This window comes from Pinus tabuliformis, chromosome 5_1, assembly GCF_031772625.1.
Source record: "Pinus tabuliformis cultivar Carrire ecotype Pingquan chromosome 5_1, CPIR1, whole genome shotgun sequence".
In the NCBI taxonomy this organism is placed as follows: Eukaryota; Viridiplantae; Streptophyta; class Pinopsida; order Pinales; family Pinaceae; genus Pinus; species Pinus tabuliformis.
In genome coordinates this window covers 766,099,787-766,171,875 of record NC_142305.1, presented here as the reverse complement: position 1 = coordinate 766,171,875, position 72,089 = coordinate 766,099,787, and the positions used below count along the sequence as shown (strand labels likewise).

General features: G+C 35.4%; 1 protein-coding gene and 2 pseudogenes across 1 annotated transcript; all 3 read left to right on the top strand.

Moving 5' to 3' along the window:
* The first annotated feature begins 33,536 nt into the window (after positions 1-33,536).
* Positions 33,537-46,033, top strand: LOC149167174 (uncharacterized). The gene is made up of 5 exons (XM_089430395.1): positions 33,537-33,877; positions 39,042-39,151; positions 39,903-41,549; positions 41,751-43,898; positions 43,983-46,033. The coding sequence occupies exons 1-5, from the start codon at positions 33,537-33,539 to the stop codon at positions 46,031-46,033; spliced, it is 6,297 nt and encodes a 2,098-aa protein (XP_089286521.1).
* Positions 46,034-59,041: 13,008 nt separating this feature from the next.
* LOC149167173 (dolichyl-diphosphooligosaccharide--protein glycosyltransferase subunit 4C pseudogene) lies at positions 59,042-59,426 on the top strand (annotated as a pseudogene).
* Positions 59,427-61,361: 1,935 nt separating this feature from the next.
* On the top strand, positions 61,362-62,654 carry LOC149167172 (nematode resistance protein-like HSPRO2 pseudogene; annotated as a pseudogene).
* The last annotated feature ends 9,435 nt before the right edge of the window (positions 62,655-72,089 follow it).

Here is a 72,089-nt window from a genome sequence, read left to right as displayed (position 1 = left end):
TTCGTGGAGGTCGGGTCAAACCCATTACCTCCCCTCCACAACCCAACAACCATACCACTACACTACCACATTAATTCTTAATAATGTATGGGTACAAATTATATTTAAAGAGTTAAAGATTGAGGATTCAGAGGTAAGAACAAATTTAACTGCCACATGTGACCGCCTCCTTAAACCGCGGGGTTATGTTTAGCTCTAAATACCAATTAACTTGGCAGAGATTTTGGTGGATTCCACCAAATTTGGAACCGCCCCCAAATTTAGCGGGATTAACTGAATTTTTCCAAATTTGAAGGAGATTCCTAGGGAAAATTTGAAAAGACCATAACTTGATGGGATTTCGACCAAATTTAGAAAATGAATAGTCAAATTTGGATGATTTTGATGCTCAGAAGACAATGGAATAGGTTTCATAGGCAATAAAAGACTTATACAGGTGATTCTTCCATAGGGAATTTCAGGGAAGCTTAGGGCCACTAGGGAAGGAGGTCATGCCCAGATCATCTATAGTCAATTTTCAAAGATATAATAGTCATTTTTGGGGTTTTTGCATCCTATGAACCCAATGGTACAGTTTTCAAAGCCATTGGAGTTGAGCAGAAGCTTGTAATAAAAAAATTGACCAAGAGGGCTTGGCCAATGAAGGAGGTCCTAGGAGATGTAGCCCAGTACTGGAGGGTGAACTCCTTGAGCAGATTTGTCTTATGATTTTTCTCTGTATATTTTTCTGCATTTCATTTTCTGTCCATGTTATTTAAGTAGCTAATTAGCTCATAATTTTCTCACCCATAACGCATAAAAGACATATAACTTTACACATAAACCTCTTGCATAACTAGGTAAATGAGACGATCCTAAACATAATTTTAAATGATGAGGAATCTTGCATAGAATTAACAAGTTTTCCCAAGATTTCAGATCATTTTCTGCTTCCCTTTATAGATCAAGTCCTTGATACATTGGCAGGGAAAAAGTATTTTTCATTCTTGGATGGTTTTAGCGGATATAACCAAATCCAAGTTGCTCCAGAAGATCAAGAAAAAGCAACTTTTACATGTCCATGGGGAACCTATGCTTACCGGGTAATTCCTTTTGGATTATGTAATGCACCTACAACATTCCAAAGGGCAGTTCTAGGAAAATTTTCTAATCTAATTCATGATTATGTGGAAGTTTACATGGATGATTTTACTGTCTATGGTAATTCTTTTGAGGAAGCTCTTGAAAATTTAGAAAAAATTCTCATTACATATAAAGAAACAAATCTCTCATTAAACCATGAAAAATGTTTTATGATGTTCACTGAGGGAATTGTTTTAGGCCACCATATTTGAGGAGATGGAATTAAAGTGGATGCATTCGTAAAAGTTATTTCCAAATTATCAGTTCCTACTTGTCAAAGAGATGTTAGAATTTTTTCTTGGTTTTACTGGTTATTACAGAAGATTCATAAAATCCTTGACAAAGATAGCCTCTCCACTTTTCAAATTACTTACAAAATATTGTGAATTCATTTAGAATTCTGATTGCCAAAAAGCTTTTGAAACATTGAAAGAAAATATTTCTGAAGCACCCATCTTAAGAGGACCAAATTGGAGTCTTCCTTTTCATATTTCAACTAATGCTTCAGATACAACCTTAGGAGCTGTATTGGGACAAAAATATTTGACTCCTTATGCCATTTATTACACAAGTAAAAATTTGACTCTTGTAGAGTTAAATTATACCGTAACAGAAAAGGAGTTTTTAGCTATTGTACATGCCATTAATAAGTTTCAACATTATATCACTGGTTATGAAACTTTTGTTCACATAGATCACTCTGCAATTAGATACTTAATGAATAAATCAATTACTAATGGCAGAGTTACAAGATGGTTATTATTATTACAAGAATTCAATATTACTATTTTGGATAGGCCTAGAAAGAAGAATACATTTGCTGATTTTCTATCTGGAATCCAAAATGATAATAAAGATGTCCCTGTAAAAGTTAATTTTCCTGATAAATATTTTTTCATAATATCTATTAAATCTCCTTAGTTTGCAGATATTACTAACTATTTGTCCACATGAAAGTTACCTTCACATTTGTCTCCTTGGGAGAAAATGAAAGTTATTCAAACCAATGCATCTTATTTGTGGATAAATGGATAATTGTACAAAACAAAGGCTGATTTAATCATTCTAAGATGTGTCGGAGAAGATGAAGCACCATAGATATTAAAGGCTTGTCACGATGAACCATGTGGAGGACACTTTGTTGATAAAAGGAATGACTACAAAATCCTTCTCTTAGGATATTATTGGCCTTCTCTTTTTAAAGATGCCAAAGAATATGTTAAGAGTTGTGATAGTTGTTAGAGAATGGGAAATATGGTTCCTTCAGATGAGATGCCTCTACAACCTCAGGTACTTATTGAACCCTTTGAAAAATCGGTTCTGGATTTTGTTGGTCCAATCAATCCACCATAAAGGAAAAAAAGGTACATTTTTGTTTGTACAAATTATGTCATAAAGTGGGTAGAAGCTAAAGCACTTCCTTTTGCTAATGAAAATGTTGTAGTTTCATTTCTTTTTGAGGATGTTTTCACTTGTTTTGGTGTCCTAAGGGAAATTGTGACAGATCAAGATACCCAATTTACATCCAAGTTGGTGCAAAAGATAATGGAGGAATACAAAATCAAACATTGGAAATCTACTCCATATCATTCACAAGCAAGTAGACAAGTTGAAGCTACTAATAAAGTACTTGAAGCAATTCTTACCAAGATTGTACATCTGCATAAAAGGGATTGGGCAGAAAAGCTTCCAGAAGCTTTATGGGCATATCATAGCACATGGAGAAACACAACAGGACATACTCATTATGAACTTGTTTATGGGAATCAAGTCATGTTTCCTATTGAGTTCCAAATAAATGCCAGTCAAATTGGGTCTTGATCTATTAGAAGCCCAAAAATAAAGAATAGAGAAATTGAATGAACTTGATGAGATAAAGTAAGATGCTATTCACAAAACCAACATAGTTCAACAACAAAGATCCAGATGGCATGATAAGTTTATCAAAGATAGGAAGTTCTAGCCGGGTGATTGGGCATTGCTTTTTTATTCTAAATTTAAAGATTTTCAAGGAAAATTTCAAACTCATTGGCTTGGTCCTTATGAGATTGAAACTATCTTTGATAATGGAGCAGTCATAATTAAAACCATTGATGAAGAAAAATTAACTTTCCTTGTAAATGGTCATAGATTACGAATATATCATAAACCATTAACAAATGAAGAGTTCATAAAAAATATGCAAGATAATATTAATTTGAAGTTGGTCAAGGAAGATTCTTCTTCCTCTCCAACTTAGCCTTCTACTTTATTTTTCAAGAATACATATATATATATATATATATATATATATATATAACATTAAAACATTAAAACCAATGTTGTTGGCATGTTTATACAGAAAATCTAAGTTGAAAACCTAGAATTCTTGGCAACCTAGATTTTCTTTTAATTTCCCTATTTTTGTCCCATTTTTTTTATTCCTCTTTTGCAAAAATAAGACAACTACAAAATTGTCAATAAACTACAGCTCTCATGAAATCTCGCAACTGACTTGACAAATTACAGCCAAAGCAAATGAATATCATGGTCTAAGAAACCTAAATGGAGATCATAGCCAGAGCAACTTGAGCAACCTACAAAAAAGAGAAGTTTAGTAAGGCAGAATAAAAATGTATGTAAATATTAGTTAAATAATAAAGGAAAAACATTGAGTTATGATATAAATAGATGATTATTTGTAAATAACTGTTGCCCCCACCTTATGCAGTGATTACCTTTGACATAATATTGGTTTTCGCCATTCAATGCATGAATTTTTGGTAATCATCACAATATGTGAATGATATTAAAACCTTGTTATTATTTAAATTCATTCAACTTCATCTGTATATCATCCAATTTATTCTATAAACCATACCATTTCTTTCACATTATATCCCACTTCTTGCAACTTTGTTTCATTTTGATTTGCTGAAAACATCTCAACCGCTACCCAAATTTTGTTCTCGCCCTTGCTACACTCCATAGTCTTGTCAAAATAGAAATTAAGGACTGAAGCTTCCTCAACATGGGAGTTATTGTGCATTCTGAGCCGAATGGGACCAATTTTCTTGAAGCCTACCCATAGGCAAGGGAACAATTGTAGCAGGCACGATGGTTACAGTTCTTTGAGAAGTGTGACAGGCATGACAAGGAGGTCACAAAGTTGTTTGCTCGGGACTATGAAGGGATAAAAGTAGAAATTAGAGATATCAGGTTGGTCTTGACATAGTCGTTCATGGCAGAAACTACATGATTTCCAAGAAACAGGGAAAGTTGGTTTAAAAACCGAAAAATCAAAGAGAAAGATTGGGAAATCTTCCTTAAAAACCCAGGTATGGACATCTCCATTTTTAAGAAAGGAATTCTAGTAACAACTTTAAAAATTAAATGGAGAAATGCATTGTTAATCATTCAGAATTTCATAACCTGTGAGGGTGGGTTTGGGAATATGTTCTTTTATCATGCTCAGTTTATGATGCATTTTATTGATGGGAACGAAATCAATTTACCATATTTCTTGCTCTATAGTTTAAGGAAAATGGTCACTAATATCCAATAGAAAATACAAGCTATTGACAGTGCTTTGTATCATCACAGGTTAATAAACATTTAAATTGAAGCTCATTTGAGGAGTAAAAGGGAGAATTGGGAGAATTTTTTGGTTCGAAATCATTTTAAAGAAGTTGAGCAAGATGAATCTAGTTTCAAAGTAAGAAGAAGTCACTGGAAAATTCCCCCAAACCCTAAGCTTCAAAACGAAGTACCTACACAAGAAATACCACAAAATGAGCACACACATAAAGATTCTGATGATGAAACCCCTCTAGCAAGTGTTTTAGAGAGTCTTAGAAGTGATAAATCTGTCAGTACACATAAAAGCCCATCAAAAGAAGGAACAAAGCAAGACAAAATTAACAAAAAAAAGCGTGCTTTCACTGCTAAAAAACCATCAAGAAGAAGTGCACAACTTATGAAATCGACCATTAAACAGTCTCCACATTTTATTGATTTAGAAAAAGAAGTAGATAAAATACTATCACCAATTTCAAGTCCAACAAGAAAGACCCTAGAAATCAACCCTATTCAACATGAAATCTATGATTATATAGAATCTCTTGAACAGAAGGCCCAAGGAAAAGTTGTTGATTTATCCTCAAATCAAGAAGAAATTCTGAGTGAAGAAGTTCATTTTAGCCCTCTAGAAGAATCCAAAATTGAAAATGATCTTAAATAGGAAATTTATGAATTAGAAGTGTTAAACAAGTTTCTAAAGCAAGAACATGAAGCAATGAAGGTACAAAATGACATTCAAAGGACTCAAAATGACAATATTCTCTTACATATTTTCCACTGGTACAAGAAAAACAAGAAGTTAAAGGCTAAAAATAAACTTCTCAAAAGCAAAATCAAGAGTTTGCAATGTAGGATTTTAATGAAGAAACCAAGGATGGCAACCAAAACCAGAACAAGAAAAACAGAGAATACTAATTTAGATGTTCTTGCTCAAGCCTCAGAGGTAGCTCAATGACAGAGTGGGTCACAAAATTTTAAAATTTTTTGCATGAGGACATGCAATATCTTCTGTGTGGGGGAATGTTGAAGACCAAAATTGTTCCTTTTTGACACCTTCCTTAAACTCCATTCACTCCATTTCCTTCCTTTTTTACCATAATAATCTCAATAAGGTGTCAGCTTGCAAGGTTATTGGAAAAAGTAGGTACTTAATCATCTTTTATTCATAGTTTCATTATTTCCTTATTATTTGATTTAATATTTTCATAAGCTACCAAATTGCATCAATTCTGCAGCTAATGATCGATTCTGCAGCTTACTTGAAGAATCTGTAGGTTTTGAAACACCAGTTGAGGAACGAAATGTATGGATAGGTAGCTGACAACCGACATAATGATATCCACCTATCTCCATGATCCAATAAGATGATAAGGATGTCGTATAAGTAGGTCAACGTGGAAGTCAACCCAGCGGAAAAGGAGCCAAAGATGAATCAGGCGAGCGAGGAGATCGATGATAAGGATGAAGCTGTTGGGAAAAATATTGAGAGGGGGGGGGGGGGTGAATCAGTGTTTTAAAAACTCTAAACTTTTCAATTTCATATGTCGATTTCTGTACGCGACTTTACTGAAAGTAACCCCCGTATGTATGCAACTATTATGCAGACAACTAGCATATATCCGGTAAACTTATTTTTCAGTTAATTCATCATTTGTTTAACTTGAACAAGTGTATCAATACCTCAATAAACATTAGTTAAACATTAACCATGTGCAAAAAGAACAAAATAAACCATCACACATAAGCAACACATCAACACACATGAACATCAGGATTTTTAGGTGGAAACCTAATGTGGAAAAAACCACCACTACTATCGTCTATGTCTTCCTTTTATTACAAAGAAAATATTCTTACAATCTTGTACTGACACAAACTCATACCAACACAGTGACACCTACCTATAGAAGGCTACAACCTTCTCTCATTCTCTAGCACCCACTGGAAGGGAGATCCAACCCCCTAATCTTGTTTACCGCACCCACTGGAAGGGAGCTCCAACCCCATGATCTGATTTACCAGCTACCACTGGAAGGAAGCTTCGAGTTCCACATTGAAGGCTCCAACCCTCAACACTTCCATGGACCACATTTCATAAATTTTCATACTAGATCCACCTGCTACAAAACATCACAATTTGTAGGCCACATTTCATCAAATTTTTAGACTAGACCTACTACCATCATTTAAGCGCAATACCAAAAATCAAAACCGAAAACTAACTACTGCAACAAATCACTCAATCATTGAATCAACTGAATCAACCAATCACTAAATCAACTAAAACCAAAATAGATCAACTTATTCTCAAACAACCAAAGCAGTTAGATCACTATAACTAGAATAAACATAGTTACCAATCAAATGAGAAAATTACCTAATACCAGTTTTTTTGAGGTAGCAAAAAATCACTTGATTTTGAAAAATGGTGATTCAAAATACACCTTTTTTTTTGAAGCATAATTTTGGCACTTTAAATTTTTATATGTATCAAGTATGAACAATTTTTTTAAATGTTAGTGATTTTCATGTTGATTTTGAAAAGTGTTGAGGCAACATCAACACATTTTTTTAAAAGGTTTATTTTTGACACTTTAAATTTTTTTATGTATCAAGTGTGAACATTTTTTTTTGTTAGTGATTTTCATCTTGATTTTGAAAAATGCTGATGAACATCAACCCTTTGTGTTTAAAGGGCTTATTTTTTACACTTTAAATTTTCTAAAGTATTAAGTGTGGATATATATATATATATATATAAATGTTGGTAATAAAACATAAAAATAAAAATAAAAAAACGTGACCAAAAAAAAAAATCAAATGCGAAAAAAAAAAAAAAAAAACAAAACAAAACAAACAAACAAACAAACAAACCAAAATTAAATTGTAAAAGTAAAAAAAAATTAACAAAAATTAAAGGAGAAAAAAAAAATTAAAAAAAAACAAATTAAACTAAAAAAAAAAATAAAAATCTAAAACCATTTCTTTTAAGTTAAAAAAAAAAAAAATTAAAAAAAAGTTAATAATAATAATAATAATAATCAATTAAAAAAAATTAAAAAAATATTTAAATTTAATACTTTAATTAAAGAAAACTAAAAAAAATAAAATTTTAGGATTTTTTTTAATTAAAATTATAAATATTTAAAATTAACATATATATATATATTAAAATAAAATAAAAATAAAAAAACATTAAAGAAAATTAAAAAATAAAAATAAAAATTACCTTCTCACCCCACAGTTGCCCACCCTCTCTCCCTCCACCTCCCTACCCCCCTGACTCCCCCTCGCTTCCTCCACCTGCCTCCCCCTCCTCATCCCTCCTCGCTCTCCGCCGCACCCGATCGTTGCCCTCTCCTACTTGCCCTAACCCAGGTCCCCTCCTCCCCTCCTGAACCCTTCGCTCCCATGCTCCCCTCCCCACTCAGCCCTCCTCGCCCGCCTGGGCTCTCATCCAGCAACCATAGGCTAAGAGCCTAGGCGAGTTGGGAGGGCCAAGTGGGAGGGGAGGAAGGGAGGGAAGGGCTTAGGGTGGCGTGGCGAGGGGAGGTGGGGGAGCGAGGGGGTGGGTGAGGGGAGAGGGACGGGTGGTGAGGAGGGGGAGGGCTGGGCTGGGGCGAGTAGGGGAGGATGGGGGTGGCGTGGGTTGGTACGAAGGGGGAGCAGAGGGAGGTAGGGAGGCCGACTGTGGGATGGGCTCGTGGAATAGGAGGGGAGTTTTATTTTTATTTTTAATTTTAATTGTGGTTGTTGTTTTATTATTTAAATTTTTTTGGTAATTGTTTAACCTTTTTAATTTAAACTTAAAAAATGGGTTTATTTTTATTTTGATTTATTTTTCTTAAATTATATATATATTTTTTAATTTTTTGTTTTATTTTTAAATTTTTAATTAATTTTTTGTTTTATTTATTTATTTATTTTTTATTTAAATTTTTCATTTTTTGAAGTTATTTTTTTTTTTTTTTTACATTTACATTTGTATGTTTTTTTTTTGATATTTGATTTATTTTATGTCATGAATCGTCCCCTTGCCACCCCTGGCTAGTTGGGCCTCGGGGTGGCCGGGGAATTTTTTTTTTTAATATTTAATGTTTAATGTTATTTTTAATTTTTTAATTTTATTATTAATTTTTTTATTTGGTTTTTATTTTATTTTACTTTTTTTTTTTTCTTTCTTTTTTTTTTTTTTTTTATACATTGTATGGTTAATATTTTGTTACATTTTTTTTTTTTATGTCATTTCTATATATTTTTTATATTTGATTTTTTTCGTCATGTTTTTTATATTTTATTACTTTTTTTTTTCAATATTTGAATTTTTGTTTTCATATATATATATATATATATATAGGGTCCGTGTCGATGTTTGTCTAGCAACCCAATCTCATTATGTGCAATTTGATAGTTGATCTTAAATTTTTCATTATAATGAATCGAGTATGCCCCACAATGTGTTAATTTCATGGTTGGTCTTTAAATTTTCATTACAATAGGTTGAACTCACCTACACTACGTGTCAATTTGATAGTTGATTTTTAATTTCTTTTTGCAATGTACCAAGTTATCTGAGGCTAAGATTTTAAAATCGCTATACATTTAGCATTTAAAAAAAAAATACTCTTGGTATAATAACTCTTTCATTTAGGTGTTCATTTTTAAAGTTTTTTTAGTCATAAATTTTTTCCATAATGTCATGTTTGAAATATTTTGAAAACTTAAGATTGTTTTGTAGTCATAATCTTTGGTTTTAATTCCATGGTTGAAAAATTGTCAAGATTTTAATGTTTTTTTAAGTCATAATATTTTATCTTTAATGCTATGGTTGAAAACAGTTATAAGTATTTTTTCTTAGCACCATGCCTGAAAATTGTTGGAATTTTAAGGTTTTTCAAAGAAGTGATATTTTAAATTTAATGTCATGCTTAAAAACCGTTGTAATTTTAAGGATTTTCAAAGACGTGATATTTATCTTTAATGTCATGCTTGAAAATCGTTGGAAATTTAAAGTTTTTCAGAGTCATGATATTTTATTTTTAATGTCATTATTAAAAAATGTTGAAAATGTACCCTGAAAAAAAATGTGTATTCCAACATCAACACTTTTCGATTTCGAGGTGTTTTTTGCACCAAACAAAATGGCTTTTATTGTTTTTTACTGTTATTTTTAAAAAATATTGAAAATTTACTTTGAAAAAAAAATGGTGATGCAGAATCAACACTTCTTATTTTTGGGTTGTTTTTTCATGTTTTTTTGGGGGCTTTGGGCTCGAGTCCCTGTTTTGAGGTCACAGTTCCCGTTTGATCGGTAACTATGTTAATACCAATATTGAACCCAAAATATTGCATCAACTCATTGAACCAACTGTAAACCCTAATAAATAAAATATCATAATATATACGCTCCTTTGCTTAAGCGAATCAATGTGTGTACACGCTTTACATGAGACTTACTCGCTTGCGGATATTAAAATATTGAACCCTGGAACTGAATCACTATTATTCTGAAATAAAATATGAGTCACACACAAAACCACTGAATCATTCTGAAATAATCACAGAACCATCACAACTCTTCAATCATATATAGCTAGCAAAATCACCACTTCTTCAATCAATCAATTCAACTTCAAACATCACCGTTAAACTCAAATTATTAGGTAAGACTTCATTGACAAGCAACATAAACAGAACAAGACTCATTATATTGATCAAACAACCTTTTTAACAAAACCCTAGCTTATATATGCGCTTTCCATAAATCATTTCCGTGTGTATATGTGCTTTTCAGGAATGAAACCCATGTACGGATTTGAATAGATACATGACTTACCTATGTTAAACCCACATGTGTATGTGCATTTCAAGTTATCAAACCGGCGTATAGATCTACAATTATTGACACAAAACCTTCGCTACACAACAAAACTTCAGACATACCCATATCTCGACATACACAAAATAATCACATGTCAAATCATTATCATCTCAAATCAAATCAACCCATAATCAATATTGTCATTTCAGATCTATTGGATCTGATCCATCATCAAATTCCCAAGTGCAATCGTAGTTTTAGATCAAGCAAATCATTAACAACCCATTACATGCACACTTGCTTTGGATCTAACTATTCATGAAATATTCATCACTTGCACACCAAACACTTTGATCTTCATCTCCTTATATAACTTAGTCCTTAGACAATACCACATGTCAAAACCATACTAGTGCCAATGGCATTCTTGGATGGGATCAAATATCCATTGCTAGGCTCAATACCATGGGTCCATACTATGGTAAATACCCTCAGTATTTAGAATACCATGGTGCAGAAACTGTATGCGCCTTTCCTTCTTCATACCCGCGTATGTACACGAATTTGCTTCACAGAACCCACGTATACTTCTTGAAACTTCATCTTTATCATTCTTTTGTCTTTGAACTGATATTCCTTTGTCCAACCTTTCTTTCACATTTGTAGACACATCCTGTTGACATCTTCAACAAGTAGATTTCCATTAAAAGACAACTCATTAAGTAGGTTGCCATCAAGGACAACATATTAGTCATAATGCCAACAGAAGCTAATATTTTTCCTCATGATTTGCTTCTCCGATAGAAAATCATGAAGACCTGCTATTTCATGTTATCTTATATTATTTTTAGAATTTATGTTGAGTAGGATAAGTTTAGAAATCTCCAAATAGTTTAATGAAGGAGGTTATAAAACCTGCCTCTTGACACAACAATGAGACATAGGCTCATTATTATTTTGAAATACTCTTTGAAATTATTAAAGCGAGTTTGTTATTCCTTGGTGTGTTGTGTTTAAATGCGTGTTTAATCTCTGTTGATCGCTACATACCTACAACTCACAGGAGGGTCCCCTAGGAGCTGTAAGGTTTCATTTCATTTCTAGTTAATATTTCAGTTTTGTATTTTAGTTTTGTAGCATTAGATTATCATAGCTAATCTTTCAGTTTTGATTTTCAGAGAATGCTTATGACAGTGTGAACAGAGTTTGTAACAGAGTTTGTTGAATATTTCTTTCATAGTTCTAATCATTTCGTTGTGTGAAGGATGAAGAAAATAAATAAAAAAGGGATCTATTATGCACATGTAAATTTTGAAGAGTAGAATCATTTAATTTCGAATTGCAATTAGGAGTATAATTCTTCCAAGGCTTTATTAGTGTGATTCATATTTGCCAGTGTGATATTTTATTTCTGTACTTAAGATTAGTTTCATTTATGTCAGTGAGAAGTAGATCTAATTTTGCTGGTGTGATATTTATTTTTGCAATTTTAGATTAGCTTTCTTTTCTGCAAGCATAAAGAGAATTTGGATTTGATTTTGTTATTTACTTCTGCATTTCAATTTAGCTTTATTTCTGTCAATGTGTTATTTTCCTTTCTTGCAAGAGTGACAATTTCTTAGATAAAACATGTGCATGAAAACATCCTAATTTAATTTGAAAATTTACTCACCTAATAAAGAATTCTAGCACAACTGGTGCACATACACTTCATCAGTTTACAAGCCCTGGTCGATAATTTATGCAGTAATTTAAGCTCAATTAAATTACCAAATAATATCATTCCATTCATTGATGCATTTGTATAAGTTTATCGGATTCCATGCTGAAGAAATGTTTAATAAATTATGAATTATCAGCTAGATCCCAACATCAAAGGAACATTGTAACATCAAATGTGTAGTTATATCTTCCTTTATTTTTCACATGGGGCATCTCCCACGTCATTGAAAATCCCTTTTCTATAGGTTATCTCAAGTGAGAAATTTATTTTTCAAGCATAAGCAACCAAATTCTTTCAATTTCATGGGGAGCTTCCACTTTCAAAGTTAATTATCTCACCATAACTGATTTGTCACCACCAAGGAATTTGAAATAGGCATATAAGTCTCCCCCATTGTAACCTTCCCATCCTCCACATTCCCATTCCAATGTAATACGTCTTTTTTTTGCGAAAGGCTTACCCCTACCTAATAAATGTCATTAATATATAAATTCCAAAGTGTTGCCCATTCCCCTTCCATGCCTAGGTCTCTAGGGGAAAACCAAACTATATCTGAACTGGGAAGATGAACATATTTCTTAATTTGATTCAAATAATAGATCCCTTTTTGGTGGAGGAATCTAATCAATTTTTGCAAAATACGTGAGTTACGAGCAAAGCTAACAAATAAAACCTCTTCAATCCTTACCTTAGTTCCATTTTATATTTTCCAATATATGTTTCTATCCAACTAATTTTTAATTTTCAAAAGAGAATTCTAAATTAAAGAGACCTATTTGGATGTAGATATATTCGATATGATCCAAACACGAATTAAGATATCTTAAAGGTATCTATCTTTGACCAAGTCCTGCCATAAGACTTCTCCACAAATCACCCTCCAATGTGTTTTAACTCTAAGAGCTCAATAAAACCACTCGAACTTCTTAAGTCCCCATCCTCCTTCCTTTTTAGGATGTGTCAGATCCTTTAACTTCACCATGTAGAAATTCCTTGTATATTCAATCTACCTGTGTATTATGCTAAAACAAAAGACTTGAATCTACTCTAATCATCAGCAGAAATAATTAATTGATCGAGAAATCACTAGATAAACATGAGACAAGATTCAATCACATATGCTCAAATGTTTATATAAGGGGAAAGCTTGCTACTCAAAACCCCTTCTTATATGTATTGCATTATATCAAAAAATAGAGAAGAAATACAATGTTTGTTTAAGCTTTAACAATCTCTGCACAAGTATAATCTATCTCACTGCCTCACAAGTTGACTCTGGCCAATACTTAGCCAATTCTATTGCCTGTGAAACTCCTATTTTCTTGCGTTGTTTCCTTGGGAATTAATCCCCTATTAATTAGGGAAGTTCCCAATTAGAATTGCACAATCCTTGTAGGCCCTTCTCTGACTGCATGCACCACCTATACAAGTGGGAAAATTATACAATTGATAGTACACTGCCCTTGAACTCCAATCTCAACTGGGTAACTCAAATTTCATGCATGCATGAGATAATTATGGCTAATTTATCAATTAACTATTTGAACACTGAAGCTGTACCCCACTGCTAGACCTCTTACTAGTTCCTCCAACAGTTGGAACTAGTTTAACTGACATTGACTCAGTTTGACTGAATTAAATTATTACAACTCAAATTAAACTCACCCTAGGCTCCCCCCTTCGACCGGGGTGTGAGACAGTTGGAAGCCTGCTTGGGCTTGATTGACATGACAAAGCTTTTAATGTTTTTGGACGATGGGTGGTATCCCCCATGCCCTCACACGCGTATTCACTGTGATAATGTGCAGCGCCAAAGATATTGGCAAATCCACGACATGAAAGTTGGTAATCCTTGGTGCCTACAAGTAGTGGGAGCGAAGGTGGAGTTAAGACCATATATCTGGTGTACAAAATCAGGTCCTCAACTTCTTAAGGAGCCTAAGTTTATTGGTTATAGGTTTGCGGCAATGGAAATACGAGAGGAATACCACGCTGCTACCTGTCTCTGCTCGAGGTTGGTATATAAAGTCTGGCATGTTATAATGATATCTCTGTATCCTGGGTGGGGGACAACTACTCGGGATAAAATTCGCTCCTGGAGGGGAAAGGAAACACTGGTTAAATTAGTAGTTTCTATGACTAACAATATAGACCTTCTCAATTATGTAATGTTGATTTCTATATTTTTTGGCAATATTCTTTCTTGCATGGGCATGTTTACTAGTTTCTGGTTTTTTATCATGATGTTTTCTCTGCATGTTGATAATTAGGTTTCCTAATTTAAGTCTAAATTGTCGGGGCAAGCCCTGTGGAGAGAAAGGGTTTTGGAAAATAATCAAGGCCAAGTTTACAGACTCAGGGATTAGGGGGGTATGGGGGAAACCATTCTTATTCTGGTGATACCTCCCACATACGTAGGGTTATTAAATATATATCCTTGCTGGCTCGGGTGGAATTCTGAAGGGACGCAATGTTGTCTAGCGTTGCATTTATTTTTTTGGCCATTCATTAAGTTAATGCTTTTTTTTTTCTTGGTTTTTTTTTTGTTTTTTGTTTTTTTGTTTTCTTTTCTTTTTATTTATTTTTTCTTTTTATTTATTTATTTATTTTTTATGGTGGTTCTCTGTACAAATTATATTCTAGGTCTGCCTACATTGTCTTTACTTCTGGCATTTGTAAAATGGGTTGGGTCACAAGCACGGGAAAGTGGGAGAAGGGTGAAGAAAGGGGGCCCGGGCTTGGAAGATATGGTGAAGTCTCAACCTCGCAGTGGAGCCTTGGTTCGAGGCAGAAGAGGCAGAGGACACCAGAAAGATAAAGGAAAAGATGAAGATCCAGATTTCGATAAAACTAAGAGGAATATGACCACGCGACAGAGGATTGAGTGGCGGGAGACTGCGCTGTAGGGTAATACATGGTAGGGGACGACGCAGAAGGGGACTACGGGGTAGGGGACTACGCGACAGATGGGTTGAAAAATAAATTTTGATAATCTTTAGGCCACGGTCAAGGCTTACTGTGAAGGGACCCCAACATAAGTGAAACAATTGATTGCGAACTGAGAGTCAGAGTTGAATTCACAAGTTGCGCTTGAACTGCCAGTCGAAGGTTGGGGGGAAATAGTCAAGGACCCTGGGTACACGTGCAACCATTTCACCTTGTTCAGATATTCCATTCATATTTACTGGTTAATGAAGTGCATAGTGGCCAAAGAAATGGTTGCAACCACCAACACAACGACACACAGTGAGGCTGATCCAAGTCTACAAGACATTCAAAATGAGCTCCAACTTATCCAACATCAGTTACAGAATCAAAACGCTCGTCTGGGCCACATTGAGCGACATATGCCATGTCTACTGCAATCTGAATTAACAGGATCAAGTACTAAAGGTCCTGCTCCGATGGAATCGTCGGATGATTAATGGGTCGAAGCTATGACTGTTAATTTTGGCTTATTTTTTGTTGTTTAAGCCAGGTAACATTTATGTTTTTCAGTCTGATGTTTATTATTTGGTTTCCAGAATATCAACCTCATAAGGTGTGGCTAAAAAGACTCAAACTATTTATGTTTTGGATGGCTTATAATGTGATTTGACAACTAATAGGCCTGGTTCCCCACTAGGCAGGTTGAGGCCACCGAATGACCCATATATTTGTAACCTGCATATTTATAGATGAATGAATGAAAGGTACTGCTAAGATTACCAAAAAAAAAAAAAAAAAAACTCACCCTAGGCTCCTAAAATTTAGGAACCACTCTAGATGACTCAAGTTAGGCCCTCAATTCGAATTAACTCATACAACTAAGTGAAACTAACTTAGTTAACTCTTTCTTGTTGTCTTGTGAAGTGGAATTATAATTTTCTCCTAATTTAATTCAAGGGGAAATTAAATCAAGATTTTCTTATTGCCATTTTCAACACTCTAATCTCAACAAAAAAGGGATTCACATCTACCTCAATCCAACACCTTTTTAATGTATTACATGTAATAGTTCTCACTCTTGTTGTTGCTACTGCAACATCTACAACTGAAGAGCATAAAAAAATAGATAAAATAATTCATTGAATCAATCTACAATTGTTTATTAGGAAAATTGTGATGCTGCTGACTCTGCCACTGAACCTCCTGCTCTTCTATCAATAGTGCTCTACACTCATCAGTGTATGACTGACATTGATCCTCCTGCTATTGAATATTGTGGGCCCCCGCAGCAAGGTAATGATCCATGAGACAAAAACACCTCAATGGACCCTGCCCAAATTACTACAACTCTTGGGACTATTGCTTCACATTGCCCTACCTCACACCTGTAGATATGGTTGCATGTGATCCCTCTGCGCAAATAGCTTGAAATTCCCCCCTACTAGAGGTCTCTGCTTGAGTGGATGTTTCCACTCTGTCTCCTCTCTACTTCCCCAATTGTGGCTGCTCCACAACTTGTTGAGGCTGCTTCTGAGGCTCCATTTTGAAAGGTAAATTATGATCCCTCTCAACCACAAAGTATTTGATCTGAATTGTATCATTATATTGTTTTTCATCCATCTCAGTACATTTGGAGTGGAAAAAGTGAAGGAATCAACGCACGGGATCGTTTTTACCGGTGAGACTCAGTTTGGCAAAATGAGGTCTGAAACCTTTTGTGAGCATTTTGAGGCATCAAACAATGTTTTTTGGGGTTAATTTTTTTTTCTTTTGCACAACACCTTATCATGTTATTAGACATACAAATACCTTTCCAATGGCACAAGAAGTGCATCAATCAGAGTCCGTATGTAAAATTTATGCCACTCAGAAGTTGATCTTCCTATTTTCACACCTATAGTTTGGGAGGATGCCGCGTCAGCCCCCATTATTCATGGAAAAGGGGCTAGCCAAATGATTATGATTTAAAAGACTTTATAAGAGTCTATATTGTATCTCTAGTTAAGAGTTGATGTAGTCAAAATTAAACACTAGTAGGTTATCGTGCTGTGTTATAATCGGGCCACTAGGAGGAAGAGGCATTCCATTCTTTCGAGAGCATTTTGTTCCATAGATGAGAAAAGATAGCTAGGAGAGATATGTGGTAGATCACATAGAGATGATATGTGCACTGTAACAGCCCACGGGCCACAAACATTAAGTCTTTCTACTTGCAACCATATTTCCAGAGAGAGAAAGAATGCGAAGAAGCCTCACCTTCCAGCGAGGTTTTATCCCGAAAGGGTTTCATAGAGAGCATATCTTTTTTCTTATGGGTGTGTGAGATTATTTTGTCGTTTTCTACTTTTTGGCATAATTTCCATTTGCATGCATGCATTGATTACAATAAAATCTAGCGATCTAAAAATTAAATAAAATTGTAATAGTGTAGAAACTCATATTTTTTAATATAATATTATCAAATCTGTTGTGACGAACTATCTAGTGAAATATCCACGGTATTTTACGGATCAATCTCTAACCTTTTCCTTTCTCCTCAAGGCTTTGCATGTATCTTCAACCTCAAGTGCATATGGGTTCTTGACTCGCACACCGATTTGCTTCACCTGTCTCGTGGCGATGTATCTAAGGAAAAGATTTCCTTTGCTAAATATCAAAGCGTAGCCATGGTCTTCCAACGTCGTGATGGAAACAAGATTATTCTTTAGACCCATAATAAACATCACATCCTTGATTCTGAAAGGGGATTCAAACTCCCTCTGAAAAGTAATTGTACAAATATCGGTCATGCTATACCTCCTGTCCTCTCCAAACTCAATGTTCTGCTTGAGGTATTTCTCCTCAAAGTCACTAAAGATATCTTTATTCCTCTTCATATGGAACGAGGCACCGCCATCGAGATACCACATGTTTCCCATTGTTGTTCTTGCGATGCATGCAATGAGAGTAAAATCATGCTCGAATTTTGAAGCTAGAGTTTCACTTGTTGCTGCTATTGTAGGCTCCTTCTTACTTGCTTTCATCTGTGGACATTTCATGGAATAGTGCCTTAATTCATGACAGTGAAAGCACTTGATGTTGGACAAGTATTTATTCTTACCCTCCTCACCTTGGGACTTCTTTCCCTTGGCTTTATTTCCTTTGTTAACTAATGCAAGGTCCTCTTCCTCTTCTTTGGATGAGGTCTCATCTCGTCTGTCCAGCCTTATTTATTCCTGCACTAGATCAAACCATAACCACTCCTAAATCGATAGTATTTCTCTACCATTCACGAAATCCTTATAATTGTGCCAACTCTTAGGAAGACCCAACAGAGCTAGAGCTACCAAATCTTCTTCTTGGACAATCACACCGATCCCACAAAGTTCATCACGACACTGTGTAAACTTTCTCAAGTACTGCATAATTGTGTTATTCTTTTTCATCTTGATGCTATGAAGCTTGTCCTTTAGTGCCAGCTTCCTGTGGTCACTACTGTTCTCAAACAAGTCAGCCAATGTTTTCCACATCACAAATGGAGTTTCTTTCTCGTGGATATTCGAGACAGTATGATCTCAAACTCCCTCCAATATGATTCTCCTAACTTTAGTCACATCCTTCTTCCATTGAGCGAGATCCTGAGCATCGGATGTTGGGGGTTTTACCACATCTATATGTAATCTAATAGCTCTTTATCATTTAATATCGCCTCCATATGGATATTCCATGCCACAAAATTTGTGGTTCCTTCCAGAGCATACTCGAGCTCGAGTTTGGTGGAAGTCATCTTCTCAGTTTTGGAGAAAGCTTGCAACACTGATTTTGAAATTCAAACCTCCTGCACAAACTTCGAGTTCTATTATCTAATGTTATTGTAGCTCTGATACAATGTAGAAATTTCTTGTAGATTCAAACTGCTTATGTAATATGCTAAAACAAACAAATTGAATCTACTCTACTCATTAGCGGAAATAATTAATTGTTCGAGAAATCATAACATAAACATGAGATAATATTCAATCACATATGCTCAGATATTTATCTAAGGGGAAAGCTTGCTGCTCAAAACCCCTTCCTATATGTATTGCATTAGATAAAAAAATAGAGAATAAATACAATGATTGTTCAAGCCTGAACAATATCTGCACAAGTATAATATATCTCACTACCTCACAAGCCTAAATTTGGCCAATACTTAGCTAATTTTGCTGCCTGCCAAGTTCCTATTTCCTTGCGATGTTTCCTTGGGAATTAGCCCCCTATTAATTAGAAAAAATCCCAATTAGAATTGCACAATCCCTATAGGCCTTTCTCTAATTGCATGCACCACCTGTACAACTTGGAAAATTATACCACTGATAGTACATTGCCCTTGAACTCCAATGTCGACTGGGTAATTCGAATTTTATGCATGCATGAGTTAATTAGAGATGATTTACCGATTAACTAGTTGAACACAAAAACTGCACCCCACTGCTAGACCTCCTACTAGTTCCTCCAACAGTTGGAACTAGTTTAACTAACATTAACTTAGTTTAACTGAATTAAATTATTACAACTCAAATTAAACTCACCCTATGCTCCTAAAATTTAGGAACCACTCTACATGACTCAAACTAGGCCCTCAACTCGAATTAATTCATCCAACTAAGTGAAACTAACTTATTTAACTCATTCTTGTTGTCTTGTGATGTGGAATTACAATTTTCTCCTAATTTAATTCAAGGGAAAATTAAATCAGGATTTTCTTGTTGCCATTTTCAACACACCAAGTGAGCATTTTTCCTATCTGCACTGCCTACACATATGAAATCAGCTATTAATGAATTAATCTACTTGATAATGGATTTTGGCACCATAACAATATGCATTCAATACACATACATGTTCTGAAGGTCGACCTTGACTAGAATGAATCTCCCTCCCTTGGTTAGCCATTTAGAGGTCCACATATTCAACTTCCTTTCAAATTTTCCAATTAACCACCTCCAATCTTGTAGAACATACTCATTGGATTTAAGGGAAAACCTCAAGTAAGTAAACTGTTGGGCTAACGGATAAATTATGCAGACAACAAAAATATTATAAATTTCCATTAAAATTCGGCATCAACCTCAAACTGAATGAAAATATACTTCTCCTTACTCATATATAAACCAGGAGCACAACTAAAGGAATAGGTTACTTTGTAATAATTTCACCACTCAATGAGAGCACGTTTACCAAAAAGAAGGACATCATCTACAAAAGGTAGATGAGAGTTTGACAAGTTTCTAGATACTCGAAAGCTAGTAATTTGGCCCCTCATCTTCTTCAAGTTTATAACATGACTTAAACCTTCAATTAAAATGATAAACAACCATGAAGACAAGGAACACCCCTGTCTCAACCCCTTGCTTCCTTAAAAAACTTGGAAGGAACTCGATTTATTAAGACTACAAATTGAACAAAAGATACACACGCTATAATCCACTAAACCACTCCAAAAGTGAGACCAATCTTATGCAACACCAAACCCCCAATCAACACAATGATATTCCTTCACAAGATCTAATTTAAAGATGGGGACATTTTGATGTCTTATTTTTACCGAGTGTAAGAACTCTTGAGCCACCGTGATGTCATCATGAATTTTCTTTACCTTAAGAAAACCAATCAGTTCCCTAGAGATGTAGGAAGACAATGTTCCCCTCAACTGACAAGCTATAATCTTTGAAATCAGTTTGTAATCATTATTACACAAGGATATGGGCATGTAATCCTATAATCCAAGTTTCTGATTCTTTCAAAACCTTTCCCATACCTGTTACGAGAAACTCATTTCCTGCAATTTCCTATTTGTGGTTTCGAATACTTGGAGACCATATGGGCATAAGAGCCTACTTCATATTAGTCCTTCCATGCCACTATATTTTTGGAAACCTAGTTCCTGCCATTTTTCATTTGCGCTTTCTGTTACCTAGAGACCAAATGAACACAAATGACTGTTAAATATTAATCTTTCTAGACCATTGTGCTTTTAGAAGCACATTTCCTATCGTATTCCATTTCACGTACTTGGAAACCTAATGAGCATAAATTCCCATTTGATTTTGTCCCTTCCAGAGCACTTTACAAAAAACTGAGAGAGGTGGAGCTCAAGAGAATGCACAATGAACTGACTATTCTTATAGATTGGTATTTGTAGCCAAACCAAGAATGCAGTAAGTTTGATAAGTTTGATACTCGCGTTATGCTAAAATGTAAAAAGGCTATGGTAGGGGATATGTCCAACAATCTAGATGGTCAAACATATTTAGAAAAATTAAATACTAAAAGGAAATTGAAAAGAAAAATAAAAAGGTAATAAATCTAATATGGTCTTAGCACCACATTGGAAAAGCATTTAAAAAGAAAGTGGAGCCAAGTGCCACAATGGAAATATGACACAGGAGGAAAAGTTTGAAAGGAGTACACATTTATGGAAAATTTGTTAAGGATTAGTGTTTTTGGACTTTAGAATGTCAATTTCATTGGCATATATTGGCAACCCTCACGCATATTTCATTAGATGAAAAAGAATAGGAAAAAAATGGAAACGATGATCACCTTATTTGTGTTGTTTAAGTAGAGTGATTGCCCTATAGAATCTCATTTTATTTTTTGTCATGTTCCAATTTTGAAAACTCATTGAATTCTTAATAGAAGATTCATCTTATAAATCACTTTCTTTGTAATCAACTAAGTTTACTAAAAAATTAAAACAAAACCAACAACATCACCATCTTCCTGACCCACAAGAGTTTTCAAAAAACCAACAACAAAAAAGTGAACACTAAACAAAAAGCCAAAATAAAAATTACTGAACATGCTCACGAGTACGTAACATTTTGAGCAACAAACTACAAAATGCAAGCACTTTGGGCACATGTTAAATAAAGGGAATTAAATAAGTAACGAGTCTAGAAAATGTTGAAGGCAAAATCATGCAAGAATACTAGTTAATGTTATATATTGGGATTTAACGATCGATTCTTTTTCTTTACCTTTGGATATTTAGTTATATGTCATTGGAAGCTTTTAAATTCTCTACCCACTTTCCCAAAGAGTATACTTTCGCCTCCCTGAGCGAGGCAGGGGGTCACATATCAAATGGATAATATAACATAACAACACATTGATGTTGGTGTAAAATCACACTCTTAGTGGTGTGCTAAACTCCAAGAGTGATGATATGAAGCTCAATGATGTTGAAATGAGGCAATGGACATTTTCCTTCTTCATTTGTAAAAACACATTTAAATTTTTTAAAAGTTTATCCTTTGACACTAACAAGTTGATAGGTAACATTCAATTATTTTTTAAACAAATGTTGATAGGTTGATTCTCAACGATGAGTCCATCTAATACTTCCTCCAAAGTTATGACACCACCCTTGCTCACTCCCTCCCAAAATTCTCTGTGACAACGAGCACGATGGGGTCTTGGATCCAACTTTGAGGGCTAAGGCCTAACTAGATCTGCCATAGACACCGACGACGACGAGTGAGTTCTTAACACTCTCCAAGAACTGCAGTTCCTCCCATATTGTGGGAATTATGTAATTATGCATTTAACCATCTATGAATAACATGTTTCCCTCACTCCCCCTTCTCTCGAGAATGAATTCCCTTCCTAAGTACCTCACATGGAGCATATCTTGACTACCGACCTTGACATCGACATCCCTCCTCACAAACATATTTTTGGTTGGAGCACAAAACACTTTGCTTCCTTAAAACTCAACCATAAATAAATTGTAGCTAAGAATAAGTTTTGGAAATTCCAGTGGTCGCAACAACCACCCAAGTATGCAGGGTTGGGTTGGAAATAAAATTAGAGGGGAGTATTAAAGACATTCCTGGAACGTCAAGCAATTTTTTCCCATTCCATCTCTTATGTTTATTCTTTAAATATATATATATATATATATATATATATATCTAATTTCCTTTTTAATTCTATTAGAATATTAATAATACATGTTGAGAGAGGGTGAAATGGAGAGATGCATTATGATTTTTTCCTTATGCAATGAGGAGTAGGATGACGTCGCCATGTAGAATCTCATTCTAGGCACTATAGGGCATTAGGGCAAGGCCAACTCTGTTTATGATTCATTTTTCACATGAGTTGTGATGGCTTATGGAATTTTCCTATGGGGAACGAACTAAATATGCTTTGTAGTGTGACAAATGAGATAAATGAAATTGGGGGACTCGGCCTTGGAAAAGCTTATACTGTTTGGGTGTGTTCCACGACTAACCCTTGTCCTCAAAACACATCAAAGAGTTTTGGTGATTGTATCGATGACGACCTTTCATTTTTGGAATTGGTGTGGCAAAATGCCTGTCAGATATTCTGAAGGAATATTTTGCCTCCGAAAACCTTTTTCTTTGTCATTATATAGTTGGAAATATTCTTTGTATCATTTTTTGGAGGCCCTAGGGCCTGTGGTGGTTTTGTGGTCATTTGGCACGAGGAGGTCGCATTTTCTAGACTCAACTGGGGTGAATATCATACCCCCTCTTCTCCTATTTTGTGTATGTCATGCTTTCCTTGTCTCAAGGTTTTGGATCGATAACATATATTTTTCCGGAGCATATATAGGTGATGTATCCTCATTGGACAACATTTATTTCTTCTTGATCTAAGCTTAATGTTCCCTCGAGAAGGAACAAAGCACCTTATTTTTTATCAAACATATAAATAGGAAGGCTTCTATCCTCTAGTCAAGGAGTTCATACTCTGTTCACTCTCTAAAAAATAGCATAGAGAAAAAATGGGGTATTTCTACAAAATTCCAAAGTCTACTATATGAGGGGAAAATGCTTCAAGATTCTTTCGAGATCAAAGACTATAACTTCCAAAGAGACTCAACCTTAGTCCTGAATTTGAGGTTGCATGGAGGAGCTCCAAGACCCGAGACTCCAAATGGAACATATTCTTCTTTCAAAGATGCAGTGAAAGGGAAGTCTTCTTACCCAACATATCATATTCAAAGCAATACATACCCCTACATTGTGGATATAATGAATATGTCGTTAGCCATAGAAGTTGATATTCCAGAGGTAAATACCCTCTTCACAACCCTTCAATCCAAGGAAATCATCTATATATTAAATGGCTTCTAGCCAAAATTAGAATCATTACACCAATGGATTTTTTCCTCTTGGACACCCAACTGTGACATTTATAAATATTTGGATTATTCTCTAAATGAAGGGTCATGGTTTTGGGGTTGAGCTAGGCTCTTTATTACTCCATGATTTCTAGAGTTCGATGCAACACATATGGTAGTTCCAATTATGCCAGTATGAGTGAGACTTCCAAATTTCCCTCTTCTTTTTTGGCACCATCAGGTTGTAGAGGATATTGGAAACACTCTAGGAAAGTTCAAAAATATGGACTATGAAAGAATAGAGAAAGCTATTTTTAGTTTTAGAATATGTGCGAGATAGACCTTAGCAAAGGTCTACTAGATCAAATTATTTTGAAACACAAAAATCTCCAATGGTCCCAAGTTCTTGACTAAGAGAATATGACATTCATATGTTGAAACTGATTTCAAACATGACACTTGCAGAGTACATATCCACAGGAAAAAAGGAACAACAACAAAAATGGCACATAAGCCAAAAGGGTGGCAGTTTATAAATACCCCCATTGTTGAAGAAGAAGAAGAAACCAAGGAGAATCTAACCAAAGATGAAGGGGGCTTACATGATACGAGTAAAGCAAACATGGACGATCAGGTAAAATAGGGCAATCGAGTAGAGGAGGATAATGTGGAAAGGTCTGAAAGTGCAACTCAAAATTAGATGGGCATCGTCTCAATAGAGACTCAAGATTTTGATGGGTTCGGGGGCATAAAATGAGCACATGTATCTGAGAGTTCAAACTCTTAAAAGAACGTTCACCATCATCAACAGGAAGAGATCTAGCTTAAGTTCTTGTTGAACCAAACTCAAAGGGTTGGCAGAAAGTGCACAAAAGGAAAGGCAAAAAAACAAAAGGTTAAATTACTGTCTTTATTATTAGCCTTGTATGTTTTTTTGATTAACAATTTCTCTATATGTTGCTTTTTCTCCTTTTTAGCTCAATGTTAGGAGGTATATGTTGCTTTTTCTCCTTTGTAGCTCAATGTCACGAGACATTGTTTCATGAATGCGTTCAACATATACAAAACGTAATTTTGTTCCTTCTTCTTGATTACCAAAATTATGGGCGTCTTTTTCCCCGGGAAAAAGAATATATATATATATATATATATATATATATATATGAATTTTATATACATAGATAGATAAATAGATAAAAGCTAAAAAAAAGTTTATTTTAAATATTAAGTTTTTATATGGCAGATTTATCCGAAGAGATCACTTCTTGCTAGCTTATTCACAAAGCTTGATTTGAACCCATGACCTCTCAACAAGAGAGTAGTTAAAATGACAAAGCTCGATTTAAAGCCATAGTTTCTCAACAACATAATTATTTTAACTATAAAGACCAACTAAACTAACCTTTAGAACTATACATATAATCATTATAAATATTAAAATTTTAAATGATTACTAATCAAATTTAAAATATTATGTTATATTATGAAATATGATAATTACTAATATTATAATTATTTTTTATCATATTATAATTTAAAAATTTATTAATAAAAATAAAATAACACTAATGTATAGACACTATATTTTTCATTATATATTTTTTTAAATCTAACATCTCATTGATTTAAAACTTCACTACAACTCCTTTTTATTAGCTTTACTACTCTTAAAAGCAATAATACTAATAATTTATATATATATATATATATATATATATATATATTTTGATTTAGTAAAAAAAATTATCTGATTTAATTATTAAAATCAAATTTAATTTAAGTGTATTAAATTATTATGAATTATTTAATTTAATTTAGAAATTTGTTTTTTTTAATTTGAAAAGTGGTAAATTATCATGGTTTTGATGACAGGCTTGATTTTTATTTTCTTATCTGAAAACCCAAAAGCGTTATCTCCTTCGTATTTAATTAACGGCTATTATTAAAGCAATGAGATTAATGATTAAAACTAAATTTAGTGTATTAATTATGAATTATTTGATTTAATTTAGAACTTAATTTTGTTTTTTTGTTTTTTTTTTTTTTTTTTTTAATTTGAAAAGTATTAAATTATTATAGTTTTTTTTTATAAAATGTTTTATTTCGAATTTTATTTTGTATTCAAAAGGTCAAAACCCTTGGTTGATATTTCTGAAGTTTCCTATACTTTCGAAATCTACCTATGTTTTAGATTGTTTCAAGGCATTTCCCTTAACCATTACGAGAAACCCATTTCCTGTAATTTCTCATTTATGGTTACCAATACTTGGAGACCAGATGGGCATAAGAGCCTGCCTCATCTTGGTCCTTCCATGCCACTATGTCTTTGGAAACCCATTTTCCTGCGTTATGTTTTTTGGAGACCCAATGAACATTAAGGACTGCTAAATATTAATCTTCCCAGACCACTGTGCTTTCAGAAACACAATTCTTGTCGTATTCCATTTCCCGCACTTGGAAACCTAATGAGCATAAATGCCTATTTGATTTTGGCCATTCCAGAGCACTTCACAAAAAATTGAGAGAGGTAGAGCTCAAGAGAATGCACAATGAACTGATTATTCTTCTAGATTGGTCTTTGTAGCCAAACCAATAATGCAGTAAGTTTGATAAATTTGATAAATTTCAGCACACGAGTGCATGGATCAATGGTCGGGGCAATCGGCTGCCACGCACCCCACCAGCGATCAAGTCCCGATTTGTTCGCTGCGCAACAGCATATAAAGGTTCATTGAGATTGTAATGAGATGTGACGGATGTCAGTTTCACTGACATGTATATATGTACAAAAAAAGAGGGCCCAATAACGCTTCTTCTGGGAACTAGCCCCTCCCATTTAACAAAAAAAAAAAAAAGTTTGATAAATTTGATGCCAAAGTTCTGATAAAATATAAATGAGCTAAGCTAGGGGATATGTCCAACAATCTAGATGGTTAAAATTAATTAGAATAATTGAATGCTAAAAGTAAATTGAAAAGAATGAAAAATAAAAAGACGAAGTTAGAAATCTAATAGGGTGTAGCACCACATTTAAAAAGAAAGTGAAGTGCCACAGTGACAATATGACCCCAAATGAAAAGTTTGAAAGAAGTACACATTTATGGAAAATTTGTTAAGGGTGTGGGTTTTTTGGTTTTAGAATGTCGATTTCATTGGCATATACTGGGAATCCACACACCAATTCCATGATATGCAGAGGTATAGGAAAAAGATGGAAATGACTGTCACTTTATTTGTGTTGTTTGAGTTGAAAGTGAAGTGTCACACTGAAAATATGACTCCAAATGAAAAGTTTGAAAGAAGTACACATTTATGGAAATTTTGTTAAGGATGTGGGTTTTTGGGTTTTAGAATGTTGATTTCATTGGCATATATTGGAAATTTACATACCAATTCCATAATATGCAGAGGGATAGGAAAAAATGGAAATGACTGTCACTTTATTTGTGTTGTTTGAGTAGAGTGGTTGTTATATAATATTTCATTTTTATTAAAGTCATGATCTAGTTTGAAAACTCATTGCATTTAGTTGCATTTTTAATAGAAGATTTTATCTTCTAAATCAGTGTTGTCAATTAGGTTTACTTGGAAAATAAATAAAATATCACGTCTTCATGACCTTCAAGATTTTGCCAAAAACCAACGGAAAAAGAAATACTAAACACAAAGCCAAAACAAAAATCACTGAAAATCTTTGGAGCATACTCTCGAATACATACCATTTTGAGTAACAAACTGCAATATGCAATCACTTTGGGTCGAATGTTATATGAAGGGGATTAAAACAAGTGCTACATAGTAGCTATTTTTTGTCATTTAGTTTAAATGTAATTGAATGAAAGTAAAAGTACCGAATTCAAGTTAGTGTTAAGGTTTAGAATCTGGTCAATTTAGATACCATTTTGAGTAATAAACTGCAATATGCCGTCGAATGTTACATGAAGGGGATTAAAACAAGTGCTACATATTAACTATTGCTTGTCTTTTAGTTTAAATGCAATTGAATTAAAGTAAAAGTACTGAATTTAAGTTAGTGTTAAGGTTTAGAATCCTATAATTTAGATTTTACTTATTGGTAAATTGCAGTATTTTGTTATTTGTAATTCCTCATTGTTGTTGTGGATAATTCAATCCTACCCAACTACAATAATAATGGTTTATTAGTCCTTTATTTAGCATGAAGTATAAAAATCAATTTCTATGAATCATTATTGATTTTTAAAACTATATTAGATTTTCTGTAACTTATTATATTGTTTTGCAAAATTAAATAATTATAAGAATATTGTAGTTAAAGAAAACACATTTATTTATTTATTTAAATAAATTTGTATAATACCTGTTATGGAAGACATAATAACAATATGTAAATAAAATAATATTAAATCAAAAGTAAAAATCAAATTTCTGCGAAAGAAAGATGAAATACATTCACAAATCATTATTAAGATACATTCACCATAATTAAAAATATATATATATATTTTAAAAAATCAATTGTTTCAAGAACGGGACTGAATAAAAGATGAGAGATCTAAAGTCTAAAATATTCAATAAATCGGAGCAAATAATACATGCTAATTTAATTTAAAGCTAACATGATACACTGCATAGAAAGATGGACTCACTCTGGACTTTAATTTACTCCAGACATAATAATGTTAAGAAGTACAAGTTCTTGAAATCAAAAACTACTTTCAATTAAATTATTATTAATCAATGTCCTTTCACAAATCTTCTCACATAATGTTATGAAGGGGTCCAGCGTCACCCGTTACGAGGTATGACTCATACCACTAAAATCATCAATATCACACCACCAAAATCACATGTTATAAAGCAAGACCAATAAAATCAATAAATTTATAGTGAATAACATTAGAAATAAATATTAATAAAAGAGTTTGCAATAAATAAAAATAATAATTTATTAAGTTCCACCTTATCAAATTGAAGATTATTTAAATATTAATAAAAAATTTACAATAAATAAAAAAAAAAATCTATTAAATTTCACCTTATGAAATTGAAAATTATTTAAATTTTTAACCAAATTAATTGGTGGTCAGCCTAAAACCCACGACCGACATAATAAGTGACAAATCTATAAAATACTCGAAATCCAAACTAGTTGAATGGATGGAGTGACAGGTGTGTACATTTTATTATTTCTTCCCCATCCCCAGTCTTAAAGGGCTGGGTTGAAATGATTTTGGAGATGAACTTAATGACAACCCAACAAGATTATATTATATTAAAATATATTAAAAATGACAACCCAACCAGAGTATATTTTATTAAAACTATTTGCTTTATTGGCTGACACACTTGCTTTGATAAACCAAATTCTTCAAACAAATGACAGATGTATGTTATAACATAATGCTTCCTCTTTCTTTGTCATTGCATATCTTTTTATTACTTTTGAAATTTGTTAGCAATGATGTATGTTATGTCACTGTCATATAACATAATGCTTCCTCTTTCTTTGTCATTGCATATCTTTTTATCACTTTTGAAATTTGTTAGCAATGATGTATGTTATGTCATGTCACTGTCACATATTATAATGCTTCCTTGTACTTTGTCATTGGATAATTGAAATTTGTTAGTAATGATGTATGTTATGTTACTCTCATATATTATAATGCTGCTTCATATTTTGTCATTGAATAAATTTTTTATCACTTTTCAAAATTGTTAAAATGGTTAGTAATGATAATGATAGTTAATAATATTAATATTAATATTTTATTATTTTATTTATTTTTTATTTTTAAATATTACAATTTTGATTTTTTAGTTGATATTATATTATATATGATTAGCTCATGCAATTATTACTAATTGGGATGACTCAACTGGTTTTATAATTTTGATCAATTAAAGAGTTAGAAAGATCGAAATTGCAATAAATATTTTGAAATCATGAAATGATGTAGTTACTTTTGACGAATTAAAAAATTAGAAAAATCTAGATTGTAATAAATATTTTGAAATCATGATTTGATGTGAATGTACATAGGCCATAAAGATCACGATTGTAATAAATATTTTGAAATCATGAAATGATGTAGTTACTTTTGATGAATTAAAAAAATAGAAAAATCTAGATTGTAATAAATATTTTGAAATCATGATTGGATGTGAATGTATATAGGACATTTTAAGAAAAGTATTTTGGATCCCAAACATTTTGAAAATTATCCAATATCTTATTAGGATTAACCAGAGAGGTATAGTACAATGAGTTTTATGTTAAACCACATAATAATTTAGTCAAACCTTTTAAATAATTTTCAATTTAATAAAAAGAAATCTTACAAACTATTTTTGTATTTTTATTTTTTATTAATATTTATACATAATGCTATTAGCCTTGCCCAGAGTTTGAACATATTATTGGGCCATGCCTCGTAATTCATGGTATAATATTTATTTGCACTAAGTTCAGACAAACATAAAAATAAGTGATACATGGCTTACAATGACAAATTTCCCTTCAATTCCTTACCTCAAAGATGGTGGAAATAAATGTTTGAGATGGGATGGTAGCAGGGAAATGGATATGTAAATTAATTTCTGAAGCACGACCCCCTTCCCGCTCGAGTGTATGTACCAACAAAAATGTTCACCCCTATTGCACCACTCCCTCTTGTGGAGGTAATGTCTTTCAAAAGCAAAATTGTTGAAGTTGTCAATAATATAATTGCTAAAATTATGGATGTAAATGAAAAATATCCTGGTTATTGGAAGAGTAATAGATTTGATCTTCTAAACTTGTATGTACTAAGTATAAACTGGTACACTAAATTAAATGGATAAAAATAGATTTGAGTTGTTATCATATAAATTTAAAATTTTATAATCATTTTTTCATTGAAAATTTAGTATTATTTTTATTCAAATAAAGAAGTTACAAATATAAGCTTTACATGGAAAATATAGCTTCAAAATTAGCCTGCATTAGCAAAAAAAAACTAGGTAATTTTCAAAATGTCAAAAACAGAATTACAATGTTTATATAAAAGAGATTCTCACCAGCATTGCGGGAGGGAGCGCAACTGCCGAGTGGAGGAGTGCAGCCCAACCAAAGGCATCTACAACGATTCGATACCCTATAACCAATCTACAGGTGCGTATTCCTCATTCGGAAGATCCAATGCATGCCGCCTACACTATCTACATGCCACGCTTCTAAGCTTGGAGCGACCTCCATGCATGCAAGACCCTCCCGTTGTTTCTCTTACACTGCAACCGCTGACATCTGGTTGGCACTGAGGAAGGTGTTCTGCATGCGAAATGTTGTTGTGACACATTCACATCATCCTTCTATCTGCTGACTCCTGACTTAAACTTTTAAACCAGCCTTGCTTCAAGAGGGAAGATTTTTTGGCTCTCATTTTCCCTCCCTGCGCACTCTCCAGCGCAGTGGCGGGTTTTACTCCTCTGGTCCAATTCGCTCGCCACCCTGTTTTCGTTTTTTACCATGGACTTTTTCTCTCAGCCTACATTAGTGTCGGTCTTAGCATTCTGGTTTTGGTATGATGGCGATTCTTTTCTGCACTCTTCTCTCGGCATGGTCGCGGCTCCAGGTAAGTGATCTTACTTTTTCCTGAATTATATGAAGAAATCTCTGTACAGAAAGGCTCTTAGCACTTATCAAATGGTATTGAGCTCTGACTTTTGACATCAGTCTGAAGTATAATATCTAGTTTCTTTGCTTCCTATTTCAAAAAGACTGAATTTGTCATAAGAAGCTCTGTCTGTCTTTCTCTAATATTATTATTATTGAATTCACACGATGGGGACTGTAAATCCGGAATGATTGCGCTATAAGGAAGTTTTTAGGATATCTTTTGTTTTAAAAGAAGGATCGCTTTAGGTCTTCCTCGCCCTCGCTTCTTCATATGCTAGGAGTTGTAGAATCAGTAAGGGCGTGGGTATCCCTCTTCAATTTGAAGAATTTTTTTGTCATATCAAAACCCTGTGCAGATATCCATTTCAGAATAGGCTCTTGCTGGTGTGTGTATGAGTTTTGTTGTTGTTGTATCGTATGCCCGGATGTTTCATCCTGAAACATCTCCAAATATCACTCAAATCTTTGTTTTTCCACCTGGAAAGAAGAAGGAACAAATCTTCTCGGTCGTGTAAACCATTTCTATGTTTTTTTCCTCATGATCTGCATCTTGCAAGTTTTGGTTTTCTCAAGACTAAGATTGAATGTTTCTTCCTGGAATGTTCCTGTTTCCTAGTTTTTCTAGGTGAATTTTTCCGTTCACCAAAATCGGAACTCTCTTTCCCGATTCTCAGTTCTTCCTCTCCTTGGAATTTGGGTTCTAGAAGAGGTTTAAATTCATTAGCTTAGGGAGTACAAGGAAAGGTACTCGATGACATGGCGTCTTAATTGCTATCCTAGTGCTGACTCAGGTTAACATATTTTCCTCATAAATCTTAGAGGATAATCGGCTACCTTGATTTTTGACCCCTGTTTTGGAAAGTAACTATCTTAACTCCCAATCTACCTACTGTCAGTACTTTTGTCAGGTTATTCTCATTCCACCCTCCAACTTATATTTGTTCTGGGTATTATATCCAGTAGTGGTCAAATCAATTCATTGCAGGCTTTATTTCCAGATCCACAAAATCCCTTTTTAGGATTGCATAGTACACTGGGGGAGGATTTTTTTGGTCCAAGGGTCAATTTCGGGAGCTGCACGGGATTTAATCGGTGGGGATGGCGTAAGCAGTTTCGCCACATCGCTAACGGGAGGCAGGCGGTATACGTACAACAGCCAGCGATCCCACTTATTGGTTGACGGGATGCGGCGAAAACTGTCGATATCGTGTGTTAACACGCAGGCAAGTCTCGGCGACGGGAGGAGCGATCACTGTCGGATGATCCGACGGACGGTTGGATGGCGAGGAATGTGCGTGAAGTTTAATGCGTGGGAAAATCAACGGAAACTCTTAGATCAAAGACGCGGCAGATCAACAGCGCAGGGTAGACTTATTTTCTATTAGCTCTTTCGTCAAAAATAATTCCTCTCTTCCCTCCGATTCATATCTGCACAGGGTATCATCTTAAATTGCATGATCTGGAAAATCCTTTTTTTTTGGATTGCTCAGTACACAAGGCGAGGTTATTTATGGATTGGGGGTCAGATGTATCAGCCATGGAGGCCATGATCCAAGCAATGATGCAGGCTGAGTCTTGTAAGGGCACTACCATGTTGACAAACGACTGGTAGTCCACGCTGGCCGACATGACTATCAATCCTTTGATGCAATCGGATGACTTGGATGGAAACTATTATCATAATCCCCAATCCTCCCGCGAAGGAATCCGAAGAGAACATGTAGAACATGAACCCTCATACTGTATCAAGAAGAACATAAAACCTGTTAAAACAATCCTGCCTCCAGCGGCGATAAAGTTAGACAACATTTATCTAATTGACCGTATAGAAAGCCTACAGGAGAACGCATTGGTTGGTCGGTGGAATTTCCCTAAGATGGACGATGCCAAGATGAGAAAATGGTTAGAGTCTCAATGGAAAACTGTGATTGGCTACATCCCCATCATAGCCAAACTGATGAAGGAATGGTATTGCTTTCATTTTCTGAGTGCCAGTGACCTGGAAGAAATTCAGACTCGGCCATGGGTGCATGGAAGGAGTTTCCTGGTGCTACACAAATGTTACATTGGCTATAATCCACTGAAGAATATGCCCATAAATAATTTAATATGGGTCAAACTCCCAGGCCTTCCTCTGGAGTTATGTTCAAAGGAAACATTAGCAGGGATAGGAAATTCCATAGGAAGATGTGTATATGTTGATCCAAGATGTCTGGGGGTGAAAGACAAACAGGTTGCATGAGTTCTCATTGAGAAAGCCTATAGAGGTGGTTTCCCCGAACATATCGAGATATCATGGAGGGATCTAAAGATAAATCAAAGATTGGACTTTTGGGGAGTACCCTTCAAGTGCTCAGTATGCCACAAGACTGGACATCTCCATAAAAACTGTACTTGACAGTCTGTGCTAAAAAACCGAATATATCCATGGAAAATATCTTTCGGAAAGGAAAGGTCTTCCTATTCTGAAAAGGTAAAGGCATCCTCTTCTATAAGCTCATCTCCCTTAGAATCTGGTAAACTGAAGGGGGTTTTTTATTCTGAAGACGACTATCAAAATTTCTCCTCCCCCGTTAAGGAATCAGTAACTCAGTTCCAGTCCTCTCCACCATTATACTCTCAAAAAAAATGCAACCTTCCTGAAAGTTAAAGTAGACCCCTCGGCTCATCTGAGAAAAGGAATCCCATCTTGCTTTGCACTTCCCCTTCAGATCCAATTTCTAGCAAAGATTGCCCAATCCCTCTTCCGGTTCCCCAATCGATTAATACTTTTAAAATGGACCCTCAAATCACTTTTATCTCATCTTCATCTCCTTCTTCGAAAAATGGACCGTCTCTTTCTCAGAAAGGAAAGGAACCTTTGGTTTCAGCGACCCCTCTAAACTCCCCTGTTTCATCCCCATTAAATTCGATAGGTAGTGATCTGGACTACCTTCTTAGTAAGAAATTGCTTGAGTTCAGACCCCTGACCATTCATAAACCTCAAAAACTATCATCCCCTCAAATAAGTCCAAATTCAGCACAAAATATCATAGTGAGAAGGAAAAATAATCGGGGCACCAGGCATTTTAGAGGAAGGGCTGATGGTGCTAGCAGAGGAATTCGTAATCTCTCTTTAGTAGATGTGCCGATCATTGATATGATGGAAGAAGGGCCTCTTAGAGCAAGTGTGGCCGCAAAGCCTTCTAAATAACCTTCATCTTATCCATGAATATAAGGGGGCTGGGGGCTGATAAAAAAAATTTAGCCCTTAAGAATCTTTTTATTACTAAACAGCCCAAAATAATTCTAATCCAAGAAACCATGCACAACACTCCTGTAACTATTTCTTATTTCTGAAAAATGTTTCCTACTTGGCATATGGTTGCTTTGGAGGCAAATGGTCTTTCTAGGGGCCTAGCAGTTTTATGGAACCCTGAGTGGATCAGAGAAAAATCATTTAAATGCTTTGCGGGCATTCTTGTATCGACGTCTATTAGGGGAAAAGAATGGCCCATAAACATTTTAAACATGTATGCTCCTTACAAAAACAGGACAACATATTGGGAGAAATTTTTTGCATCAGAAATTGTTGATGTTGAGTATTTGATGATTGCAGGAGATCTAAATGTCATGCTAAACACTGAGTAAATATGGGGGAACAATTGGCAAAAATATCCTCTTGCTGACCGCATTAGATATGAACTATTGCACAGGAATCTTGTTGACACAAATCTGCCTAAAATGAGGCCAACATGGGACAATGGAAGAACTGAAGGAGCATATTAGCAAAGAGACTTGATCGTTTCATTCTTCATGAAATTATTATTGACAGTCTAGGCATGCCCTATACATCTATAGGAAATGATTTTATATCAGACCATAGGCCGATTTTCTTAGGATGGAGAGAAAAGGAATTCAGGAAAGGGTACCCTTTTAAATTTAACAGGCTATGTTTGGAAGACACTGATTTCAATGAAGCCATAATTAGACAATGGAAGGAATTAGCATCAAAAGAGAATATGCCTCCATTCTTAACTTTTAGAGATAAGATGGCTTCCATTAGAATTTTTGTAAAGGATTGGCAGTTTAAGAAAAGACAACAAAACAGATCAGCCCTTCAGGAAATTCAGAAGGAATTGGATAGCATCTCAGGAAATTTAGTTGCTCATGGTATCCCTTTCAACATGAGATGTCGAATAAAGGAATTGCAAAGGAGGAAATGAAAAATACTGGAACAGGAAGAGGCATCATGGAGATTAAAGAGCAGGGCAATCTGGCTAAAGGAAGGAGACAAAAATTCAAAAATTTTTCACAGATTTGCAAGCTCAAGAAGAGAAAAGAATTCTATATGGAAAATAAAGGACGGAAAGGGAGTCTTCCTATACTCTCAACAAGACATCTCAAGTGAAGCAGTGAGATATTTTGGAAATCAATACAGAAGATCTGATGTTTGCAGAATCTAGGACATTCTGTGGGGAATAGATCCTTTTCCTCAAATGTTTGACGACGATCAAAATGATTATCTCTTTCAGCCAATAACGGAGGAGGAACTTCTAGGAACCATAAAATCCTTTAAAAAGGATAAATGCCCAAGACCAGATGGCTAGATGATCGAGTTCTTCATACATTTCTTTAATCTCATCAAACAAGATCTGCTAAGGATGGTTGAGGGCTCAAGAATGTCAGCCAGCATCCACCAGATTACCTCATCCACTCATATCGCCCTCATCCCCAAGGAAAAGGAAGCGAAATCTTTCCAAGACTACAAGCCGATATCTCTCTACAACATTTCATACAAAATCATTTCAAAAATTATCGTAGAAAGGTTAAAAGGAACTTTGTCAAAGTATTTATCAAAGGATCAACATGCTTCTTTGAAAGGAAGAAATATTCTGGACGCTATTGCTAATACTCAGGAGGTATTTTTTTCCATGCACAAAAAAAATATTGAAGCTGTCATCTTCAAAATTGATCTCCGTAAGGCATATGACTGCCTGGAGTGGGGCTTCATCAGAAGCCTCCTTGCAAAGATTGGTCTAAGAGAAAACATGATAAATTGGGTAATGGCCTGTGTTGAGAAGGTGAACTATGTTGTTATAATAAATGGGATTCCATCTTCTTTTTTTCTTGCTGCCAAGGGCCTGCGCCAAGGATGCCCGCTATCTCCCTTATTGTTTATCCTGTCAATGGACTCGTTAAGCTTGCACATCAACAAGGCAGTTGTTGAAAACAGATGTCAACCTCTGAGGATATGCAGGAACAATTATATATCGTATAATCTATTTGTTGATGATATACTTATTTTTGCAATGCTTTGCAGGCTCACTTGGTTATGCTTATATGATATCCTCGAAAAGTTTCAATGGGCCATTGGCCTACAAATAAATGAATCTAAATCTACTCTCTTACATAATGATGGTGATTTGGAACTAATAGAGTGTATTTCTTCTCTCTTTGGGATTGAGGCTCGGTCCATCAATCAGGGAATGAAATACTTAGGATTCCAGCTAAAGGCAAAGGATACTCTAAAATGGATTGGCAATGGATTATAGAAAGACACTATAAAAATATTTTAGTATGGGAATATAAATTCCTTTCTTTGGCAGGAAGAGTCATTCTGGCTCAATTAGTCCTTACACAACTCGTGGTTTACTGGGCGCATCTTTTTTTTCTTCTAGCTATCATTATACAGAAAATGAACAAGATAACATCAAATTTTATTTGGGGTGGTCAAGCTGAGAAAAGAAAATATCACCTGTCTAAGTTATCTGCCATCTCGTGCCAAAAAATCTGGGGGGTTGGGGGCTGCTGGACCTATGGGTCTTTGGAAAGGCCCTTCTATGCAAATCTCTATGGAGAGGGATTTTCATAGATGGTCCATGGAGCGATACCATAAAAAAGAAGTACATGGGCAATAAGGATATCTCATACTGGTTCAGAATAGGAAGGATCGGCTCCATAAATGGTTCTGTAATATGGCTAAGTTTTCGTAAGATAGAAAGGTTTTTCCTAAAGAATTTGATTTGGAGCTTCCAAACTGGTAGCAAGATTCTCATAGGATATGATTCTTTCTTGAGCAGACAGGAGGAAATCATCTTGCCTGAGACACTTCTTATTTTTTTCCACAGAAAAGGTTATTTTACCTGGGACAAACTTATTGCAGAATGGCATGGACCCTTCCCTATATGGAAAGAAGATGGCAATATGGGGATGACTGAGAATGTAGCTAGACAGTGGAAGAATTTAAAAGTTTGTCTGAGAAACTGCGGTATACATCGCTCCTTGGATTTCAATGTCCTAACTTCGAAAGATATGAAAGGGATATCCCAGGTTCGAGTAAATGATATTTACCTGAGTCTGATAGCCTCAAGAAATGCCACTCCCAGCTCTATTTTTCCATCTGCTTTCTGGAAATCAGGATGCCTATCCAAATCCATTTTTTTTCGTGGCTGGTTTTCCACAATAAGATCTTATCTTGGGAAAACTTGAAAAAGAGGGGCTGGCAGGGTCCGGGTCTCTGCTCAATCTGCAATTCTGAGGATGAAACAAGCTGTCATATGTTCCTTCTCTGTCAAAAAATGCAGCAGTTATGACAAGCATTGGAAACTTTATATGGTTTTCCTCATGTTTCTCACTCATCCATACAAGAGGCTTTTGTTTGGTGGAGCAGGCAAAAGGAATCCTGGAGGCCAATTTTTATCATTTCCTTATGGTGCATTTGGAAATGGAGAAACAACAAAATCTTTAAGGAAAGTAAGGAGCCTTTCATGGAAATCTTCCATAGCATATCTTTTCTTTTTGATTCCTTATCTGAAAAGCCTCCAAAGGAAAAAAGATTAATTCCCATCTTGGATGATCAGTCTCATAACATGTTCCCGAAAGCATTCTTTGATGGAGCGGCACAAAAAAACTCTTGTGGCTGTGGTATCCACATCATCATGGATGAAAATACACAATTTCTTATTTCATGGAATGGAGGAAATGGATTTGGCCGCAAGGCGGAGACGATGGCCCTTGCGTGGCTTCTCTCTTTCTATTTCTTCTTTAATATTTAGTTTGTCTCAATTTTTGGGGATTCCAAGGTAATGGTTGATTTTGTATTGGGAAAAATCCATATTAGCAATCCTCAACTTGCAGGTTGGATGAACAGGATTGTTTTCCTATGGGAAAGGATGGAAGGATGCTCCATTCAGCACATTTACAGGGTTCAGAACAAGAAGGCAGATAGTTTATCAAAGGAAGGTCTGTTTTCAGCTCCAGGTATATGGCACATGAAGGTAATTTCAGACATGCAAGTGTTCTCTATCACCAAATTTTCTTTACCTGATACATAATACCATCTGGCGGGTATCAGGTATGTTTTTTTTTCAATTCTGCTTTTGGCTGTCCTCATTATATTTTTTGTCAATCACCTTTTTAGGAATGGGTTGTATCCTCACGGGGGGTCTTGGTACTCCAAATTTTGTATCTGCAAAATATTATCCCTGAGGCTCCTTGCTTCACAGATTGGTTGTCTTTTTTGATGATCTTCAGACCTATGTTTTTTGGGGATTTCTATCCTCTTTCTCAGGTTTTCTTCTTGTAACAGATTATCAGTCCATTTCCAGCTCATATGGTTTCTATCTGGCAATGTATTCTGAACATTATATTCCTTATATAATATAAATCACGCTTTTTCTTTCCTGAAAAAACAAAAGAGATTCTAAAAAGGACAATATCATTGGATGAAACATTATAAACTTGACAGGTAATGTGATGAGAAAAACAAAATAAAATTTGCTAACAATCCCAATAGAAAGTAGCACAAAAAAATCTATCATTGTACTATTAACCTATTAATTTGGTCAAACATGTTAAATAATTTTCAAAATAAATTATTTTTCTAGTTTTTGGAAAAAAAAAAAAAATATATTAGCATTTATCTCTAATGTTATGGTTGGGAATTTGAAGATGTTAATTATACTAATTAACTAAATTAAATGATAACTAATTTCGATCTCTGAGAGCGCAGAGCGAGCTCTGAAACCTGCTCCTAGGGTTTCTTCCCTGCACCTCTCGATCCTTCCACCAGCGCTGGCAGCACACCAACTTCGATTCGAGGTTCTCATCCAAAGAGGCCGGGTTCTGGCCCGACAGATGACAGAAGGGGGGTCCACGGGGACCCCATCCTACAGGAACGCAGTCATGCAAAAGAACAAAATTGCTGAAGGCTTCAAGATCTCAGGATATGAAGCCCGAAAAGACGACTCTGGCACTAGCATTGGAATGGCAGCCCAGGGGCAGAAAGATCCAAATCATGGATCAGAAACGCCAGAACAGGACAGCAACGGAAAGAAAAAACACGTGAACAAATCAGTAGCAGGCAAGAGCAGTTCGGGTCCAATACTTGAACCGTCAGACGGAGAAAAGGACCACAGAGAAGAAAAGCGAACTGCAGAAAAGGAGGATAAAGCGGAAGCCTCCAACCTCAGCTCCAAAAATAACCTGCAAGGTATCTGCAAACCAAAAAAGAAGGAAGCTCTCCGAGTGGTCTTCTCAGACCCAGATATTCAGGTCTACAGAGACCACATGATGGAGCATGCAATCATATGCAAGTTTATGGGCCTGTGGCCAACAGAACGAGCTCTCTGCATCTGGATCAAGCAACACTGGAGACCAAAAGGTGATGTCAAACTCCACCTAGGAGCTAAAGGTTTTTTCACTGTGGTTTTTTCTAACCTAGAAGATAAGGATAGAATCTTTGATGGAGGCCCGTATTTTCTTTCCTCTGCAGGCCTCTACATGAGGCCCTGGAAAGCAAACTTTGCGCCTGAAAAAGAAACTTTCACCCGAGTCCCCGTTTGGATCCGGCTTTTCTCATTACCTATAGACTACTGGGGACTAGCAACACTTAAGAGCATCGGAGACCGCCTCGGCACCTTCATTAAAGCCTCAGAGGCAACCATGCAAAGGAAGTACACCTCCTGTGCCAGGATCTGCGTTGAAATGGATGTCTCAGGCGCCTTGCATGACGGACTATGGCTAGAGTTCAGAGATGAAGATTATTTCCAAGCCATCGACTACGAACAGATCCCCTTCCGATGCAGGAAGTGTCACGAACATGGCCACCTGATCAGGGAATGTCCATTAAACAAACCAGTAGAAGAGGCCAAATCTGAGCAGCCAGCAAAGGACCAAGAGGTTTTCAAAAAGCCAAAACCTCGACAAAGGGCATACAGGAAAAAAATTAACAAAGCAGCAAAAGACCCTAGCAGAATACTCAATCCGTTCAACATCTTAGATTCAGAAGCAGACTCAGAAGGCAACCAAAAAGAAACTACGCCTCCAGAAGCTCCCCAACAGAATAATACAGACTATGGAATCACGGATGCAGAGGAGTTCACTGAAGACACAGAAACTCAAACTCAGGAAGTAACAGTCGCCGGAGACGAAGACATAGACATGCTAACAAGCGATGGGGGAAGTGAAGATCTGGAACTCAACGAAGTCCTAGAAAAAGAAGGAGTGAATTTGCCAGCTATGGAAAAGCAATGGAAAACCCAAGGGCTGGACAACATCCCAGAGGAAGAAATCAGGAAAATCAGAGATCTCTTCATTGCAAAACAACAAGCCGCCATGGACAAGCAAAAGAAAAGATTGGGAATCATGAAAGGCACAGGTAACCATCCTAAAACTCTGTTTATTCACTCACTAGGACGCAAGCAGAATAAAAGAAGAGGAAGAAGGACAAACGGAGAGGTCCTCCATGATTTGGGTATATTCTTGATCAATTCAGGGAAAATCAAGGACTTGCATTCCTTCTTATCCCCCCAATAACCTCCTCGTTTTCCAATGAAAATCACATCCTGGAATATAAGAGGGCTCAACAGCCTCAACAAGCAACGACTTCTCAAAAGGAAGTTACAACAGGAAAAGCCAGACATCATGTTCATTCAAGAAACAAAATGCACCTCTGCTCAGCTGGAGAACATCTCCAGAAAGCTAGGAAACTCTGTCAAATACATAGACGTTGCAAGTCAAGGAAGGGAAGGAGGCATCGCAACTCTTTGGGACTCCAGAACCATTGAAATAACATCTATGGAAGCTACCAGATCATACATTGCTACAGAATTTCAACTAACAGGTAATTCTGAATTTTACCTCTGTATAAATGTTTATGGTCCACAACGCTTAGAAGATAAAGTATCTTTCCTGAGCATGTTAACAAAATTAAAACAGAGATACCAGCATTTCAAGATAATTATGGGAGGGGATTTCAATATGATTACTACCCTCCTGGAAAAAAAAGGAGGTCTCAGACGTCTCAACAAGGACTCAGAGCTCTTTATCAACTTCATGGATTCGGCCAAGCTAATTGACATCCCTCCTAACAATGGGCTCTTCACTTGGAACAACCGAAGAGGAGGAGTAAACAGGATAGCCTCTCGCCTTGACCGTTTTTTGATTTCTGAAAACATTTTATTGGAAGGAACAACAGTCGCCTCTGACATTCTCCCCAGTGGGGGATCAGACCACTGGCCCATTGCCCTGGAAGCCGCGTTCCTTGAGACCCCCAAAAACAGGCCCTTTAGGTTTGAGAAATTTTGGCTCACTCACCCAAATTTCCAGGAACTGGTAAAAAAATGGTGGGAAGAGCCCAGGGTTATCAGAGGGACCAAGATGTTTAAACTTCAGTCCAAACTGAAGTTCATCAAACTCAAAATAAAGGAATGGAATTCAACCGAATTTGGCAATATCTTCAAGGATAAACATAATATAGAGGACCAACTAAGTGAAATTCACAAAGATTGGGCCTCAGGGATTAACAAAGAAAACTCCATTGAACAGGAAAGGATTCTTATGCAGAAATGGCATCTCCGTTGCCAGCAGGAAGAAATCCTTTGGAAGCAAAAATCCCGCATCCAATGGTTAAAGGAGGGAGAAAGAAACACAAAATTCTTCCATAGATCGACAATGGATTACAGGGGAGCAAACAAAATCCTCAAGCTCACCAATGCTGCTGGAGAAGTCACTCAGAATCACAATGAGATCTCATCTCTGCTCATCACCCACTTCAAGCAAATTGCCCAGGAATCTCAAGAAGATCGAGTGGAAGCCTGTGAGGAAATAACGCAGACCATTCCCCATCTCATCACTCCAGCACAGAATGCCTCTCTGCTAAGAAAGATATCTATGGAGGAGGTGGAGGAAGCTATTCAAGACATGCCAAATGATAAAGCCCCTGGCCCAGATGGTTTTACAATAAATTTCTACAAAGCATGCTGGCAAACTGTCAAAACTGAGATTTGGGAAGTTGTCGAAGACTCAAGGCGCTCTGGCTCAATCCTCAAAGGCCTGAACTCCACCTTCCTAGCACTGATTCCCAAAGAGGAGGAAGCCCGAACTCCTGAAAAATTCCGCCCCATAGCTCTGTGCAACGTGATTTATAAAATCATCTCTAAGGTCATCGCCAACAGACTTAAACCGATCCTCCCAAACATCATATCGGAGGAGCAGTCGGGCTTCGTGGAAGGTAGACAAATCCTGGACAACATCCTCCTGGCACAGGAGATGACTCACACTCTTCAGTCAAAAAAAATCCCTGGAATGATGATCCAATTAGACCTTTCAAAAGCTTTTGACAAAGTTAATTGGAATTATCTAGAGGCCACTTTAAAGGCTTTTGGTTTTGACAACAGGTGGACCAACTGGATCCTCGCTCTCATCAAGTCAACAAATTTTTCTATTCTGGTTAATGGATCCCCCTCGGCAACCTTCTCGCCATCTCGCGGCATCAGGCAGGGCGACCCCTTATCCCCCTTCCTCTTCGTGATTCTCATGGAAGGGCTTAGCAGATATATTCACAAAGCCAAAACAGAAGGAAGAATCAAAGGTTTGCGCCCTTTCCCTTCCTCCCCTGCAACTACTCATCAGCAGTTTGCCGATGATACCATGCTGCACTGTTCCCCCACTGTCAAAGAGGCCAAGGCTTTCAAAGCTATTCTCTCTCTTTTTAGCAAAGCTTCAGGTATGGAAGTCAACCATTCTAAATCAACAATTTTTTTCTTTAACACTCATGTCTCAATTCAGAACCATCTCACGGGCATTCTAGGATTTCGCAAAGGCTCGCTTCCCTCGAAGTATCTGGGAGCTCCGCTCACCACCAAGCCATGGCAAAAGATCCACTGGGAAAGGCTCATAGCTAACCTGGAAAAAAGGAGCAAGCATTGGACCCACAGGGCCCTAAACTTTGCGGGGCGCCTAGTTTTAACTAAAGCTATCCTCCAGGCTATCCCTCAGTACATGCTCTCTATCCTCCCGGCTCCTAAAGCCATCCTGCAGCAAATTCGATCCATCCAAAGATCCTTTCTCTGGAGTGGCAGCACAGAAAAAAGGAAATGGGCGCTAGTAGCATGGGATAAGATCTGTCAATCGAAAAGGGCAGGAGGATTAAACCTAATAGATCCTGATATCACCAACAAAACAGGAGGTGCCAAGCTGTGGTGGCGCTGGCTCAAAGAGACCAACCTCCCCTGGGCCCGCCACTGGAAGGAGAAATACGCCCCCAACTGCAGGGATCAAGACCTCATCAGACTCCAGGAGTTGCCAGAGGGATCTCCAATCTGGAATCACGCAAAAAAAAACCGAAGTATCATTCAGGACCATAGTTTCTGGGAGATCCGCAATGGGGAATCAGCCCTCTTTTGGGAAGATGCATGGCAACAGCACCCCAAGCTTGAAAGCCCAGACCTTGGAAATTATAAAATACACTGTCAAAGCAGGGGACTTTTCACAGTTCATCAATACTGGATTCCCAATGGTTATGACCAAACCTGGCGTGAATGGACTCTTCCAGACACAGGAAACCCCAACGAGGAACCCAACAAAATTCATGATCTGCTCCAAGTTCTACATCAAAGAAAAATTAGGAATACTGCGGGGGCAGACAAGCTGAGATGGGGTATGAAAGGAAATGGAAATTTCACTCTAAAAGAAGCAAGAGAACAGCTAGAACTCTCAGAACAGGGGGAGCCAGCCCCGTGGCTCAATCAGGTCTGGGATCCCCTTTTCTGGCCAAAAATCCAAACCTTCCTCTGGCTCCTCATGCGGCGAAAGACTCTCACCTGGGAGAACCTGAGGAAAAAAGGCTTTGAGGGTCCCTCTTTCTGTCCAATGTGTAAGCAAGCCGAAGAAACAATGAATCACCTATTCAATGTATGTGAATGGGCAAATCATATTTGGCAAGGGTTTGAGGCCATCATGCAGCAACAGAACAGGGATTTAGAATCAATACAAAGTACCATCTCCAATTGGCCTATCAATTACTCGGAAAACCACCAAATCAATAGCATTTGGAAAATCCTGCCTGGTTTCATTACATGGACAATCTGGAAAGAAAGAAACAGGAGAATTTTTCAAAATGAACATAGGGATCTTGAGCATCTGAAAATTACCCTAATTGAGAACATTCGCCAATTGATTCAGGTTAAGAGTCATTTCGACCCGTCCAATAAAATCTCTGAGAAAGATCAAAGAATTCTGACTGCTTTCAACATTCGTTCTGAGCAAAGTCATCAAATCCCGACCAACAAGCCGAATACCAGAAACACGCCTAATCGATGGTCTCGCCCTCCTGGTGGCTTCCTGAAACTGAACTTCGATGGGGCCTCTCGAGGCAACCCGGGACCAGCGGGCATCGGAGGCCTCATTCGTAACCAGAGAGGAGAAATTCTCCACATCTTCAGCCAAGCGTTGGGGGAAGCCACCAACAACGAAATGGAATTTGCCGCTATGGAGAAAGGGCTAAAAATCTTACACAGGAAACAGGCAGGCAATGCAATCATCGAAGGCGACTCTGAAATTGCAATTCTAGTGGCAAGGAAAATCTATGGTGGCACACCGATTAGCAAAGTAACCAAACACTGGCGTTTGGCCATGGTCACTGAGAGTATAGGAAATTTGCTTGGGAAAATGAAGGGACTCGTCTTTCAGCCGATAAGAAGGCAAGCAAACTCGGTAGCAGACCACCTGGCAAACCATGGGATTGATAACCCAAATGGAACGGTGGACAGCTGTTGGCACCAGGTCATGCACAATCAGCTCAAGGAAAGGTGCTCTCACCTCGCACGCTTGGACTTGGTGGCAGATGACGCGGCAGAATGACTGGCCGCCTTTTTCCATTCCTCAAATCAATGGATAGGACGACAGGACGGAAGCGTTCAATTCACAGCAAGTTTCAAAGGACCTTGTGGTTGAGGGCAATCATGGACATTGCAGCTCTCACAATTTTGGACAGAATCGGGATCCGGGGTGACATAGGCCACCGCCGTTCCACAGGACAGAGGGACACTTGGCGTGCCCTCAGCCGCGTTGGCGAAGGCCACCGAAATTTTTCTCACTCACCTCACTCGCCTCCCACGACCCTGAATCACAGCATTTATGCTGATCGGACAGGCAATTTGCTTGTAGAGATCCGATCTTCAGCCCGAAATCCTCCCATCTCCATCTATATAACCCCGCCCGATCTCCATTGGAGCCCCATTGCTTTGAAGGCCTTTACTCTGCATCTTTCGAATTGCAATATCTCCCAGAATTTTTTCCCTCAGGCGAGTGCTTCGATGGCGGGTGAGGGGTGCCGGAACAACTCAGCGAACAGCGATTTGCAGCTGGCTAGAGAAATGTATGAGCGCAGAACCTCTACGCGTAACAAACGCAAGATCATTGATCTGGAAACTTCGGCCAAAGAGGAAGAAGGAAAGCTCACAGACCAGCAGCTCGGACAGGAAGTCGACTGGCTGCAAGACCCTGGGACGGCCAGTACTCGGGCGACCCAATTCGTCCGCACTCAGGCCGAGGCTTGGCGCATGAAAACCATCCTGGCGAAGGCCATGGATGTGCAAGACGACCATGCGGAGCAGCTGCGGACTCTACAGCGTTTTGCTGCCACCATGACTCATGACCATATGGCCGTGGTTGAGAGCAGTGAATTTAAGCTCTCCGCAATTCACCAGGAGCTGGGTTCGGTCAGCACCAAGCTCACAGAACTGATTAAGCTCCTCAAGAAAGCTATCCTGTCTGACAGCAAGCCTCCTGCGCCGCACCAGGGTGGTCCGTCGAAGGCCTAGTAGAAAATGCTCTCCACTGCTATGAGACCTCAGCGGCCGTCGTCGACTCCTCTGTTATCGCCTCCTCGCCCTTCTGTTTTGCCTATGTCGGCTCGGTCTTATATGCTCACTGTCCCTTATGTTTTTTGTCCTTTTCTGATAAGTTGCACAGCTGGCCAATCTTTGGCTCGAATCACCCTGCGTGGTGTTCCTGTTTGGCAGTTTCTCGTTTCTTCTCTCAGTCTTTGTTTACTATGGGGAGTACCTCTTGGCAGCATCCTTTCAGTCTCTTGCCCCAATTAGATTTTGTTGGTAAGGCCTGCTTCATAGCGGCCAGTCATCTGCTTCGGCAGACTTTTTGTACTATATGTTATTACTGTTAATACAAAAGCTTACTTACACAAAAAAAAACTAAATTAAATTAATATCATTAACTTTTAATTACTATAAATTAATAAACTATAAATTAATTAAAAGAAGTGACATGCAATAGCTACTATGTAGCCTTGTTTCAATATAAAATTTATGAGAAATTGTTCATCTTTTAATAATGTTTATTTTTATTTTTATGCTATATGATTTTGATATTTTATATTATTGTTGATTACATTTTCATAATATCATATTTTTCTTTATTTTCTAATTCTCCATCATTCTATAATGTTTATTTCCTTTTTTATGCGAGATAAAATAGAGAGATAATTCTGATTTTTTATATTACCATTGATTATGTTCTTACAATATCATAGTTTTCTTTATCTTCTAATCCTTCATGGTCCCATAATGTTTATTTTATTCTTTATGCTAGATAAAACATAATGATGATTTTGATCTTTTATATTACTAATGATTATGTCTTTATAGTATCACTAGTTTCTTTACCTTTTTTCACCCCTATAATGTTCATTTATTTTTATATTATCATTGATTATGTCCTTATAGTATTATAATTTTCTTTATCTTTTGTCACCTTATAACGTTGATTTTTTTCTTTGAGAATGAATATTGATCTTTCATATTAGAGTTATAACTTTTTTTTAGTATCTTAATTTTATTTATCTTCTAATTCTTCGCCATCCCATAATGTTTGTTTTCTTCTTTATGCTAAATAAAACACAGCCATGATTTTAATATTTTATATTACTCTTAATTACATCTTTATAATGTCATAATTATTTTCTACATTCTTTATAGATTTAGTCAATAATATTTAAAATGAATATATAATATTAATTTATTATAATTTTTTAAATAGACTAAAAAATAAAAAATATTTTTTTATTGATGATCATGGATCCTCTTTTATATATATATATAATATATAGTTTTATTGATAACAACTCATCTTCAATTTTATGTTAATTTTATAATGCAACTTGCAATTGAATGTTTTTTTTGTTTTTTATTGATGTTTATTGATCCCCACATATATATAAGTTTTATGGATAACAACTTATTTTCAATTTTATGTTATTTTTATAATGCAATTTGAAATTGAATATTTTATTGTTTTTTGGTTAATAATAATTTTTTATTATAATAACTATTTTATGATAATAAAAAATTATTATTAACCAAAAAACAATAAAATATTCAATTTCAAATTGCATTATAAAAATAACCTAAAATTGAAAATAATTTGCTATCCATAAAACTATTATATATATAAAACATTAATAAAAAAAACAAAAAACGTTAATTGAAGATGAGTTGTTATCAATAAAACTATTATATATATATAATATAAAAGGATCCAGGATCATCAATTATATATATATATATTCTAATTTAATTAAAAAAATATAATAAATTTATATTATATATTATTAACTAAATTTATAATATATATATATATATATATATATATATATTAATTAAAAAAAAAACATTCAATTTCAAATTGCATTATAAAATTAATATAAAATTGAAGATAAGTTTATATATATATATATATACAATCATTTTATTTGATAACAACTTATTTTCAATTTTATGATAATTTTATAATGCAAGTTGAAATTAAATGTTTTTTTTGTTTTATTGGTTAATAATGGTTTTTTATTATCATAAAGTAGTTATTATTACTTTTAATGTTGAGTTCACTACTTATGCAAGAATTATAATATATATATATATATATATATATATATATATATATATATTAAGTATTTTATATTTGGATATATTTTGGGGATAAGAATTTGTTGAAATTGTAAATTTAAATTATTGAATTTGTTCAATTTGAATATTATAAATATTTTTGGATGTGTTAGTATATGTGTGTGTGTGGGGCCATGAGGTAACTCCTCAAATGAATTGTGATTTTGCATAAAGGTTGATCATAGATATATGCACGGAGGGAAATACTCTTGGGCTTCATCTCTAGTGTCTCTTCATATTTCAATTCTCCTTATTTTTTATTTACACTATTTTACATGGACTCACCTGATCCCAATGATTAGGTGTCAACATTCTCTCCTTAATCTAAAGGGATGTTGGTGAGTCCAAGCATCGTTCTGAATCTTTCGAACTTTTCTCTTCCAAGTGCTTTGGTGAAGATGTCTGCAATCTACTCATTTGTGGAACAATGACGTAGATGGGTTTTCTTGGCCTCAACATGATGTCAAATTAGATGGTATTTGTATTAATGTGTTTCGTTAGATCATGCAACTTTTCGTTCTTGGCCAACTTTATTGCAAAAGTGTCATCAATCATGAGAGGGGTTGGATGCACTTGTTTCTCCTACAAATCTTCCAAAATTTTCCTGAGCCACAAAATTTCCTTTGTTTCTTCAGTTGTTGCCACATATTCTGCATCAGTTTTGGAATCTGCTAGAACTGATTGTTTGTGTGACCTTCAGGAGACAACGCCTCATCCAAGACTCATAGCATAACCTGAAGTAGATACCCCAATTTATTTATCTCCATTGACGTCTGAATCAGAGTATCCAATCAAGATGAATTCGCCCACCTATATATACTTAAGTCCAAAGTCTTGAGTTCCCTTCAAGTACTTTAGAACTCTTTTCCCAGCATATCAATGTCCCTCACAAGGCTTTTGAAAAACCCTGGAGAGGATTCAAACAACAAATGAAATTTCTGGTATGGTAGTAGTCAAGTAGTTGAGACTTCCTTCAAGGTGTCTATACTTTGTTGCATCCTCAATTTTTTTTCCTTCGGTGGATGTGAGCTTTAATTTCTGTTTCATTGGAGTAGTCAAAGGATTTCACTTAGCCATGCCAAACTTGTTCAACAGATCTCCATTGTACTTCTTCTGAGAGAGAAATATAAACTTCGAAAGCTAAGTTACTTCAATACCAAGATAGTAGTAAACATACACCAAGTCTGTCGTTTCAAAACCTTTGCTCAATTTCTTCTTTATGGATGCAATATAACTCTTATTGTTCTCTGTCATCAAAAGATCATCTACATACACCACCAAATATAAAATTGTTTTGCCAACTTTCTTGACAAACAAAGTTGCATCATCAAGATCATAGTGTTTGAAGTTGAGTTTTAGAAGATGCTCAGTTAACTTCTCGTACCAGGCTCGTGGTGCTTGCTTGAGGCCATACAAATATTTTACAAGCTTGCATACTTTATGTTCTTGACCCTTCACAACAAATCCTTCTGGATGGGACATAAAAAAATTCTCTTTTAGGTTTCCATTCAAGAAAGCAATTTTTACATCCATTTGATGGACTTTCCAACCGTTCTGAGCAGCCAACAAAAAGAGTGTTTGGATGGTATCCCATTTTTCTAAGGGGGCAAAAGTATCCTCATAGTCGACCCCTTCCTTTTGTGCAAAACCTTTTGCCACAAGCGTGACTTTGTGCTTATCAAGTGAGGCATCAACTTTATACTTTTTCTTGTAGACCCACTTGCAACCTATTGGTTTGGTTCCCAATGGAGGATCAACCAACTTCCAAGTGCCATTATTTATTAAGGCATCATACTCTTTTTGCATCACTTCTTTCCTTTCATAATGAGAAGTGACTTCTTTGAAGGAAGTTGGTTCAAAATCTATGGACAAATTCAGTTCACAATCATACGAAACATCCATATCAACAAGTGAATCAAAATCATATACATCATCTCTATTATGTCCAGTAGAGATCCTTGTTCCTGTCTTTCCAACCTCATCAAGATGAACACTTTCAAGTGTCTTGGTCATCCATTTTGGAGGACCTTTTTGAAATGGCCCAAGCTTCTTAATTGACTAAGTTGGGGTTGAGTCCAGATTTAGTCTCCCAATTCTATCAATGACATCACTCAAAGCGTCATCTGGATCAGTGGTTGGAGCTTCATGCGAGGGAGAAAGTGCTTCAGAAGAAGATTCCATAGATTGATCCAGTATAGGAATCCCCCCTTCAAGATGTGGAATCTCATTATCAAATTCTTGAAAAGACTTTGCATGTCTGAATCTATCCAAGCGATCAAGTTGCCACTCAACAACATTGCCAGCCTTGGAATATTCAAGAAATATCACATCTCTAGATACTACAAACTTCTTATTAACTTCATCATAGAGATGGTATGCTTTGGAGGTATTTGAATACCCTAAGAAGATACACTTACGAATCCTTGCACCAAGTTTATTTCTTTGTTCCTTAGTTATCAAGGCATAACATGTACATATGCTCTGTAGTGTGACAAACGAGATAAATGAAATTGGGGGACTCGACCCTGGAAAAGCTTATATTGTTTGGGTGTGTTCCACGACTAACCCTTGTCCTCATAACACATCAAAGAGTTTTGGTGAATGTATCAATGACGACCTTTCATTTTTGGAATTGGTGTGGCGATAGTGCCTGTCAGATATTCCGAAGGTATACTTTGCCTCCGAAATCTTTTTTCTTTGTCATTTATATAGTTGGAAATATCCTTTGTGTCATTTTTTGGAGGCCCTAGGGCCTGTGATGTTTTTGTGGTCATTTGGCATGAGGAGGTCGCATTGTCTAGACTCAATTAGGGTGAATATCATAGCCTGTCTTCTCCGGTTTTGTGTATGTCATGCTTTCCCTGTCTCAGGGTTTTAGGCTCGATGACATATATTTTCCGGAGCATATGTAGGCGATGTATCCTCATAGTACAACCTTTATTTCTTCTCAATCTAAGCTTAATGTTCCCTGAGAAAGAACAAAACGCCTTATTTTTATCAAACATATAAATAGGAAGGCTTCTATCCTCTAGTCAAGGAGATCATACTCTGTTCACTCTCTAAAAACTAACAAAGAGAAAAAATGGGGTATTTCTACAAAATTCCAAAGTCTACTATATGAGGGGAAGATGCTTCAAGATTCTTTCGAGATCAAAGACTATAACTTCCAAAGAGACTCGACCTTAGTCTTGAATTTGAGGTTGCGTGGAGGAGCTCCAAGACCCAAGACTCCAAATGGAACATATTCTTCTTTCAAACATGCAGTGAAAGGGAAGTCTTCTTACCCAACATATCATATTCAATGCAATACAAACCCCTACATTGTGGATACAATGGAGTTGTCATTAGCCATGGAAGTTAATCTTCTAGAGGTAAATACCCTCTTCATAGCCCTTCAATCCAAGGCAATCATCTATATATTAATGGCTTCTGACCAAAATTACAAGCATTACACCAATGGGTTTTTTCCTCTTGGACACCCAACTATGACATTTATAAATATGTTCCAAAGATTTCTTCATTGTTCAAATTGATACACAAAAATATTTGGATTATGCTCTAAATGAAGGGTCATTGTTTTGGGGTTGAGCTAGGCTCTTTATTACTCCATGATTTCTAGAGTTCGATGCAACACATATGATAGTTTCAATTATGCCAGTATGAGTGAGACTTCCAAATCTTCCTCTTCTTTTTTGGCACCATCAGGTTGTAGAGGATATTGGAAACACTCTAGAAAATTTCAAAAAGATGGACTATGAAAGAATAGAGAAAGCTATTTTTACTTTTAGAATATGTGCAGAGATAGAACTTAGCAAAGGTCTACTAGATCAAATTATTTTGAAACACAAAAATCTCCAATGGTCCCAAGTTCTTGACTAAGAGAATATGACATTCATATGTTGAAACTATTTTCAAACATGACACTTGAAGAGCACATATCCACAGGAAAAAAGGAACAAAAAATAAATGGCACATAAGCCAAAAGGGTGGCAGTTTACAAATCCACCCATTATTGAATGAAGAAGAAGAAACCAAGGAGAATATAACCAAAGATGAAGGGGGCTTACATTATACGAGTAAAGAAAACGTGGACAATTAGGTAAAATAGGGCAACCAAGCAGAGGAGGATAGTTTGGAAAGGTCTGAAAGTGCAACCCAAAATTAGATGGGCATCGTCTCAATAGAGACTCAAGATTTTGATGCGTTTGGGGGCATAAAATGAGCACATGTATTCGAGAGTTCAAACTCTGAAAAAGAACATTCACCGTCATCAACAGGAAGAGATCTAGCTTAAGTTCTTGTTGAACCAAACTCGGAGGGCTGGCAGAAAGTGCACAAAAGGAAAGGCAAAAAATAAAAGTTAAATTATTGTTTCTATTCTTAGCCTTGTATGTTTTTTGATTAACAATTTCTCTATCTGTTGCTTTTTCTCATTTTTAGCTCAATGTCATGAGATATATGTTGTTTTTTCTCCTTTTTAGCTTAATGTCACGAGACATTGTTTCATGAATGTGTTCAACATATACAAAATGTAATTATGTTCCTTCTTCTTGATTACCAAAATTATGGGCGTCTTTTTCCCCGGGAAAAAGAATATATATATATATATATATATATATATATATATATATATATATTTAATATACATAATATGAATTTTATATAGATAGATAGATAAATAGATAAATCTAAAAAGAGATGTTTATTTTAGATATTAAGGTTTTATATGACAGAGTTATCTAAAAGGATCACTTCTTGGTAGCTCATTCAGAAAGCTTGATTTGATCCCATGACCTCTCAACAACAGAATAGTTAAAATCACAAAACTTGATTTAAACCCATAGCCTCTCAACAACATAGTTGCTTTAATTATAAAGACCAACTAAATTAACCTTTAGAGCTATACATATAATCATTATAAATATTAAATTTTTAAATGATCATTAATCAAATTTAAAATATTATATTATAATTACTAATATTATAATTATTGATATTATCATTATTTTTTTATCATAATATAATCTAAAAATATTTTAAAAATTTATTAATAAAAACAAAATAACACTAATTTATAAACACTATATTTTTTAAATATAACATTTCATTCATTTAAACCTTTATTACAACTCCTCTATATTAAATTAATTACTCTAAAAACGAATAATACTATTAATTAAAATTCCATATATATATATAAAAGTTTTCATTGATTTTAGTAAAAACAAATTATTTGATTTCATTATTGAAATTAAATTAAATTTAAGTGTATTAAATTATTATGAATTATTTATTATTAAAATCGCATTTAAATATATTAAATTATTATGAATTATTTGATTTAGTTTAGAATTTTTTTTTATTTTTTTTTAATTTGAAAAGTGGTAAATTATCGTGGTTTTGATGACTGGCTTGATTTTTATTTTCTAATCTAAAAACCCAAAACCGTTAACTCCTTCGTATTTAATTAACGACTATTATTAAAGCAATGATATTAATGATTAAAACTAATTTTTTTTGGTATTAATTATGATTTTTTTTGAAAAGTGTTAAATTATTAAAGCAATGATATTAATGATTAAAATTAATTTTTTTATTAATTATGATTTTTTTTTTTAAAGTGTTAAATTATTATAACTCTTTCCTATTGAATTAATGACTATTATTAAAGCAATGATATTAATGATTAAAACTAAATTTAGTGTATTAATTATGAATTATTTGATTTTTTCTTTCTTTTCTTTTTAATTTGAAAAATGTTAAAATTATTATAGTTTTGATAAAATGCTTTACCTTGAATTTTCAAGTTTCCTACGTTTTTGGACAAATCTACTCAAGTTTTAGATTCTTTTTGGACATTTCCCTTAACCGTTACCAGATACCCATTTCGTAATTTCCCATTTACGGTTACCAACACTTGGAGACCAGATAGGCATAAGAGCCTACCTCATCTTGGTCCTTCTAGGCCATTATGTTTTTGGAAACCCACTTTCCTGCCATATGAACATAAAGGACTGCTAAATACTAAGAAATAGAGACCTAATTAGCGTAAAGGCCTATTTGATTTTGACCATTCCAGAGCACTTCACAAAAAATTGAGAGAGGCGGAGCTCAAGAGAATGCAGAATGAATTGACTATTCTTCTAGATTGGTCTTTGTAGCCAAACCAATAACGCAGTAAGTTTGATAAATTTGATGCGATAAAATATAAATGAGCTAAGCTAGGGGATATGTCCAATAATGTAGATGGTTAAAACTAATTAGAATAATTGAATGCTAAAAGTAAACTGAAAAGAATGAAAAATAAAAAGCCAAAGTCAGAAATCTAATATGGTGTAGCACCACATTGAAAAAGCATTAAAAAATAAAGTCAAGTGCCACAATGACAATATGGCCCCAAATGAGAAGGGCCAAAGAAGTACACATTTATGGAATGCGGATTTCATTGGTATATATTGGCAATCCACACACCAATTCCATGACATGTAGAGGGATGGAAAAAGATTTCATTTGTGTTGTTTGAGTAAAGTGGTTGCTATATAAAATCTCATTTTTTTAAAGTTAAAATAAATAAATAAAATATCACGTCTTCATGACCTTCAAAATTTTGCCAAAAACCAATAACAGAAAAAGAAAAAATAAATTACTGAAGATCTTTGGAACATGCCATTTTGAATGACAAATTGCAATATGCAAGCACTTTGGGTTGAATATTACAGGGGATTAAAACAAGTGCTACATAGTAGTTATTTTTTTCCATTTAATTTAAATGTAATTGAATTAAAGTAAAAGTAATGAATTAAAATTAGTGTTTAGGTTTAGAATCTAGTCAATTTAAATACCATTTTGAGTAGCAAACTACAATATGCAAGCACTTTGGGTCGAATGTTACATGAAGGGGATTAAAACAAGTGCTACATATTAACTATTGCTTGCAGTTTGGTTTAAATGTAATTAAATTAAAGTAAAAGTACTGAATTCAAGTTAGTGTTAAGGTTTAGAATCCTGTCAATTTAGATTTTACTTATTGGTAAATTGAAGTATTTTGTTATTTGTAATTTCTCATTGTTGTTGTGGATAATTCAATCCTACCCAACTACAATAAAAATGGTTTATTAGTCCTTCATTTGGCTTGAAGTATAAAAATCAATTTCTATGAATTACTATTGATTTCAATAACTATAGTTGATTTTTATAAATATATTATATTTTCTATCACTTATTGTATTGTTTTGCAAAATTAAATAATTATAAAAATATTGTAGTTAAAAAAACACATTTATTTATTTATTTAAATAACATTGTATAATACCTACTATGGAAGACATAATAACAATATATAAATAAAATAATATTAAATCAAAAGTAAAACTCAAATTTCTATGAAAAAAGGTGAAATACATTCACAAATCATTATTAAGATACATTTACTATAATTAAAAAATATATTTTAAAAATCAGTTGTTTCAAGAACAAGTTTGAATAAAAAATGACAAATCTAAAGTCTAAAATATTCAATAAATCAGAGCAAATAATACATGCTAATTTAATTTAAAGCAAACATAATATACTCCATAAAAAGATGAACTCACTCGGACTTTAATTTACTGCAGACATAATAATGTTAAAAAGTACAAGTTTTTGAAATCAGAAACTATTTTTAATTAAATTAATATTAATATCTGTCTTTTCACAAATATTCTCAAATAATATTACAAGGAGGGTCCAACGTCACCCATTACGAAGTATGACACATACCACTAAAATCACAAATATCATACCACCAAAATCACAGGCTAGGAAACAAAGAAAATAACATCTATAAATTTATAGTAAATAATATTAATAAAAAAATTTACAATAAATAAAAAATAATCTATTAAATTCCACTTAATTTTTTAACCAAATTAATTGATTGGTGGTCAGCCTAAAACGCACTACCGACCTAATAAGTAACGAGTCTATAAAATACTCGGAATCCAAACTAGTTGAATGGATGGAATGAAGGTGTGAACATTTTATTAAACAACACATGTATGGGAGCGGACGACCAATTCTTTTTTGGGTTGGAAATGAAATTAGAGGGAAGTATTAATGACGAGCAATTTGGAGATGAACTTAATGACAACCCAACAAGAATATTTTATATTAGAAATGACAATCCAACGAGAGTATATTTTATTAAAAACTATTCGCTTTATTTGCTGACACACTTGCTTTGATAAACCAAATTCTTCAGAGAAATGACAGATGTATGTATGTTATGTTAATGCCATATAACATAATGCTTCCTCTTTCTTTGTCATTGCATATCTTTTATCACTTTTGAAATTTGTTAGCAATGATGTATGTTATGTCACTGTCATATATTATAATGCTTTTTCATACTTTGTCATTGGATAATTGAAATTTGTCAGTAATGATGTATGTTATGTTACTCTCATATATTATAATGATTTTTCATATTTTGTCATTGGATATTTTTTTATCACTTTTCAAAATTGTTAAAATGGTTAGTAATGATAATGATGGTTAATATTATTAAAATTAAAATTTTATTATTTTTTTTAAATATTATAATTTTGATGATTTTTTTGTTTTAATATTATATATGATTGGCTCAAGTAATTATTATTTTATTAATTGGGATGATTCATTTGGTTTTATAATTTTGATCAATTAAAGAGTTAGAAAGATCAAGATTGCAATAAATATTTTGAAATGATGAAATGATGTAGTTATTTTTGATGAATTAAAAAAATTAGAAAAATCCAGATTGTAATAAATATTTTGAAATTATGATTTGATGTGAATGTACATAGGCCAAAAAGATCGAGATTGCAATAAATATTTTGAAATCATGAAATGATGTAGTTACTTTTGATGAATTAAAAAATTAGAAAAATCTAGATTGTAATAAATAATTTGAAATCATGATTTGATGTGAATGTACACAGGCCATAAAGATCAAGATTGCAATAAATATTTTGAAATCATGAAATGATGTAGTTACTTTTGATGAATTAAAAAATTAGAAAAAATTAGATTGTAATAAATATTTTGAAATCATGATTGGATGTGATTGTACATAGGACATTTTGAGAAAAGTATTTTGGATCCCAAACATTTTGAAAATTATCCAATATTTTATTAGGCAGATAGGTATAGCACAATGAATTTTATGTTAAACCACATAATAATTTAGTCAAACTCTTTTGCCCTGAGTTTGAACATATTATTGAGCCATGCCTTGTAATTCATGGCGAGTCCTATTTCCACCTCCATAGCAAAGTTAATGCTATGGAGGTACCCCCTCTGACAGCCGCAGACAGCATCATAAACCATGCATCCTCGACCATGCATCATAAACCGCATCCCTCTCCGGCATGGCATGCATCCCCCTCCGGCAGCCCATCGACGCCCCCATCGACCCTGCCCGCAGCCACTGGTGGCCTCCACTCAGATCGTATTGATGAGCACATTTACCGACGAGAGAGCTCATTTACGGCATGTACGAACCACACCAACCTCCTCCAGGCCATTCAAAGTCCCAGCAATCCTATCTGCAAAACAATTCCGCCACAATTCACCTTCTGTACTCCGGCGAACAAAGAGGGAGGTGAGCACTCCGCGTCGAACAGAGGAGACGTTCAATAGACAGAGGAGCTTTTACTGAAAGTTGGAAACTATATGCAGCTGGCCATTGGTGATCGAAAATTGCGGTTGGAAAGGTTAGTGCGCATCCTTTTTATGAACTCTTCCCTAGTTAATGATCTGTAATTGGTATATATCTTTGTACCTCCAGCCATTTCAGGCTGGATACATCTGAAGCCTGCGAATTCTTGGTGAATTTTAACATCTATTTGCCTCTAAATTTCCATCGGAGTAGCTACTCTGCACACATAAGATGATTGACGATCAGGACCTTGGATTTTTTGCAAATTTTGTGGGTATTTTCATCTTTGTTTTAGTGGTTGCTTACCACGCAGAAATGTTTAATCCGCAGTCGCAACAATGGGCGTTAGTTTTGTTTAAAAAAAAACAGCGTTGCTAATTATTCAAATGCTGGCCCAGGGTTCGACTTGTGCAGATGCAACAATGGTCGTTTTGTTTCAAACACAACGCTGTTAATTATTCAAATAAAATGCTAGCTAAGCCTTTGACCGGGGTTCGATTCCCGCAGGCGCAATAATGGCCTTACGTTTTCTTTCAAATAGAACGCTGTAGTCAATTATTCAAATAGAACGCCCGCTGTTCCGCTGTTGTTACTGGACTCTGTTAATCAAGAATAGTGGAGGAAAGCTGATAGTTGTACTATGAAATTATAAATTAATTACTTTAGAATTCAATCAGTATAAGGAAATGTACCCTAAAACATTGTATCCCTTCGTGCAATTAAAGTATTTTGAATATTATCCCTGAGATTTCATAACGATTTTTCCTTCATAGATTAATATCTACTTCTGCAATAGAATGTCTTCTATATTGTATGAACTCATATCACGCAACCAACATTAAATAATCACTAGTTTACATCTTAATTACAGGGTACCCATTTAAACGTGTATGTCGGTAGATGAAACTGGTGTCATCAGAAGTTTTTCCTCGCTCAAATATTTTTATTAATTTATTTTTGCCAACCTGATAAAAAACGATTTAAATTTCTGAATATAATTATAATTTTGTTACGATTCAAATTTTTCTCCTGATGATTTGTTTTTCTCAAAAATCTGCTTTAGGATCGTAAAAATTTTCAATTAAAACTTGTGATTAATAAGTATTCGTGTTGCCTGCAAAATCTAACAGCAAATCATCTGTCCTCATTTCATTCAATTTTATATTATACAAATGAATTATGAATACTGTAGATATATTATACGCAGTCGTATAAAAGATTATGAGTTGTTGAGGTGTGCAAAAGTGGAGCTACAATGGTTTAAGATAACTACTTTTGATTATCTCAACTACTATTATCTTACTCTTCATTATCTTAACTATGAAATTATAAATTAATTACTTTAGAATTCAACCATCATTGGCATAATTTTGTATCAAGCATCGGCATAATTTTGAAACAAGGGTTGCGCCTATAGCAACCATAGTCTATAACCTTTTTTTAATTACTAATGATAATGATATCGTCAACATCCATAGACTCTATCAACGCAAATACGTACACAGAAAAGTTCATTTTTAATTAAATAATAAAAATGATGTCATCACCATCCACAAAAAACTCGAACAAAACAAAACTGTATAAAGAAAAGTCCATTTTATTAGGTTGGTTTTTGAAATCTGATAATGTTGGTTGCGTGATATGAGTATGTTTTTCCTTCATAGATTAATATCTACTTCTGCAATAGAATGTCTTCTATATTGTATGAACTCATATCACGCAACCAACATTAAATAATCACTGGTTTACATCTTAATTACAGGGTACCCATTTAAACGTGTATGTCGGTAGATGAAACTGGTGTCATCTGTTTGGATGGAGAAATGGAAAACGATAGTAAAAAATCACAAAACAATTGCATAGTCTAATAAATGTGGAATATTGTTGTTAAGGAATCTGTTTAGTTATTAACACTGTGAGTATATATGCACAGTGGAAACAGTAGATAAATTTGATCTAATAAGTATAAATGGAGAAATAAAGAAATGAGGCACACATGGAAACAGCGGAAGGATCTGATGTCATAGGAAGAAATGGAGAAGTAAAGAAATGAGAGTTGACATTATTTACATTAAATATTAACACTTTAGATATTCAAACTAAAATCAGTTGATGAAAGCACTTACAGACTTTGTCCTTGCCGGATGTGCAACAGTAATGTGCTCAGAATTTAAGTGCCAACAGACCAACTACCGTATATTTAGCTTATATCTATTCACTTTGTTAACTGGAAAAATATATATTTATGTGTTGACATTATTTAACTCTTTTCATTATTTATGTGTTGAGTTTTTATCATCTACATAAAAAGTTGAGTTGCAACAAATAGATATGTTTTTGTCCAGTAACATATTATATATAGCTTTTTAAATATATCAAGGATTTAAGAACATTTTATTCTATTCCAGTTTTCAAAATTTTAGTGTTTAAAATGGATTTTAGTGTTTATTCTATTATTATGTTGTTCTTTTTAGATTATGGTATATGGAGAGCATTAGTGTCTTTACTCTCCTCGTTATGTTTGCAGGGAAAAAATATGTCCTGTAAAAAAATGGCATCCTATTTTGGCTTTGTTGAAGAATCCATAGAGCCCTCCCCCATGGAGTGTGCGGGTTACGAGCAGTATGTGCATCTCCCCGAGCTCAATGCCATGTGGAAATTCAAGGAATGGCCTGGTTGGTCTAGAGAGGGGTTGGTAAAGACTGCCTTACAGTTATTGGAGATTACTTTTCAGTTTGTTTCGTCTGTCCTCTGTGACACAAGGACTTACATTGACAAAGAGGAATGGAAGAGAAGGCTTGAATCCTTAATTAGTTCCCAGATTGAGTTGATTTCAATGATTTGTGAAAATGACAAGCAGGTTCCCACTCTTCAATTGTCAGTAAGTAGTGGTGTTCTCTCATGGAAAGTTTTCCATGAGGTATGGTAGAGACCTGGTGCTTTACCTGTGATTAGCATAACAAGTGAAGAGAGCTTACTTCCTCGTTTGGGTACATGGAAAAGCGTTGAAGCTATGGTTTCTAGAATATGGCTTGCCATTGAAGGCCATATGCAGAGGACTCCCTTCACTTTAGGTTTGGGGGAACCAAATATGTCAGGTAAGCCTCTTCTTGAATATGATAGAATCTGCAAGCCAAGATATTTGCACTCTTTAAAACAACATAAACAGTTCCATAATCTAGAAGATGCCAAACTTTGCAATGTCCTCCAGATCTTTGAGGCCTGGGTATTTGTAGGCCAAGAATTGTTGCAGAGAGTATATGAAAGAATAGACTCTGGGGATTTCGTAGGAGCATCCACAGACTGTTGGATGGTTGAAAGGATGTGGAACATGCTCACAGAAATTGTGAATTTGCTTCTAGTGATGGACCCAGATGATTTCCTTTGTCTTAAACACCAGTTGGCAATTAGCAGCACTAGTATGCTTGCAGGCGCATATTGCCTTCAGTCTGCCCCCCTTAGAGACCTTACAAATGCATGCAAGGAACTAAGGCATCTGGTGCCCAAAGTCATCGGTGTTGAGGCTGATCCAAAGGGTGTACCAAGGCTCCAGGAGGCACTTATGCATTTGTTTCATTCACATGGACTGCGCTCACATAACACTTCAGGTGCTTACCATGTTGCAACAATACATGTTCTGTTGGCCTTCCAGGCAATAGAAGCCGCAGTGAAAAGGTTTTTCTTCTCATATCAGCAGCTGGTAGTAACAACCATGGGTAGCACTGAAATGAAGGGTCCATCATATCTAGGTGCTTGTGATGCCCTACATCAGATATATTTTGAACCACCTTATTTCCCTAGTGTGGATGGTGCAAAGACATTTTTGGGTTACTATTGGCACTAAAAGTTACAACTATGGTGGATGGTACACTGGAAGATCTACAGACAAATCAAGTGAAGTTTACAAGAGAAAGAATAGTGCCTTCAGTTTTTCAATGTATTACCCCAAATTCATACATACACTTTTTACATTGACAGTTTTGAGTACTATACATAGAATTATATTGGATATAGGATTAGACTCATTTTTGTTCATCCCCATCAGTAGGACCAATCAATAGAACAGTGCTAGAAATTTGGAATTTTTTTTTTTTTTCCCTCTCCAACATGGATAGGATACTAAGGATTCATAGTGTGCAATTCCTCCTTCGTTAAATAGTGTAAAAGATTGTCCAAAATTAAAAAGGTAATTATTAAAATTATTAAATTTTACATACCATAAATAATAGAAGTAGGATGCGGATCCAAGTACGAGCATTCGCCTGTTTCGACACATCGATCGGTCTTTTTTAATTTTTTAATTCTTTACCTAAATTTTATGATGAGTTTAATGATATTTATATAATTCATTATAAATTTTAACATGAAATGTAGTTTAATGCTGTTATTTTTATATTTTTTTTTAAGATTTTTTAATTCAGTGTGTGAAACTGAGATGATTATAATTTTAATTTGTTAAGTTTATTTAATGGAATACATCATAATTTTTTTGATGCATTATTTTTTTTTTATCAGATTTTTTGATTTTTAAGATTTTTTAATTCACCGTGTGAAATTGAGATAATTATAATTTTAGATTATTGAATTTATTTAATGGAATATATCATAAAAAAATTTAATGTATTAAATCTATATCATATTCAAGCTACATTCCTACCATAAATATCCACTCATTTCCAAAGTTTTGAGAAAAAATATTAGATAATGCATTTCGGATTGACTAATAACATATAATTAGTATAGTTTTTTATCTCTACATTTATTTTACAAAGTACTCTGATACTTCTTTATACTCTACTTTAATTTTCTTGCACATGGCCTTGTGTTATTGCTTAGGATGTCATTTAATTTAACTGAATTTATGGTAAAGGTATAAATTTTGCCTTTAGTTTTTCAATACTAATTTGTTTTAGTGAGATTGTAAATTTTAGTCAAATTACTTCTAGTATAGTATCATTTATAAAATACGTTGTTCTTTAATCATATAAGTTTAAATTTAGAACATTGATAATGCATATTGCTTATAATCATTCTCACTCTTAATATCTATAATTTGGCTTAACACTTATCATTTTCTTGCAGATTGACACACGGTTCGCTCGCTTGTGCAGAGCCTAACCCCACAGTTTACAAAGAACAAAAACAATCATTGTAATTTTTCTTTCGTGGGTGACTGGCAACCTTTAGTGAATTGCCTTCACCTCTGCAATTTTTTTCCATATAGTTCATATTGTTTTAATAATCAGTATTAGTAGGGCAATTACTTAGCCTTTACTTTAAAAATTTTACATTTCACACATAGCTTAATAAGGGGAAAAGTAAGTGGCCATAATCCACACATTTTTTCAATTTGTTTTGCTATTTTACCGAAGTCAAATAGTTTAATTAGCAAAGGAGTAAGTGGCCCATAATTCACTCATATTTTTTACTAACCAAAGCATCTTTACCTAAGTAGCATTGGGACTAGGAACTGGTGTTATTAAAGAAAGGGAGTAGCCCCTGCTTCCCTTGCGTCTTTTAGACGATCCTGGGCTTGCATCTGAAATCTTTCTCAAAGCACTCAGTTTTTCATCTCCCTTTTTAGGCTCACATAGTGTAATAGGAAGGAAGTAAGTGGCCCATCAACCACACATTATTGTATTTGCAGGTAAGGAACAAACATAATTTAGTGTAAGTAGACGAATTTGAAAAGGATCATCGAATATCCACATGAATACAAACTTTGTATGTTCACTCTGTCACTTACACACACATTTCACTACACACACTAAGCTACTCTAAACTTTGAACAAAGGGAATCAAGTGTAAAAACCTTTTGTACTTAGTTTATTTAAGCTTAATTTTTCACACCATAAGTGAAGGAAGACACGTAAAAGCAATCATAACTTGAACAAACTAAATTTCCCCACATGGGCCACAAAATAATTTATAGTTTAGGTTAGGACTGTTGGGGGTAGGCATCCAATAAGCCGCCATGGTCATGTTACATTTTGAAACATAGAAGTTGTATTTTAGGGTGCTTCAAATCCTTCAATCAGTCCACGGAAAGACAACCCAGGCAGCACAGAGACCCGATTCAGAGGGGGTTCGGCTTAGGCTCAGTGCGTGCGGTCCTATATGGGGCTACCCAACCTGTATAGTGCTCGGTACTGATAACCGATTACCAAGAAGCTAAAGACTCGACTGCCTCCGTGAGACGAAGGTATCCTATTGGCCAAATTTTAGGGCATCTTTCCCTATAGGTGGAGGTGTGGGAAGCACTAAAGCCTCATTCAATACCTTGGTTGATTCTTTTCGTTGCTGGAAGCGTCACCAGTTCTTTCGGGACGTAGCCCCAGTACTCGTCATTCTTTGGCTGCTGGAAGCGTCACAAGTTCTTTCGGGACGTAGCCCCAGTACCCGTCATTTTTTGGCTGCTGGAAGCGTCACCAGTTCTTTCGGGACGTAGCCCCAGTACCCGTCACAAAAGATATCTCCGCAAGGCCCAGTTACTTATAGAGTGGAAAGGACGAATAGGTCTTCATAGGACCTTTTATCATATGCAAAACAATCTAAAATATTTTCCTTGTTTGATTGATCACATAGCTTAACTTAAAGGGAAAGTAACACTTTATTTTTCATTTTGCTTTATGTATGTAATTTCTTTTTATACACATTCCTCTCCTCACCACAAAAGTGACACACATTCCATTTTAAGAATACATAAATACTTTACTTTTTCATATTAAGAATAACAAGACAATGCTACACAAAACATTCCAATTCTTGTTTCACTTGAATATACATTAAAATAAATTCTACAAATAAAAATTGAAATGAAACATGTTTTTTAACTGATTTAAAATGAATTATTGGATAACTTGTTATTTATTTTGATATTTTTCGGGTAGAAAAATTGGAGGAATTATCTTTTGTGACATATTTTATGATATGTCTTAATTTTGAGATTTAGAATTTAAAGCCCTCTAAAGTTATCTTGGGATATGAAACGAGTGACAGCTTTGTGAGCATAGCTCTCTGCCTCTTGATGTCATTTTACACACCAATTCTAGCATTCAAACAATGTGAAAATCACCTTAATCAAATTTCATATGCAGAAGTTATGCCTCCCACAAGTTTAGCTAACTAGTTCATACGGTGGTACCAAGTGGACGCTGCATCAACACCATTACTTAGATATGTGGAGTTAGTCACGTGTGGACATTCAAGAAGATCCTAAAAGGTCCAAAACCATAACACTAATAGTGGCTTGAAAAATGTGAAAACCCTAAACCTTAAGTAGTTTCCAAGCTATGTTAAATACTACGTCACTAGGAAGAGAAGGGGTTCCATCTTTTTAGGATTGTATTAAAACATAGTTGAGCACAACATCTAGGAGTGGCATTTGAGATCAAAACAAAGGAGAAAGATAATTTGCAACAACCATATAGACAACAATGTCATAGGCAACTCAATCGTAAATGCCCCTTTCTTTGTATTTGTATTTCCATAATTAAATAAAAAAGAGTAGAGTATAAGCCTCACCTTCTAATTAGGTTTTCTTTTATATGATATCCCCTGAGTTATATCTTGTATTAAATTATATGATTTTTATATTCACTTACATTTTTTTCTTTTATGGGTTTAAATATTTATATGTATCTAACACTAACGAAGTGTTGGGACATGCGAAAACCCTAATCTGAAATCATTATCAAACTATGTTAAACACCAGGTCACTAGAAAGAGGGGGTTCCGTCTTTCTAGCATTGTATTATCTCGTGGTAGAGTAGAGCATCTAAGAGTTAGATTTAAGAGCATAACATAAGAACCATTAAGAATACAATGTCAAAAAAAACTCTGTAATAAATACTCGTTTTTCTGTATGTAAAGTTTCATAATTAAATAAAATATAATAGAATATAAGTCTGCTTTTTAATTAGATTTCTCTGATATCATATTTTATAAATTACATCTTTTATTAAATCATATAACTAATATTTCCATTTACTTATTATTTTTTTAAATTTTTTTTTTTTGTAAGCTGAGGAGAGTCCCTTTTTTCTATTATCATAAATTGAGATCAATACAAAACTGTGGTGATCTCAACCCGCCCCTAAGGGAAACCGGGTTTCTTGACCACCTGAAGTTTTTAATAGCAAGCCAAAAATAGTATATCCTCAGTCTATCTTTCCAAGCTTTATAAACTGCGATCGTATATCTATTTAAACTGTTTTTTGTCTGCATATTAAAATAAAAACAGCAACCTACAAAAAGTTGACTGTAACTAGAGGGAGATTTTGCATAAAAACCTCTTTACATCAAGCCTTCTCTTACTGGTTCATTGTTCCTGCCTGTTGCTCCTTTTCCTGCTTGATTCCCGATCCTCCTGCTTGTAACTACTGCTGAATTTCGTCCATCTCCTTGTCCTGCATGAGCAAGGTAATCTGAATATTCGTCAGCTCCTTTTTCAGGTTTGGTATCCCCTGGGATAGTTCTGCCATTTCCATGGCTACTTGTTCCATGGCTTTGGCAAGGAGTCTCTTCATCACCCAATATACGTGCAGAGATTGTTTATATAGGGTCATTCGTCCCCTCGTATTACCCGGGTCCGGGAGAAGATACTCCCAGTCCTCCATTTCCGACTCCGACTGAGCCTGCATTGACTCTTCTTCCAGGTGTTCAATTATCCTTCAAATTTTTGGGTTTGTGTTATGGCAGTATGCCATTTCAGCAGCCTGCACTCTCCTTCCTATCTCCCTCCTCCCTTTTTGTACCTTTCCTTGTTCCGCTGGCCTCCCCTGCTTCTGCCATCCCTCCTCCGCTTCTTCTTCCTCGCCCGCCTCTTTCTCCTGCTCCTCCCCTTCTCCTCTTTCCTCCCCTGCCTCGCCGTCCTCTTCTCCCTACTCTTCTTTCGTAATCCTCTCCTTCTTCCTCAATCTGGTACCCCTCCTCAACCTCTCGGCCTCTTTTCCTCGTCTGAGTCCTACCCGACCTTCCGCCCCTGCCATAATCTTCATATCCAGGTACTTCCTTCTCTGGCTCGAAGTCACAAATGTCGACCTCATCCTCCGAATCGTCATGGATTGACAGAATTTCTTTCTCTGTCTCCTCCTCCGCAATGCCTTTGCCTTTCTCCTCGCGTTCCTCTCGTTTCTGAATGCCTCCCTCAGCCTTACTTCGCATCCATCTCCCTGCACCCATGCTCCTTCCCTCAGCCATTATCCCTTTTCGCCTCAGATTTTCCTGACTTTCTTCTTTCTGTTGCAGGTTCCTGGTCCTTCCCCACCCTTGAACTGTGCTCGTCGAAGCTTTGTCACCCTTCTTCGTTCTCCTGCATGCCCCTCTCCTGTTTCTTTTGTCTTGCCACCTTCTCGCTTTAAACTTTCTCCTCTGCCTCCTTTTCTTATTGACTAACTTCCTTTCCGCTCCTCCACCTGTCTTATCTTTGCTATCATGAGTCCGCCCATCCCCTATCAGCCTGACATCTCCACCTCCCTTCATCGGTACTCTTCCCTCACCTCTCCTTGGGATGATATCCTTTTCCGCGGTTCGCTTGATCCCATTAATCATGATTTGATCTCTGCTTGCCCGTTCCTGCATGCTCCCTGTCCGGGCATTTATTGTCCTGTCTACTCTCTTCCTCCTCACGATCGGAAGTCTATTTATTATCCTTTTTCCGGGCAATTGATTCATTATGATCTTGGATTATTATATTTTTAAGTTAACTCCAGCTCGGTTCATCCTCTATTTATGGCCAACTAACGTCCAGTCTTCTGTTCGACTCTTTACTCCCCTAATTCGCCAGCAGATCCACCACTCTATTCCCTTTTCGCCTTACATGGCTTATTATTTTATATTCAATTCTATTTAGTAGCCCCTCAATGCCTTGAATGATCCCCGCAGTCCTCCAACTTTTCGTTACTTGTTCCCAACTCCTGCCATCCCTTAGTTTTCGGAGCATCTCTATTGTGATCTGTGAGTCTCCTTCGATTTCCAGGTTCATGTACCTATTCCTTACTGCGATCCATAATCCCTGATGTACTGCCCAAAGCTCTGCTTCGTTATTCGTCATTTCACTTCCCCATTCCGCAAACACCCACCTTGTATTTTCCCTGTTGTCCCTGAAGATGCCCCCCAGGCCTGCTTGCCCTGGGTTTCCTTTGGACGCCCCGTCGAAGTTCAACTTAATCAAATGTTCTCCAGGATATCTGAAATGGTTAGGGCTCTGTGTGAGAGGTCCGATCCTTTTCTCTGCTCGGGGGTAGACCATGCTAAATTCCATATTTAATTTGGAAACTATTCTCCATTCTTCCTGATTCATTTTCCAGTCCCCCTCCTCCCATACCTCCGATAGAACAGTTTCTTTTATCGATCTACATATTTCTTCCCATATTCTTGCAGCTTGGCAGCGTTTATCCCTGAAAATCCCCCTATTTCATTCTTTCCAAATAGACCATATGACGAACCCCACTGACAAATTCCATACTCTTCTTACTACTCTACTGAGGAATTTTCCTTTGCCCCATTGCATCATAGTATTCACGATGTTGTTCACATCTCTTTTTGTTTTTCCAAAGAGTACTCTGATTTCCTCCCGCAAACACCTCGCAAATGGACATTTATTAAGTATATGCTCTTGGGTTTCAGCTTCTTTTCTGCATAAGCTACATCTTGAGGGCCCATAGAAGCCTCTTTGTTGGATTTTGTCCCATGTCAGAGTCCGCTCTTTGCTCACCAACCATGCAAAAATTGTTACTTTCGGCCACCACTTGCCTTCCCATATTACTCTCCAATTAACAACTCCTTCCTCCCTTTCCTATTTCGTTGCTAAATAATACGCTTCTTTTACTGTATAGGTTCCTTTCATAGATTTTCCCCACCTGAGGATATCCCTTCCTGGTCTGATTTTAATTTTCCTCAATTCTACCTCCTTAGTATATAATTTTTCTATATCCTGGTTTATATTTTCATACCATTCCTCTGGCCTCCTCCAAACCCTCCATATATCATTGGACTCTCCCTCTTTCCAGTAATCCCTCACATATTCTAATCCTACCCTCTTCGCTTTTTGTTGGACTTCTTGTAGGGTTTGTATCCTTGCCAATTTATCTCGTTGCTGCCATCCTTCCTCCCAGAATCTGGCATTGCTCCCCTCACGGATTTCCCAAAAGGCATGATTATTAACTATGTCCCTATTCTGGCTTGCAAGTTCCCAGATTGAAGATCCTTTTGGGATTTCCTCAGCTTTCAGTCTTCCCTCTACTGTTTCCGGCATATTATATTTTTGATTCCATATTCTCTTCCATACATCATTTCCCCCCCTACACCCATCTCCACCAAAGTTTTGCCCCTAGTACCTTATTTAAAATTTCCGGATCTCTCACACCCAGACCTCCTTCTTCTTTTCTTTTAGTTACATTTTTCCATGAAACCAGAGCCCATTTCCTCTATTGCTTGGGTCCGCCCCATATGAATTTCCCAAATATTTCCTTCATTCTTGAACATACTCCTTTGGGTGCTGCCATAATGGACAGAGGATAGATAGGTATCGATTGCAGGACTGATTTTAACAGTACAATCTTACTTGCAATGTTCAAGGATCTAAAGGACCAACTTGCCAATTTGTTTTTTATTTTTTCCAACGTACTCTGCCAGTTTTTCATCCGAGTAGGGTTTATGTCCAACTGGATTCCCAAATACTTAGTAGGTAGTTCTCCCTGTCTAAAGCCTAGAGTTCTGGTAAGATGAGCTTTGATAGAATCAGGAGTATTAAATATGAAAGTGCATGATTTTTCATTGTTTATTTCCATACCTGATGCCTCCATGAATATTTCCAATACTCTCTTGAAGTTCCTCACCTCTTTGACTGAAACTTCGCCAAATGGTCCACAGTCGACAAGGAGAATTAGGAGTGCATCATCAGATCCAAAGACAACCCGCAATCGACATGAAAGTATTAAAGTTGGTTGCAAATGTCACTTCTTTGTGCGACGACTTGTGATGAGACCAGATGATGTTGTAATAATATATACTTCATGTAGACATATTGATGAATCCAATGTTATTTGTCATGGGACAGATGCAATCGGAAGGTCCATGAGATTCAATTATGCACCACATTTAAGTTGGCATATGCGATCTAGTGTCCAACATTTCGTTAAAAGAGGTTTTAATGTTACAATGATATGGGACAAGTTCATCTCTGATGTGAAGGATGGATCTGGTGAGTTATACACAGGGATACTTCGAGATACCTACATGACAAAAAAAGATATAAGTAACATTTACAATGATATCATAAGGCTAGAGTATGTTAAAGATCAAAATGATCCAAAGAGTGTGGAGTGCTGGTATAAGGAAAACCCAGAGAGTTTTTTTCTTCTACCAAAAACAAGATCTTGTTGAAAATATCCCTTTTATCATAGGCATACAAACAAAGTGGATGTGTTCAATGATGCTGAAATACTCTCACAATAATATTATCTCAATGGATTCAACCTTTAGTACAAATAAGTACGGGGTGAGTACATATTATCCTAAATCCGATTCATTTATTTAACCTCATATTAATGCATGTATCCTATATAAATATATTATGCATATTTTTTGTAATGCAGTATCAACTTTACACCTTAATGGTTTTCGACGAACGAACATCACAATGGGGTGGTTCAATAGCTTGGGTGATATCATCACGCAATACTATAGCTGATCTTTCTAAATGGATGTTGGCCTTACTTGCAATTGGAAACAAAGAGCGACGAGATTGGCATGTTCTTGCCTTCATCACAGATGATGCTACTGCTGAAATTGAAGCATTGAGGTGATGTGTTTATTATTTTTATAAGAGGCATAAAAAATATTGTTAATGTATAATCTCTCTAAAAATTATGTTATTGCAGGTCTGCAATCAAGTGCAAAGTATTATTATTATGTGTGTGGCATGTTCGTCGTGCATGGTTGAAAAATGTTGGAAACAAGGTCAAAGGGAGGGAAAACCAAATACGCATTTTTCGTGGATTAGGTGAAATCATGCACATGTGTAAAGATGATGAATCTGTGCGAAAGAAAGTTGAAAGCTTATTTGAAGAATTCAGTGAACAAAAAAGATTTTTGGAATATTTTAGAAATACTTGGCTGTCCAACAACAAAATATGTAAGCTTCTTATTGGTGGTTTTAAGGACTCTATTTTTCATGTCATATGTATACTTATTAATATATAACTAATAAATTTCTTTCTACAGATATGTGGGCAAAAACATACAAAAATTTTCCACATTCAAATCAAGATACGAA

Bases quoted from the DNA above. Each gene is read 5' to 3' on its own strand.
- LOC149167174 (XM_089430395.1), top strand. From the start codon at position 33,537: ATGACTATCAATCCTTTGATGCAATCGGATGACTTGGATGGAAACTAT. The intron at 39,152-39,902 runs GTATATGGCACA...CTGAGAGCGCAG, and splicing joins AGGTCTGTTTTCAGCTCCAG to AGCGAGCTCTGAAACCTGCT. The intron at 41,550-41,750 runs GTAACCATCCTA...GGAATATAAGAG, and splicing joins GGGAATCATGAAAGGCACAG to GGCTCAACAGCCTCAACAAG.